This window comes from Taurulus bubalis, assembly GCF_910589615.1.
Source record: "Taurulus bubalis genome assembly, chromosome: 11".
Lineage (NCBI taxonomy): Eukaryota > Metazoa > Chordata > Actinopteri > Perciformes > Cottidae > Taurulus > Taurulus bubalis.
The window spans coordinates 10,986,924-11,047,871 of record NC_136599.1 but is presented as its reverse complement, the minus strand read 5'-3'; the positions used below and the strand labels follow the sequence as shown (position 1 = coordinate 11,047,871).

Genomic DNA, 60,948 nt, shown 5'->3' with positions numbered 1-60,948 from the left:
CAACTAAGCGCTGGGAACTAATGTTGTTTGGAAGTGCAATATTTATATCCACCATTTTTAAAAAAAAGATATTACAGTGCTTTCTTCTGTTTTATTTGTGACTTAACTAGGATTTTTTGTTTCAAAGTATGTAACGAGCACATACGCTAAATCCTTTGTGAGATTCTGGCTTTTCACTTCTACTTTCTTTCTCACTAAACATACTTCAAAGTGTGAAACGTTTTTTCCACTTCTGATGTACTCACCACTTCTACGCTGGACCACTATTCTGATGGTACTGAGGTTTCTTTTAATACCACAGACTGACACAACACCCACAACATATCTGAGCTGAACTTGACACAGTTTCATAATTTATGTGCTCTGCTTTTGCACCTGACCAAACACCGAAATTAGAATAACCATATGTTTTACATGTGTTTGCCTCATCATCACACTCTTTTCATATACCTCCTGTATTGGCTAGTGATTTACAATTTGTCAAATGGTCCACAAAATCCCCATATGGTAGTTGATTTAAAACATCTACCATTGTCTGTTCTTCACTGAAAATGTCGACCCATTATTTATAATGACAGGGGCTCATTTTACTACTTCCTCCACGGTTACATCGGGGAAGACAATGTTTTTTTTCTTCTTTCTTTTCTTTTCTTTTTTTACATATCTCAGCCCATTTTCACTCTCCAGGACTTCCAAGAAGAAGTTGTACATATTTATGTCAAGGAGACTTTTTTTAAATCAAGGCTTAACTGATTTGTTGTGAATTTCTCTCACCCCATATTGGGGAGAACATTTTTGTCGGGGGAAAGGATGGGGGACGGGGTTCTTTGGAGGTCAATTTTTACCTGTTATGGTTTGTACTTTTAATAAAATATTTTCCTTTTTATAAACTCTTGTGCTTTCATTGACACGCATATTTGAGAAAATAATTTATTTAGAAAACAACATTGTATGAAATTAAGTGCATGTCAGTTAGTGGCATTATTGGCCCCCAAAAAAGAATGATCTGATACAATATATTAGTTTTAATGTGAGAAGTGCACAAAAAACTGACCTAAAGTGATAAAACGTTGGCAAAGATCTGTTGTGTGTTTGTTCTTATGGCCCTTTTGTAGATCCACACAAGGGATCCTTTCACAGACGGCAGTATGTTAGGGCAACAGCTTTGGTCCAAGTTTACTTCCTGTCAGCTAACATTTCAACAGAAAATACAAAGGGGCCCATTTATAATGTTCATGTTGTCAAGTTTGAAAAAGTCTATACAAAATGTCAAATAAAGGATTATTTTACACCAAAGACAGGCATACATTGCTAAACTGTACATGCAGTAACACTTTGTGAGGGGATCAGTTTGCACTGTAGCACACGCTCTGCTCTAAGGCTTTTTTGTGTCCCACAAGTCCCTTTGGACACAGAATTGGATTCTCTGGTTCATCGTTAAAGGTTAAAACTGTGCACACAGCACGTTTTTGCTCTTAAATGCTGTGCAGAAAGCTCGTCCGTCAAAGTCCAAGCTACTTGAATTAAAGGGAATTCACGCAACACCTGCAGACATCCATCTTATTGAGGCGAGTGTAGATGTTTACGTCCTAAAGCTTTAGTCCGTCCCCTGTTTCACATTTGCGCTACAGTTTCAGTCTTTGTACATTTGCGGGTTGATTCCCTAACATTCTATTGTTCTTGATAGCTGTGTTAGCTTGCGCTGGTTGTCAATCACATTCAGGTTCTGAATGTAGTGCCGGATGTTGCTGGGACTCCGCAGAGGAAAGGCGATGTCGGAGTCTGGAGGAGAAGGAGAAATCAATTTTGATTCAGCACACATTTAAGTGTTTGTGGCAGCAAATCTTCCTTTTAACTCTTTAGCCAGTAAAGTGTAAAAGGACTAATGTGAGAACAACGGAAATGGTAAAACGATGTGGAACCACACCATTAGCTACAGGCATTATGTTTAAAAAAGCAAGACAAAACCAAACTAAAACTGTGTTAATGATATGGTAGATGTTGCTTACATGTAGATATGCGAGTAGCAGGCCCTTCCAGAAACATCCGATCAGCCAGGCCCCTCTGTGGAGACGATGGCACTGCAGAAGAAACATAGAAGTTTACCTACTTCATGCATCATTCAACCAAATCAACCATTTACTTCAACCTGCTTATGCAAGTGTTTGACCTTTTGACCTAAATCCATTTCAGTGCTTTGCGTCTGCCAGTTGACAATTTGGATCACTTACCATAAGGCTGGCTTCTGCATCCTCGCACAATTTTCACTGTCTTGGCGATCATGCGCTGTCAGAGTGATGAGGAAACATTTCAAGTTGAATGGCATGCCAAGATTTGTGAGAATATAACCTCACTGTGCAATGTTACAACATTTCTGTCTTACCACTTTTTCAAAATTGACCAATTTGTCGACATAGTTTGGATTTCCGTCATTGATGAATGTCATGTCTGGGCATGGGCAGGGACAAAAAAAAATGTCATAGATGAGTAAATTAATTTACATAATATTCTAATGCTGTGTCGGTGACACTCTTATGGATCACCTTTGAGCAGCAGAGGCATGAAGGGGATGTAAGGAGGACTGAGTTTGGCCACAGCCAGTCTGTAGGCCCTGTGGTTGCGTGAGGGATCCTATAAGGAACAGAGTATAAACAAAGCACCTCTTTATTATGTTAGTGCACATAATTAATGTACTAAACAGTACATTGAGAGTTTTGGAGCATTTATCAAATCTACTAAATGATGCAACTTACCATCAACCGCTCATAAGCATAGTAAATTCGTTTTGTCTTGCTGGGTATTCTCTGGAATAGACAATAAAACGTTTTGTCATTTAGTAAATGATGATACTTTGTTGGATCATAATAACGGTTGCATTCAGGGATTTCTCACCTCCCAGGTCTTGTAAAGCTTGTGTACTGCACTGTTGCTCAAACCGAACATCACAGCGAAGAATGAATTGAGATTCTTCTGCTCCTTTAATCTGTGACAAAGAGGACATATGTCTACAAACCAATATTTCTCAAACTTAATGATAAGGCCTATTGTGAATTGGATCGCAGTGGTTTGTCATTTAAAAATAAGTGGGTCCCCAGAAAAAAAAGCGTGAGAAACACTGCCATAATAAGCATGAATGTCTGAACCAAATGTAGGGGCAATCCATGTCAACCTCATGGTGGCGCTAGAGGAAAAGTCAGGGGACCCTCCAAAGTCAGGAGGCCTAACGCTCTGTGGACCATGAATGTTTGATCAAAATAATATATACATTTCCGTGTGGACCAAAGTGGTGGACTGACTGCCGACATTGAAATTAAAACATGACAACGGTTTTCTGCAACTAACCCTAACTTACACTGCGGCAATCTTTATGAACTTCTTGAGCAGAATGGCTCGTTTCACCAGGTCTTCACAGAGGCACAGCTCGGTCACCACCCAGTACTGCACCTCGTTGAAGCGACGCACAAACCGCTCCAGGTTAGCTGTGATGGCACTGGGGAATTTATGACGGCCAAATATGTAGTAGACGAGCTCCACCTGCAAAGATTACAATTACTCACATTACAGCAGATTTTATGGGCGACTCAATGACTATGACTATTCAGAAACATGTGAAGAATGCAGGAAGTGTTGTTCTGGAGTACCAGATGATCTGATGGCAAAGTGCCAGTGGGTGTGACATTCATCAGAGAGATACTCGGTCGTTTGTTGCAATGAGGAAGTAATTCTATTAGACAAAAGGAAGTTGTTTATATGCTGTAGTGAGGTATCGGCTGGAGTTACCTCATGCATGGCAGTGAACAGTTCCCAATCATAGTTGGTGAGTTCATTGGCGATGTCTTTAGAGCCCATCTGTTCGAGGATGTCGGTTGTTCCTCGCTCTGGACCTTGCTGCTCCTTTAGGGGCATCTAGGAGAACGAGACAGAGAGGAAATGAGAGGAGAACAGATGGTGGTGGTGTGCACCTTTGATGTTAAACTGCTTTGAACCAAACCCCCATGTCAAACTTAACTGTACGCACCATAATGGAAAGGACAATGTTTGAAGCAATGCCCTCTTCTCTTTTATGAAAAAAATAGCATAGTATTGAGGTTATCTATTCCTCACCAGTTGTTCCACTTGGCTGCTCGTGCAGATGAACAGTCTCTCGTTGAGTCCCAGAGCCGTGTAGACTGCAGTCGCATCCAGCTTTAACTGAGCTCTTTCTGTGTGCATTTAATGAATCAAAAAGTCATTTTCAGCATAATGAACTGACAAAGAACGGTAAAAAAAATCACATTAATATCCAGGTCTGAGGGCTTTATTACATTTTGCAGGAACAGACAATTTAAATAAAAAATATCTAGGCACATTTGAAAAAAAGAAAGAAAGATGTCATTAATATATCTGGTCCCACCTCCCGTGGAGTTTATTTTGACCAGGATGTGATCTCCACCAGGTTTGACTATAGCTGACAACACATCCTTTACAGATGTGTTCACTGGGAGCATCAGAGTGAGAGGTTTGTTGTCTGGCCTGTAGATCACATACAGCACTGCAGCGAGAGAGAGAGGACAATAGCCAACAAGTCAAAATGTGCTGATTTGATCACTGCTGACATGAGTAATGATGTGTTTTCATGAACAATACCCACAGAGACATTGTGAGGTCAGTTAAGTTCATTGATGTACATCATTGATTTTACTGTTTGATTTGTTCTTGAGTCGTACTCACCTTTATCTTGAGCTCTGATTGGTTGCAACCTCCCTACTGGCTCCTCACAGTTAGAAAACCAATCAAATTGCTGATTCTGCGGAGAACATCAGAGTGACTTAGCAAGTCAGTGACATTAAGCTGACAAATGACAGCAGCATGACATTCTGTTTTCTCATTAAAATGTATCTCTGATGTTAAAATCCTGCAGCCAGCTGTCGTGTGCAAAAAGACAAGGCACTTACCCTGCTCAGTGACTGATATCCATTCTCCAATCTGGAAAAATAAAAGATGAAAAACAGTTTGGGATCTCATGCTGCAATGTTTATGACTTGGGGAATGTCTCAGAAATAGCAGATGTTATGAGAGAATATAGACAATTTACACTTTTGTTCTCCTCCTTTCCCTAAATTGTTCTTTCAGCATGCTGAACAGACGGAAATCTCCTGCCACCTCCTTCTTCAACCTCTGTTTGAGCACAAACATGGAAATACAAAACAAAACAAACAGAGACATAATTATTGAGTTTCCTTCTAAAATTTATATTCTTAAAATGCGATGTAATTATGAAAACAAAAGGATAAAATGGAGAATGCAATCCTAACCTCCAGAGAGTCCAAAGCAATAGGGTCTTCTTTCAGCAGAAGGCTATACAGCGCCACCCACTGGCCAATCATCTTCACTACCTTCTGCTTGGTGGTGAGAACGTAGGAAGCCTTCTCCTGGTCTGAACCCTCAGAGAGCGTCGCCTGATAGGTGCGACGGCGGTTAAGGTGCATATCATAAAAAACCTCCTAGACAAAAAAATCTGAAATAATTACGAGACAGAAAATATGAAATATATATTCAATATTTAATATTAGTATCTAAATACTCTGTTTGTTTAATCTGCGGACATTATAATAATAATCATCATAAGCAGCAGTGGCAGTACACGTGATATCCTTATCATCCCCAGCATCACCATTGAACATCACAGGATATTGGTGCTGTAGTGCGGTACACAGCTGGCTGGTGGGCATGAAGACTTTGTGAGTGAGCAGAAAGTCAGTCACACAGGAATCTGCAGGGAGACAAACGTCACAACAACACAAGTTTAAGGGGAGACACCACGGTTGAATAGGGAAAACAAATTGAACAATAGGTATCATCGTGTAATTTCCCCAGTTGATGATTCCATAAAAGCAATTGTTTTTTGTATTACACATTTTCCAAAATGACATGTTTAAAGACATTGTCCTAACAATTATATATCAATTTTGTTGACATTTTTCTGGTCAAAAGATTTTTCTTTTTAAACACCATGTTTTGGGGAATAAAATGTTCTTAAGACAATTCTTTTTTTGTATTACAAGTTTTCTGGTGCGAACCTTTAGTAAATCCATGAGAGATGTACAGACACAAATAGACAAAGTGGTAAAATGAACAACTAAATGTGTTTTATAGATTTTTTTCTTTCCACTAGTCTGAAAGAAGACAAGTTATGAAAGCAAAATAACCCCAAATCCACTAACTGATTAGTTGTTTTTGCTTTCAACTAGCTGACCACGTAACTCAAGAACACAAGTAAAAGGCCAGAAGGGGCTTGCAGGGTCCCACCTATTGCGTCGTTTCCATTGGAGTCCAACTTTACTGTTTCCAATAAGTGTTCTAGGATTTTCTCAGGTGTTCCTGACATAACGGAATACCTGCACAAAGCACGACAGAAGGGAGAAAGAACAGAAGATTTTTCCAAATGTTAATATTTTCTTTGCATTGCTCTGCATGCATTCTGCTTATTAGTTGTGCTTGTTGTGTAATTAGTGCCTGATAATGTTGTATAATGTTACTTTCATTTCAATTGCTCTTGTATACTATTTCAGTTACTCATAACTAACATTCCTTTTTAAGGGAGATGCCATTGCATCAGTCCAGAGACTACAAATGAGTCTCTTTGAGACTGTACTTCGGCACCGTGGGGCTTTGAGCTAATTGCTAGCACATCTTAGTTTATACTGTGTTATCGTTTTGCATATATGCTGACTGATAACCCCCGGAAAAAGAAGAACCATCAACATTTTTGACGAAGTCGGAGGACTTCTTGCCTAATAGCATCAGGTTCAAAAGATCACACATCTGGTTGTTTGGGGGCGAACAAGAGCATGCGATATTCGTGGGCTATTAGGATCCAGGATATCTAGTTGATTTAGGGATGAGATCTGAGGACGTAGGAGTGTGTCAGTGGAAGGTGCTCAGGTAAGAAAAGGCCAACCTTGAAGTGTAGTAGGCCTCTTTGTCTTTCACCTCATGTCACCTCTACACACAGTGATTTTAAAGTGCCATTTAAATTGGATAGTACATTTATATCTCTGTAGGAAAGCTGATTTAACACAACCCTCCCCACTCAAATATACAGTTATGGTAATTGAAAGTACCAGTCTACCAACATGTTTTATTGACCATATGTTGTTTTAGAATGGTAATCTGCCCAGTTGCAGTGATATATTTGGTTGCAGTGATTATTCTTTGGTGGCACCCTGTGCTCCCGTTCTCACTGTCTGCTCAGGCTCTCCTTAAGTAGTGCCAGCAGATAGTTTTAATAATTCAAATAACAAATGAAACTTCTTGAAACCATGCTTTAACTGGTTATCTTAACTCCTGTCTTCATTCAGAACTAGATGAAGCTGTATTCATTGTTATTCACTTTTTATGTTTGCTAAAACACTTTCAAGACTGATAACAAGTCATTACGCATTGCAGGGTTGAAGTCCATTTTTTCCATGGGCTTGTCAGATAACAGCCCGTTTAATGAGACCGTAACTACGTTTGACAAAAAGATCTGTGTGCTTGTTATGATGACGAATGGCAGCATTTGTGTGATTGGCGTGATACAGTACCGGCCTCGCCCAGGTAGAGTGTCTTAATGATCATAAACCTGCTTGTGAAGTGAGTGTGTGAGAGTTTCTCACTTGCAGATTCCTGCCCCTCCCTGCTCGGCCCAGTCGGTTCTCTTCTCCAACACCAGGACAGTTTTCCCATGCTCTTCAAGTCGCACTGTGTTAGCTTCCACATCCTGAAGCACAAGAATGGACGAAAGCACAGTCAAATACTTATTTAGTATATCTGTGGATCTGAAATTGAGGTGGACACAGAGAAAAACGTTTTGCCGTTATTGAGACATGTATAGTAATTAGTTACTCAGACACACCTTGAGGATGCGTATAAAGTCCTGTTTATCAACACGGAGGAAATGGCAGTTGTCTTCTCTCAAGATGATGGTGGCAGCACGAGGGGCATCATTCAGCAAAGCTAGCTGCCCAAAATCCTCACCCTCGTGTAGCGTCGTTACCAGGCCCTGCATGCACACAGCACTTTCAACATTACATTATATGAACCCAGGCAAAGAGGTATTTCATGGATTCCAATTCAGATATTTCTTATTATGGCAGTAACAGTAAATGGATTTACCTTCCCATGTGTGATCACATTGACAGAGCCCTTCCAGATGATGTACCAAGAAGTGCCTTTGTCCCCCTGACTGAACACTACATCACACAAAGACAGTCAGTACTAACATTGGTTCTTTAAGATGTCTAGAAGGGCATCTTGAGAGCCGAGAAGAGAGAAAAAAGACTCAATATCAATTACTAGATATGAGGAGGTTTGAATATGATACAAATGATATATCTGAAAGGTGTGTTGTACAGAAGTGAATGTTAAGAGACCACATGTGAACAGAAATGTGTTTTAACGACACCGTTAAACTGTGTCTCCGTGTGCATGTAGTGAACAAGGCTGTAGCCGGAGCACTCACAGACTGTTCCGGCCTTGGCATGTGATTCAAAGACCAGCACCGCTGCCAGCTCCTTACGCACCTACAAGCACAACAGGCGAAGAGATTAGACTGAACTGCATTGATTACTTCTAATGGTCAAAGTAGTTTACTTTGTGTCAAAAGACACTGGATGCATGTCAACAAGGTGGAAACATAATGGGGCAAACTGTTGTTTTTGCATTTTCTTACAATGGCAATAGTTTAATGGTTTATTTAGTTTATGCAAGAATTCTAGCCTTAATCAGATGCAAATGGAGCTCTTGTACGCATTTAAATTACCATCAAAGAAAAGCTTCTTATGTGCAGTGTAATTGACCCTTTGCTAAGGTATGGCCCTCAAACACAGAGTGGCCAATCATAGCGCCTCCAACCAGGGTCCGGCAGTTATCCGGCTCTAAGGCAGTCGTTTCAGATTTTGTTCAGTCTGGTTTTGTGGATTTCGAGGTAGTCGTGGTTAAATGTTGTGTAATAGTGATACTCGTTATCCGGAGAGGTTGGAAGGATGTATACGTTTCTAAAAAGCTTTGTTTCTATGGGAAAAACATTTAGTTTTTAGTTTTTCTATGATATGTATAATAATAGTGCAGTTAGTGACAGTGTGGTCAAGTGACGGGGCTCAGCGAAGGGTCAATTGTTTGATTTTTTCACTTTTTTCCCATGCACAAAAGCTGCATATAGTCAAGAGCAGGCAATAGTGACTCACAGAGGTGGAGAGATGAGCTGCAGCCTTGACATGGAGCAGCTCCTCATAGATGACCTCCAGGTCCTCAGCACTCCTCTGACTCGGGCTAAACACAGACGTCACATGTCATCAACCACAGATGCATTTAAAAACTTTGTTAAAAGATGCAAGCTTGAAGATGATCACTGTGAAAGGGATTGTATTAGGTAGTATTACATGTGCAACAGATTTCATGCATATTAGTTATGTAAAGGCTCAACATACTGACCATTTGCGTAGAATCATAGTGAGCAGAGCATCGGGACCCAGCTGAGACAACAGCGACAGACTCTCTTGCAGCTCGTCCTCTGAGTCCTTCTCATTTGTGAGGTGGTTCAGGCCAAATTCAGAGTCTTGGAAGCGGAAGAACTGGGTGTCCTTGTCATGGAAGTTCAACTCATGTTTCACTTGATTGAGGTAGAACACAGAGGAGGGAAAACATCAATAAGACCCAAATGTAACTCGGCATTTAGAAAAATGGTGGTCAAATAAAAACACACAGATTAGCTTAGAAAAGGAAAGAATGAATACATTTTGACCTTCAGTAGTATAGGTTTTTGTGTAGTAACTTTACATAACTCCTGAATGTCAAGATACATGGAAATAAGATTCATTTATTCAGAGTGATCCCCTTTATTTGATGATGAAGCATTTTTACCCTGATTGGAGTGGTCTCTTCCAGGAAGACAGTGCCTCGTCCAAAGAGCAAAAGCGTTTTCGTGAGAACACGTGTTCAAGCTACAAGCTACTCAAGCACTACTCAAGTCAGAATATATTTTTTTAAATACATACTTCTACAGTCCATTAAAGCATGAACTCGCCCAACATATATGGTAATTTCTCCTTAATTGTGGCTGCGGGTCAATGGTAAGTACGGTATTTCTATTGTGAAGCACATCCGAAGCACATATATATAATATATAAATAAGCAATATATAAAAGATTTTTTCTTAAGACACAATTCTACAAAATTCAGCTCTTTAGTTCTTACCATGAACAAGGATTCCTTCATCCACCAAGACTTGCCACATTCCAACTGCTTGACTTCTTGATTGCAGGCATTCATTTTGTTTCATCAGCCAATCAACGAGTTCCTTACCAGAACAACATTGTCTGTGAGAGAAATGTAATATTTAAATCAGCATGTATTTTGCAGAGATTCTTTTCTAATATGGAAGAAAATGTGGGTACCTGTATGTTTTGAGATGATGCTTTCTGTCTCTGATCAGACCTGGGTTCCCCTCGATCATGACACTGTACACCGATCTCGCTGCCTTCACCACACGATCTGAAAGAAACTTAACAGACACGACACAGAAAAAGCCGTTAAACTATTGCGTCATAAATATTGACGTGAGCGCGAAAGAGCGAGGGGGGGCCGTGTACTATAAGAGGAAAGATAATAACACAGGCGGTCTTGTTTACTGAGACAACCGGCCGGAGTGCAGAAGTTTGCAAAAAAAACAAGTGTATAAGTGAAAGAATAAGTGTCTCTGCATTTCCCCTCAGTGTGAAGATCTTGTGATGGGACGTCATCAATGTGGAGATTTATGTGGGCGTTGGAGTGTAATGTGGTGCGTTTGTGGGTTGCAGGGAGGCGAGAATGTGTTAAAAATGTTAAACTCTCCCACTCGCTGCCTCTACAACTCACTCTCTGGGCGGCACACAGCGGCAACAAACTTTCACTTTCTGACCACCCTCAGTATATTTCCTTTGAACTTTTTTCAATTCTTTCCGCTCCCCTTAACTCCCACCCCCTAACACACATACACACAACTCACTTGGGTCAGGTCTAAACCCCCCCACCCACAAACTGCAGACATCGGTGCAAAACCTGTCAGTCACTAATGCAGAAGCAAGGCTTATGTAACCAGAATAGGCTTTGTTTTTGCCCGTAATGCAGCTGTCCCATTTCAGGCCTTTTAACACTTTGCACTATACACTCTGCTTCTATCTAGAAAGCAAATAAATCCCTGAACAATATTTACTGTCTTTATGATTGACTGGATTATACGTCTTTATTGTGCGCCTCCCTGTTACACTCCTTCTCTCACATACCCTGCACAAAGTCTTGTGACTCCACGAGTGACTGAGATGGTGGCCTGTTTGTCTTTTGGATTTTCTTAATTCGCTGCTATTTGCCCAGGGTGGTGGTCTAGAGAAGCACACAGAACCAAACAAGGACAATTTCCTATACTAGCGTACTCTCTTTTCAGTTTAGAAGCGATGTAAGGAAGCAACTGTCACCTGCCTCCTTTGGCTTTTCTGGTGTTCTGCAACTCCTTCAGGATATAAAAAGGCCTGCTGAACTTTGACCCCTGTACTGACCCCTTGCATTGCTGACGCCAACACAATCTCTGCTCTTTGGGGGCTATGACACATGCTTGTTAGATCTACGTTCATGCAGGACTGCTTATTATAATGTACGACTATAACAGACTACTGTGAGTAACACTGTACAACACAAACTGCAACCTATCAACCCCACATTGGGCTGTTCCCAGACCCGACATCAACAGAGTAGCCCAAGTGTGCCCCAAAGCGTCTGCTGTGCCCCTCTGGAGTTGTGCTGTCTGGAGGTCACCACTTTTCCCAGGGGCCTGTTTTCCCCTGGGACTCACATTCTCAGGCATGTCAGCTCCAAAAGTAATTTTCTTGATGAGGTCATTTTCCATTCCCTAACCCGGTCCCTATAAAAACAGTATCAAAAGCCATATTTCACTAAGGGGAGCCTAGCACCCGCTGCTAAACCTGACCTTCATGTCAACATGCAGAAACATTTTCTATTACTGCGATTCATTCCAGTTCTGGCTGTCTGCGAACCGTGTGTTGTTTATTGTCTGAATGTAGGCCACCTAATCATGTTATCTAGGAACTATTACCCGTCGGTAATTGTTCCAAGTGAGTCGAATTACAGAGCAAACACTTTTCCCAGGTACAATACACACGGTGCATGTGTGTGTCTAGCAGTGTGCAGTGACCAACGCTGATGTATGGGCCATCTAAAAGGTTTGGACAGGCAGTTATTACCCATTTTATGACTTGGGTCCATTGTGCTGTTGAGGTAATTTTACAGTCAGGAACCTGTATTTAAAGTCAAAGTAAAACGGAAGTTAGAGTGACTTTAATTGTGTCCAGCGAGTATTTCCCATTAAAACAGAATATTGTAGTTATAATTGAAATCCAATCCTTCACATTTGATCAAACATGTATTAAAAGTTACAGATTGATTGATAGTTGGATCTTATTATTGGTTGAAATTGGTTGGTACAAGATTACGTATGTAATATGTCATATTTTGTTACATAGTTACAAAAATACATGATATAAAAATACGAAGACATTGATTTTTTTGTATTTGTTTTGCATAAAGAAATAGGTGCACAATATGACCGGGGATGTACCCTAAAAGGTTTCAACATGTCCATTTCATCTCAACTGCTAATCAACATCATATTGGTTTACACTTAAACTTAAACTGTCTACACTTAAACTGATCCTAGATAACTACATCTGCTTTTCTTGCAGGGCTAGCGACAGAGTGGCTGCTCTACAGCCTGTGCATGTTTACTCAAACACTCTTCAGCAGGGCATGTGCTCACTGTCACACGGGAGTGAACGCAATCATTTGGATGCAATAAAGTAGTAGTATCAGAGCACACTTACATGATCTATTCTGTGTATTACTTTCTTTGACTTCATTCTGGTCCTGGCTGAAAGTCTGAGTCATAATAAGTCTGTAGTACATGGTTTGGTTTCATGCATGCATCTGTGCGGTGGAATGGTGATGAGTACAGTTTAACCACTGTGTCTCTCCACTGTAGGCGAGACATTTCTCTGTTTCTTACTCTCCGTGACCTTGGTGGGCTGTGTTGTGTGAGAAGCAACTACAGATGAATACTGTGTGAGTTGGAGCTTTCTGCCGATTTGTAGACTATAGATACCTGACTTTTCCTATCTCTCTGAGTGAGAAAAATACAACACCACACATGGTAAAACATTTCTATCCTGCAATACATGACAGATATGGGTTCTTCCTGGCCTTTGATTAGGTCGTTTAGCATCAGATCTTTCAAGTTGTAGCTGTAGCTGATGTGAACTTACACCTCTGAACTACACTAGATGAGTATGGGAAAGTTGTCTGAAGAAGCCAAACACATTATATAAGTGTGCACAACCTATGAATCCAAGCTGCAAAATCCCGTACCTGCACAACAGTACCACCTCAGTCAAAGGCAAGTCAAACGTTTTTGCTGACAAAAATGACGCTAGAACATTTTAAGCTTTTGTTACACATGAAAAATGAATCTGCTATTAAGCGTATGGCCACTTGGTGGATTCTACCTCAGTGTGTTCAAACACAGGTTATTAAAAACAATCTGTCTTGTATGGTGTTATCAGAATGTATGATTCTCATTAGTGACATAGAATATGGAGCCAACACTTGCTAAGCAACCGAACAAAGCTACAAGAGGTTAGCAACACCTGCCTCCTGCAGACACGATGACTCTATTCCCTCTATCTTCTCTCTCTAGCACAAAACAAAATGTACCGGGATTGATTCGTTTGGGGTTGAAAGATGCTCTCTCTTTCTCTTTACTTCATCTGTCTGGTGGAACCCAAACAGGATTCACTTCCGTTTCAAACCCTGTATGAGTGTTTTAAAAGGTCTTTCCTTGACATGTTGTTGAAGAACCCGAGATAAGGCAGGACCTTATAAGAGGACCCTGGGCAAGGTGAGGAAGGGCTCAGTTAGCTGTGGGCGCTGGAGTGCCCTTTAGACTCCTTGTGACTACATGCCCCGCTAGGAATGTGTTTTTTAAGACTCGCTTGAGTAGTAATGCAGGATATTACAACAGCAAAAGAACAGGTTCAGCAGTTTGAGAGGATGCAAGCACTGCAACTCTGGATGATAGCCGAGGGCAGTAGAGCCCCGAGGAGAGAGAGACGTCCAGGCCGGTGATTCAATGGCTGTGCCAACCATTGTCAAATATGGTGGTCGGCTAATTTGCAGAGTGGCAGATAGAGAGCCTGACGTGTGCTTACAAACCTGATTATGAAATTGTTATGGATTGAATAAAAACTTACAATGGATATCACATGACAATAAAATGCGAGATAATAATTAACCCTGATGACCGAAGTTCATGGACAATGCACTTTGCAACAGTCGTACTTATAAAAGATGTCTGTTTTCAGTTATTTTGCAGGAGCCAATACACACTTGTTGAAGTGTTGAAATTGAAATCACACTATGTTCAGCAAGAGCTTAAAAACACCAGTGAGAACATTGGATTACTTCTGTTGGGTGGTGGTGTACCGAAGCTCTCCATCTCTGGCATACACACCTGCTTCATAGTGTCCTTTGAATTCAGGGCCTCTGGCAGCGGAGTCTAAGAGAAACAGGAAGAGAGACGTTATCACCCCTTAGCTATTTCTTCATAGCCAAAGCCTCTGAAATTAAGCAGACAACTTGCTTTGGAACGGCATACCACAGGAAGTAGCTGGACTGATCGTTGATGATAATCTCGCTGCAGTTCCACCAAATAAACAGATTAACCAAGCTGGACTGGCCAGATAGAAAGAATCATTATTTTCTTTTGATCGGAATGAAGGTCAACACAAATACATTATTACAAGCCTGTGCTGTGTTACCATCGTCTCCAAAGAGGTGTGGGTGGGTGTCAAGTGTGTGTGATAAAGTGGGAGGTAAGAGTACATAGACATCAGCAAAGGAAAGTACAAAGCCTGTTGCCACGCGTTTTGTTAAGTGAAAAGGTTGCTTTTAACTATGGACTATCCTCTTCTTTTGAAAAGGCTTTTGAATATCACAACCATTAGAGTAAACACTCTGCAATGGCTGCAACATATAAAGACATGTACTCATTTATTATTTCTGGAGACCTTACTCTCGGCACAAAAGCCCGGTCAGCCCTAATTTTCTGCTTATACGGACAGAAATATATAGTGCAGGCAGTGCCCAAGAGGTGGGTGGTCCTTAGAGGGAACAAGCCCTTGCACAACTTAGAGATAGACCTGCGTGGTGCCATCTGTTATATACTGTATATATATATACTCAAACAGGCAAACCCATCTCAGTAGCAACAAATTATAAGCGCATCCTATATAAACTATATAAAAAAGAAATATACCGCTATGTGTGGATAGCTCAGATAGCCCCTTGCCCGCAATGTCAAGAGCCCCCAGTGTGGGAAAACCACTGCTCATGCCCAAAGTCGTTGGCTACTAAAGGGTATGGCAGAAATGTTGCGTCAGATGTGGCTGATTGACTGTTGGCCCTTCTGCTATTTGATTGGCTGTTTGCCAAACACTGCTGTCGTCATCTGATAGTAGCCTGAGGACGTTTCTCAAGAAAGTGACATGAACAATTTGGATTATCTTCTTGAGCACAAATCAAAAAGTCTGCTCATTAAAGATAAAGAGACCTCGGTGACCACCAGCCGCGGGATATTGTTATAAACCAAACCGCTGTTCAAAATAATCGCATTTGAACATAGAGTGGTTATCGAGGAAAATATGTCAAACTTAACAGCTAACGTGAACTGCAAGACAAGACTCCATTTTTGAATGCTTCCTGTGTATGTTATTCTGCGGGGATTGTTACCTGGTAAAGAAAAAGGCTTTCAAGATCTTAGGCATCTTTCTGAGACGATTACCAAAAATGAAAACAGCAGGACAACATGGAATTGGACTGAGGTTCGCTACCCACACTGAGCAGTATAACGGCAAACCGAGGAGAACAGGTATGTCAAACTCTGTGTGGGAAATGTGAAATCGCCCAATTTTCTGATTTTGCATCTGTGCAAAGTAGTTGTGGCCACTGAATATTGATTAATATGCGTGTGACGTTAGGTCGGCCTAAGTTGTAAAGTTATTTCCTCTTTGTGGTTTGGTTGTTTTTATGATTGTAGTTAATGTCTTACTGCTTTCAATGAATTTAAGTCGGAGAATTTTAAAGAACTTTTTCAAACCAATTATTAAGATTGGAATTAGAATTATTAAATATCTGTCATCTCTCCAGCTGACTGTTAGCTTTTCAACCTCCGATCACATCACTGATATACATCTGTTACGTGTCTCCAGCCCTTCGGCAGACATACTTTATGACATGTTATTTTGTCTGGTGTGCTGTGCTGCCAGCTTTGTCACGTGATTATAGCCTAAATGACACGTGGTTAATTGTTTTAAAGGACTCTGATTGGCTCTGTTATTGTATCGATGAAGAGCTTGAAAGTCATTGTGATCTTGGTTCTAATCAAAGTATATTTGACTGAATGTGACTCCATCAATAATAGATAGTATATTTGTAACAGTTATGCCCCAATGAAAATGACACATGTGCCCCCTGACTAGAAAAGAAAAGTGTGAACAGTGTTCTTCCAGGTCTGTAGACAGACACCGTGAACAGCCTTTATGAATGTGAGGTATTTGTTCTTCTTTTCCTCCATGTCTCAGCTCTGGTATGTGAACAATAAGGACAGGGAGACGATGCCCTGGCATCTCCTATTGATGGCAGCAAATAGAGCTCAGTTATGCCCTTGACGGTATTTGTCTGTCATGAAAGAATTGGCAAATGCCTCAATGCCAGTTAAATTGCGTTCATTATTGATATCATGCCTAAATGAAACTGGACACCATTTTTGGAAAAATATTACTCTCTGCAACTTTGATTAATATCAAGCCAAAAATGTAATATGCAACTACAAAATGGTCTTGTTATTGAGATAGATAACCCTGATTTTGTGCCAGTACAATCCAAACGATGTTCACAGAGAACAGATTATGTGTATAATACCAAGTCTGTGCATTTCATTATTTTATAATTAGGCTGTTTGTCAGTTTACTGGCAACTTAAACTTTACCCAATTTTATAAATCTTGTTATTGGCCCAGCGAGGACATCTCTGTGGAAGTACTTATGTGTAATTTATCATGTATAAGATAACTTGAGTAAACACAAACTCACTCACAGGTTGAACTACGACTAACATGTGAGGTTATGTGCAGCTTTTTACAATAAGTGATTATTAAAATCAGGTTGTCAGGTGTCAAACCGGTCAGCCAGATCCGACACATATGTGTCAGTTATTTATGATATAATTGTATTATCTAATTGTAATTTAACCTTTGGAGTTGCTTTATGAAAAATGTCACATTGATCTTTGACTGGGCAGCAGGAAGTTCAGAATGCAGTCTGTCGAGATTTACAATCGCCTTTGACGTAATTTTGGTTAAATGTCAAGTAAATTTAGAGCCTCACCACTGTTTTGTGTTTTCCTGTGACCTGAAGACAAAACCTCCCCTTTGTGCATTCTTCATACTCTGTAAACTTAGCAGGGATGTTGTGGTAAAGGTGAACAATAACCAATACTATATTTAGAACCTGAGTTTGATTAAAAAAAATACATTGTTGCCATTTTGCATTCACACACAAAATATGTGAAAACATTAGAGAGATCTGCATCAGTTCACTAGAAAGATTCTTGAAATATCGTGCCAGCTTCTACTTTGGGGACCCTGGTGAGAGGAAGTCAGGCTAACTAAACCCCATCTTTACACCTTTCCCCTGCTCTCTGACAAACAATCCCTTCATCCACCTCTCATGCAACTCTATTTTTGAGTTTCAGAATAAAAAAGTGTTGGATGCAATGTCCCTCTATGCTGGAGGGCTTTGGAAGTATATTCAGCCACCATGTGTCTGACATTCTATAAACGCCACAAATGATGACTAGCTTTAAAGAATCAGCTTCTCCAGCAGTGACTAATTCAAGACATTTACACAGACAAAGTGACATCTTGCAGAGCTTGATTCGTGAAGTCTATTATTAACAAAGTTTCTCTATCAACAGACATCATGATAAAAATCAAAATAATGATGGAGTGTCATCACTATACTCTCATCTCCTGGACATCCTGCTGTGGCACTTTTCAGTAAACTAATTGCTCATTTTGCAATGCACTACTCTCTGAAGTAAACATGAAAGCAGCATACCCAGCTGATGCCTCGTATGGTCGGTGTGTCCACTGAGGAGCGGCCCGGGAACATTTGGTAAATGTGACTCCGAAACAGATGCATTTTTGTCTCAGATCCAAACAACCGACGAACAACTTCCCCCGTCAGAAGATCTGCACACGGAATTGGCCCCTCCAGACATAATTAACAGCCAAGCAAGATCGACCCGTCTTCCGCTCGTTACTGTACAGCGACGACGCACCGCAGCGACAGCGTCGGCTCGGGACTCCGCATGTTGTGCTACAAAATCCAGGCATCCAAACCCAGAGCGGCTCCCTCGATACACGTGTCTGCCTCAGAGGGGACGGAGTGCGGAGCCTTCCTCAGCCACCCCACGCAGCACAGGCGCACTACTGAGTTGCGTGTGTGCGCTCTTTGGCTGTCAGAGAGAGACGGCCTCTTCTGTTTTTTTTTTTTTTTAATTTTTTTTACCGCGCGTAATTAATGGCGTTTGATTTAGTTAACTTGACATCGATGCATTCCGTGTGTATGTGGGCTGCTGCGCACTGTACACTTTGTCCGGTATTTTAACAACATGCCAGGCAATGTAATCCCCAGGCTCATACTACAGTATGCAGATGCAGTGTTAAAATGTGACTGTACCTGTAAGGCAAGTTTATTCATGTAACACATTTCAGCAACGAGGCAATACAACGTATATATAACACATTAAAAGCATTGAGGCAAAGACACGCATTATAAAAGGACACTTAAGCACAATTTTTAAAAAAAGTCATTAAAAAACGAAAGCTAAAATATAATAAGGCAGGTATAAAGTACAATAATCAATATGCACTGTAAAAACACGATTTAATAAATGGCAGCAGCAGCAGCAAAAAAAGAGAGAAGAGTCTTCTGCCTTGATTTAACAGAAGTGAGTTGCAGCTGACCTGCAGTTTTCAGGGAATTTGTCCCAGATATGTGATGCATAAAAACTCTGCTCTCTGTGTTTTGACTCGGGGGACAATGAGCAGACCTGCCCCAGACGACATGAGAGGTCTGGATGGTTCATAATGTAGCAGACGAGCAGAAATAAACCATTCAGTGCTTTAAAGCAATTATCTGTACAGGAAGCCAGTGTAGAGACACCAGAACAAACAAAATCCATAAAAGGAAGGAAGAACATATTTTGCTGAAAAAAAGAAGAAGCTGATGCTCCATCTTTTCTTTAAAATGCCTCATCACTGACACAGCACTGTGTGGAAGTGCATCCCTGTGATGTAAATCTCAATGAAACCACCTGTTCAGCAGTTCACCTGCACTGCAAATTTACAAGACATAAGTCAAGGTTATTAAAGGAGTCATAATGTTCCATGCAGGCACTATGTGGTCTAGTTTGTTCAGTGCCGTAGTTCAGAGCAGCGCACTCGATCTGCAGAACTCTGCACACACATTTATCTGGCTATCCAGCTGGCTCGCTCAAGCGGGTCTGGAGGCACATGGACTTGCAGATAAACAGTTTCAAGGGCAGAAAACCATTTAATTTGTGGAACTGCACTTTCTGTCTCTCATTAGTAGTTTTGTTCATTTGTCAGTTTGGTGGCAGGTGTCTGTCCTTCGCACAGGTGTTAAACTGTTACACACCCACTACAGTTTTATGGATTCATAAAACTGTTTATTGTCCCAACAGGTGTATTGTTCAGCTGTGAATGCATCTTGCCATGTTGCTATATCCTCATCTTTCTCTGTCATTCTAGCTCACACTTGACATATGTGCATGGTTCCATTATATTGTATTGACTTTATTTGAGTTGTAGTATGTAAGCAGATTACTTACTTCCCCATTCACTGGTGTACATCGTCTTAGTGGGGAACAGATGAGTTTGACAAAGTCCTCCATAGAGGATGTGGCTTGAACAGTATCTGTGGAAAATCAACAAGAAAACGAGTGATAATTATTTTTTTTTAGAAACAAGAAACATGGGGAATGCATTCGTCATGCCTATTTGTCAATAATTGGTCAAAGGAAAAGAAACGTTTGTAAATTTGCAGACCGTCTAACAAGGACAAGGGGGCCCTCTATTTTTTGATTCCCCGTGCACCTCCAGTTATAACTGTGTGCTGCAGCCTGGCAATGTTACGTAACTTGTTTAAATCCCTGCTATTGTTCCAGTGCAGAGCCGCCCTTCCTGTACTGACCTCAATGAGTCAGTTTGCCATGGCTTTTCCACAAGACACACACAGACAAGAACACTAATTCTGTCCCGCTTCCTGTGCTTTGGTTTCGGTTGTTCCTTAAGCTGGAAAGGAGGGCAGTTTATTGGAATTGTCTTCTCTGTGCAATATTATTTAAAGTCCAGCACCTGTTGCTCCTGTGTGTCGCTTCTGTTGAGGCAATAGTGTTCCAGTCTATTCATTAACATTTGTGTTGCGTGAATGCCATAAGCCGACAGATATTAATTCACTTTAATTCACAAACACCCTTCATATAAATTTCACAACAGAAGCTACATTGATTGCCTGCCCTGCTTTGAAGCTACTGCGAGGACCATTCACTACCCCGAGGAAAAAAAGTTAATTCTTACCAAGTTTAGACCCCTGTGACCTCCTTGGTGGATCATGGGGATGCTCCAGTCACTGCTGTCTCAAAAGCCAGTGTTAAAAATAATAGAGCCATTAAACCAAATGGAAAAAACTTTCTTAAGTGCAGCTGATGTGTTTCCTGTTTCCCGGTGTGACTTGTATGGCTCTCTGTCTCCACCAAATGCCTCACAGGGACTAAACGATGCCAATTTAGGACAGTTCACAATGAAGAAATCCAGTTTTTCTTCTTATGAGCTCCCGAGGGAATGTTAACATGATAGTCTTGCTGATAAGGATGAGCACATTGCTGTTTGATCGCATCTGACAAAGTGACTGTGTTGTGTGCACAGTGCGACATCAATGAGAAACAAGTGACTGGAATTCATTGTAGTTTTGAGCCAAATATAAAACACTTAAGCCTCAAGAGCTCTTTTATAGCGAGCTAATCAACGCTGGATGGGAATATTCTCAGGATTCACTTATGATAAGTAAAGCCAGGATGTGAATGTAAGGATGGCAATTGCTTTGTTGCCCTTGGATTGGGATGAAAGCTCATGAATGCTGCTACATTGTTGGGATGACCTTGTTTTAGGTTCAGAGCATATTGTTCATCAAAAAGCTCCATCTCACTGGAGAGATTAAATGTAAACTACTGACACCTTAAACTCTTCCTCCACTCTGGTCCCAGGTCACTTTGCATTGCACAAAGCTTCATCTAACATGCACTTTAAAAACAAATGCTGCCCTCTATTGAGGACACAGGTACTCTGCAATATACATTATGCTACTAAATCCAATAGAAATTCATGTAAACCTCATGCAAATTTCACACATAAAAACTACATGCATATATGTTTTAATGATGGATGTTTATGCACTTATATTTTATTACACAAGTAAACCAATAATATGTTGTGTGTGCTGTCTGTTATTCTTTCTTTCTCTTTATTTGTATTTATTTTTGTGTTTCTATTTAGATCCTCTGGGAATGGGAGTGGGATTTCCTGCAACACATCTACGCCCAAGGAATGTGCACTTTGCCAACTATCTTTGTTGTGCCTGTCTGGTGGCACACACACACACACACACACACACACACACACACGCACACGCACACACGCACACGCACACACACACCTTTTCCTTCCTCTCCCTTGTCCAGTTGTTAGCAGTGACAGGGAGTAAAATGTTTTATTCGTTTCACCCCAAGGTCAAATAAGGACTGAGGTAGAAAGTGAAGCAGACATGAGTGAAAGCATTGAAACAGATGGTGACAATAATTTGTAATCCTTCCAACAAAACTGTTTGTCAGCATCGTTCTAAAACATTAACCTCATGCTGCGCAGTCACATGTTGATGCTTACCAAATGAATTTAGTCCTAGATGCTAACACATAGCTTTCACATATTATTTAGACCATACATGACATGCTTTGTCTGGATATTAGCAGTGAAGTGATCTGTAAATATCAGAATCTTCTCATAAAAATCCTGTCAGACATCTAGTAATACTTTGTCGGACACTTATGCACATGGTGTACCATGTAAAGTAAATTTTCCATCTGATGAAATGAAATGTCATAAACCAACCAATATGTCGGGCCGTTACATCATTTAGATAAGTGATCAGATGCTTACCACTGGCACACTCTTGTAAGGTTCTTCAATCTGTCAGCTTCACACTTTGGGGTTTTCTGCTTTCTCTTTGCAGCCTTTTCTCTTTTCAAATGTCCAAGGATGATTTTTCAGTCATTGCTGTTTATGTGAGTTGCGGGGAGTTTTGCTGGCTTCCTGTATTTTCTGATTGGCCGTGAAGTGGGTGCCCCAGGGCTTGGGCTGAGTACAGCAAAGTCTGTGTGTGTGAATGTGAAGGCAAGATCAGAATAGAAGCAACTGCACAGCCTTTGGTTTAATTGTTTTGAATGTTGTTGAGATGACTGCAGATTTGAGATGTATTTACTTTTTTTGCCTTTCAAATTGTGCATCTTGCAACAGTGGTGGAACAGGACATTTCCTGAAGTTTTGTTTGACGTACTTGTATGTTACTTGACTATTTTCATTTCATGCTACGCTCTACTTCTACTGCACTATGACTCAAATGTCTTATATTGTACTTTTTACTACATTTATCTGACAGCTTTTGTCACTAGTTATTATGCAGACCAAGGTATGTATATATAAAACATATAATGCACTTGATATAACATGATGATAAGTTCATCATAGGTTTTGTACGTAACATATATTAAACTACCCATCAGTATATCAAATAGTAAAAATCAGCTCCACTTTGACCAACTTCCACAGACACTTTTTTATTCTACATAAGTGCACCAGTAATAATAATACAATAGAAACACACAGGGGTCATCTTCCAGCATTTTGTATATACTTTTACTTTAGATACTTTAAATACATTTTGCCAACCGACTTCATTATACTTAAATAATATTTTTTATGCAGTACTTCAACACAAAGGAGTGTTTTCAGAGTCTGGTGTTGCTACTTTTAGAGATCAGATATATCTTCCACCCTTATTTGCTTATTTGTGAACTATTGTCTTTCTAGCTGATAGTTAGGATCAACATTACACTACATTACATTTCATTGAGCTGACACTTTTATCCAAAGAGACTTACAATACGTGCATTCAACCATGACACACTCAAAACAACAAAAATCAAGAAAGTACAATTTTCTCAAGAAAGAAAGCCAAACTTCAAAGTGATGTAAGTGCCATTTAAGTGCTACTATAGTTATAGCATCAAGCATCTAGCATCAACACAGTGTTTGTATTTATTTGCCTGACTGTGTGCACGCATGCAACATCTTTGTGGATATATTTGTAATGTGTAAATCCCCCAAAAATGCCGTCGCAGTGAGCTGCCAGTTTCCCACTGTACATCTCAAAGACCAAGTCATTAAATGATCATAACAATTTGTATCAGAGGTCTGAAACTGCTGTTCTTCTTTAGTCCACTAGGGGCGGAGTTTGCGAGTTGGAGGTTTCCTCAGTGCAAAGATATTCATATTGTTCATGTGATAGATGACTTTTCGGTAAATTGTTGAAAAGGCACCCAAACAAACTAGTTTTTTTTTTCCAAATAACAACACCAACTATTGTGTATTTCGAGTGTTTAACAGTGAAGTATATGTACAGACTAGTTAAACCGATTAAAGTTATCCCTTATCGATACATTGCGTTTTCGGTTGAAGACTAGGATCCTCGGCGTGCATGATTTCAGTCACAGTTTTTCATCTTTGATATGTACCTCAAATACACACTTGTGTTGCTACTTTTTTTCCTGCCTGTTAGCTTGAAACCCCAAATTGTGTAATCGGACTTTGTGTCTCGTGCTATGCACACGAACCTGACTGCTGTTTATCTTTTCCTGAAGCGAGCTCGCTCACATCGATAGGCGTCGTTCCGCCGCAGGGGAATTTGCTGTTGTCGTTTTTCTGTCGTTCCTATCAATGCTATTACATAATGTGCCGATAAGCTGTTGATGTCGCTTAAGACCCGTCTATTTAGATAAAGTAGGCCTAGAAGTCGCACACCTGGTAGACACATTTAGGTGGCGTTAGTCGGATTTTACAATGGGAGTTAGCAGAATCTACATTAGCATCGGGTATGCTACCTTCGGTACCCTGGTGGGACTTTCGGCTTTCTTGGTCTGGAATATAGCGTACGGACAGCCATGGACGGCGGCCATGGGAGGCCTGTCGGGTATGTTGACACCACGAACTTATTGTGACGTTGAGTCTCCGTGTTCTTCTTATTCAAGTAACATTGTAGCGTTTAACTCTGTCTGCCTAATCCTCTTCGGAAGGCCTGCACAGTCACACATCACACCACCATATTGTAACACAGTGTCGGTTGTGTTGACTCGTCACTGGCATGATAACGCATCCTTTTCTGTCAGTATTTGTTGACATGAATATTCGTTGAGCTCAATACCTTTTTAAAGTATACCACACTTGTGCATATGAGCATATTTGTAGCTTATCCCCAGCCTCTGCATCCCTGTTGATCTTTCACTCTGACATAAACAATACCAGTTTTAGTGAATGTCTCTTTCAGCATGCAGACCTCCAATACCCTGAACTATACTGTTTTGTTTTTTTTAAAGGCTATTAACATTTGGTGTTTAACAATTAGACAATGTTTGAACAAATAAATAACAGGAAGTTGCTACAGATCCCTCAGATAATTTTATTTTGTTCATGTCATGGGGTTTTTCAATATTTTCTAACAATAAACAATAACAGTATATGTTTCAACTTGTCTTTCAACAGGAGTTTTGGCGCTCTGGTCTCTTGTCACACACGTCATGTACCTGCAGGACTTCTGGCGCACTTGGCTCAAAGGCCTCAAGTTCTTCATCACTGTCGGTGTGCTTTTCTCAGTCTTGGCAGTGGCCGCCTTCATCACCTTCCTCACTCTCGCCATCACGCAGAAGCAATGTAATGCTAATGAGTAATCTTCAGTAGAATAGAGAGTTAGAATAAAACATTTAGTATGAAGAGTCATATGCTTAATGATTATATGCTTGATTTCCTAATGCAAGTATTCATCACATGGCTTTTTCTGTCCCACAGCTCCTACTGACCCGAAGAGTCTTTATCTCTCCTGTGTGTGGAGCTTCCTGACTCTCAAATGGGCCTTCCTTTTGGCCTTGTACTCCTACAGATACCGCCAGGAGTTTGCCGACATTAGCATTCTCAGCGACTTCTAGTCGGTACTGATTTTATAGACTGCGATGGACTTTGAGAGGTTTTAGGCAGCCAGCAGGAGCTGGCCAAAGAACTTTTGTAACAAAGGAGGAAGAGCAGACATGGCTAGATTAAGAAGTCACCTGACTTTTACCATAAGGAGTTGCACTTGTTGTACTTGCTTAACAAGCTCTGTATTTGTATTGTCATCTGTTCTCCTACGTTTACTGACCCAAATATTATATTCCTGTAAGTAGTTAAGTCTGACCTTCTGAAGATTGGAGCTGCTTTTTAATTCATTGCTTGAGGCTTTGTATGGAGAGACGTGCTGTGTTTTTAAGATTTTATCTTGCGGTGGTTTTATCTTCAAACCGCTTATACCTATAAGGAAATCCCAACAGCAACAGGCTCATGATAAACGATGAGAATGAAGGTGAAAATACTCTCAAAGCTTAAATCCTCAGAACCAAAACTAAACCTCCTACCTGAAGCCGCTCTGCTAAATGCTAGGTTGACAGTGTTTGAATGTTTGTATCCAAATTAGCTTTTTTTCATAGATCACAGCTTTGAACAACAGAATACTCCCATCATTACAGTCACTGTCTTAGTGTCTGCAAAGTCAGTCTTTTAGCACCCATCAACCTGTCCCAATTTGATAAAAGAAATTACATCTGAATAGTTACTATACTTTTAAATTGTTTTAAAGAGGGTAGTTAATGTACTTTATTTATCCCTTCTTACTCTACACGTACTTTTAGATGAACTGAAGAAAAGCCTTCTCTGTGGAATTTGTTCTTTTGACTTCTATCAAGAGGCCGCTGGAAAATTATTACATTCCTCTGAAGAGAAAACTAATTAGTTTGATAAATAATTGCACTTTAGTCTTTGATATTGATGCCATTGTTTTGCACACAGATCCTAATACAATGGAAATAATTATGTTTTACACAGTCATCTCTGTCTCACCATTTAAATGTTTAAATACACTATTTGTATGCAATTATTTTACAGTTGGCATGTTTTATACAAGTCAAGTTAAACTAGTTCTTTGCAAGTGGTTTATTTCCAGCTGTTGCTCATGTCTACCTTGTACCATAAACACATTACACATATTTTTGTTGATGAGAGAATGAATGTGAGGATGCTACATGTAAATATTTACTGAACCCATTAAAGTTGCATTTATGTTAATTACATGATGTTGTCTCCTTGCTCTATACCACAAAGAAACCGCAGCGCCTAACGATTCAACAATGTTAAAGCTGTATGTGCTGGAACGGTTCATTGTCTAAGCTCCACCCAGAAGGTGTACAGGGTCTTAAGCGTAGCTTGATAAATTAACAAACAAGTGAGTTGAGCGCACACTTGTGAGCCAACTGCTTGCAGACGTTGGGCTTCAACAATAAGGTACAGTACTGTTTTTTTTTTTTCCGACCTTTAACTTGATACAAAACGCTTAGCTCATCACTTGCTGCTGTCATTTTGATTCCTTTATCTGTGACCTCATTATAGGAAGATGATGTGCATCTTCAAACAAAAGAGGACCTCAGAGATAGCAGAACAAAACCTTTTCCCAAATATCATTTTATGATTGAGTCATTAACGATAATGTGCACTGGATTCTCAACAGGTGTCTGTTTTTGGTAAATGGTGAGGAATCTTTTTGTAATTCTTGTTTTTAATAGTCAGTTATTTCTTCTTGCGCTTTAACCCTCATCATTACACTTTTTTACAATGTAACAAACACGTTTGAACAAAGAGCATAATTAATTTAAGGCAAAGTTAGTTGTTAGTTTTTGACCGAATTGGTAAAATGCTTGAATGCAGAAGTGCAGATATCATTTTTTTATTGTAGTTTTTCTCAAGACATGGAATGTGGAATGTTATCAATTGTATTTCTACAGCAGGCAGACTGTAAGGCTCATAGAGGGATATTGTGCCTGTGCTCTTATTTACCTAGTGTTGAGCTAATATTTTAGCAGTCAACCAATACCTGTGCGCTATTCCTTCACCCTTCAAGGTTAGATTAAGGCCTCGGACATGCAATTTGCAACCTAAATGTTAAACAGCCGAAGTGCAATCCTACAGATTCCCTTGTGTCCACGACTAATATATTGTTTTTTGTTTTCGTGTGAAAAATCCACTGTGTGAACTTGTTTCAAGCATGTGCTGTTGAATTAAAATAATATCGATGATGCTGCTACTTTGACTTGATTAACGACTCATTTTAGGAAAATAGAATTCCTCATGTAATTCCTAAAATTGCACCTTGAGGACATCATATAAGAGAGAGTTTTCCATGGTCTTAATACTTTTCGATATGCTATAGCCATGCACCGGGACCGCCCACGTTATGTGATTGACAGGCCGGCATATAACCTCCCAGACTTTGACGGAGAGTTTGACAAGAAGAGTCGACAATTCCCTGTTGGAGAGAAAGTGAGGAAACTCTTCAGGTACAGAACTGCAATGTCCACACAGTCAACATGAACTACATGTCTTACATCATACTTTTTCAAAGTAACAATCAGAAAACTTGAGCTCTTCAAAGAGTTTCCCTTGCTTGTTTCTGTCAGATGCTCTGTGCTCAGACTGAAGGGCTTGTTGTTCAGACATCTGCCTATACTGAGCTGGCTCCCCAAGTACAAAGTGAAAGAAAACCTGCTGTCTGATGTCGTCAGTGGGGTCAGCGCTGGCACCATTCAGGTTCCCCAAGGTCAGTCAATACTCTCCTCTCTCTGATGCCTCTGTACTCTATAATACCCACCGACGGAAGCTAGTTTCAGCAGCGTTTGTTATGTTGTATGATTTATGACAGTTATAAAACAGTTTCTGTTTTTTCCAGGTATGGCATTTGCCCTCCTGGCCAACCTCCCTCCTGTCAACGGTCTCTATTCCTCTTTCTTTCCCCTCATCCCATATTTCTTCATGGGCACTGCTCACCAGATGGTCCCAGGTACACCAGAGTGATTTATCGCCAGTGATCTCCTGTAATGACAGTGATAAGTTGCCAGGTCTGCACTGCACTCAGCCTGACTTCTCAGTTTGCAGTATAGCAAATATAATAGATTTGACGCACTACTTTCCGTAGGTACGTTTGCTGTCCTCAGCATTATGGTGGGGATGGTGTGTCTCAGGCTGGCCCCAGAGTCGGACTTCAGTCATTTCAATGCCACTCTTAATGCTACAGTAGTGGACACAGACCTGATGAATGAGGTTCGCCTGGGAATATCTGGAACCCTGGCCTGTCTCACTGCAATCATACAGGTACTCAGCGCTAAAAACATAGTCTTTCAAAGTGAAGCTTGAAAGACATGTGAAGTACAGTTTAATCTAATTGAATGTGTTACACATTGAAAATGTCTGTGCAGATTGGCCTTGGCTTCATGCAGTTTGGATTTGTAGCCATCTATCTGTCAGAATCCTTCGTCAGAGGCTTCATGACTGCTGCTGGATTGCAGATCCTCATCTCAGTGCTCAAGTACATCTTTGGCATCCAAGTGCCCCCTTACAGTGGTCCGCTGGCTGTTATATATGTAAGTGAGCCCCCATATTTTGGCCTGAGAACATCAGAAGACTTTATTAGTTTGATTGTCGTTAAAATATGTAATTCTATTTCATTCTCATAGACTCTCGTAGATATTATCGGTGGCCTTCCAGATACCAACATCGCATCGCTGGTATTTGCTCTGGTCAGCAGCGTAGTTCTTATTGCGGCGAAAGAGCTGAGTGCACGCTACCGCCACAAGCTGCCCTTCCCCATTCCTATGGAGATCATAATTGTAAGTGGCTTATAGTTATTTTTTTGTTTAATATCATGTGGCTGTTATTTTCTAGATTTGTGACAAATATACTATATAATGACCATAGTGGTGATTGATCCCTATCCCTGTTCTTCACAGGTTGTGGTGGCCACAGCCATCTCCGGCCCTCTACATCTTCCTGAGATCTATCACATGGACATAGTGGGAGAAATTCCTTTAGGGTAAACCGCACATCAGCATACTTAGAATCAAAGGTTTCTTCATTAATTAAAATGACTGTTCAATTTAGATTTATATCTTGTCTATATTTTCCAGTTTCCCAGCACCAATCCTGCCAACAGTGAGTCAGTGGGAAGACATGTTGAGCACAGCTTTCTCCCTGGCAATCGTGGGGTATGTAATCAACCTGGCTATGGGCAGGACATTGGCAGCCAAGCATGGATACGACGTGGATCCCAACCAGGTAAAAAAAACGGCATATTATTTACTCGATTTAAAATGTGCATTTTATTAGATTTCGTTAACACACCATGCATATTCGTGTGCAGGAAATGTTGGCTCTAGGCTGCGGCAATTTCCTGGGGTCCTTCTTTAAGATCCATGTGATCTGCTGTGCCCTGTCTGTTACCCTGGCTGTGGACAGCGCTGGTGGAACATCACAGGTGAGTTCTGCCTCACCATGTCTGTAGCCGCAGGGGGGGAAGAAGTGCTCTGATCTTTTACTGAAGTAAAAGCAGTTATACCACAGTGGAGAAATACTCTTTCCATGAAATACATAAAAAACACTGGCTTCAAGTACACATGCAGAACGGTCCATTTCAGAATATTGTATTCTTCAATTTTGATTATTTCTACATTAATATGTAAATTACTTTACTGTTAAAGCTGGCAAATATGGAGCTTATTTGTACTATGTGTTCAACTGGGTAGCAGCCAAATCTTTATCTATAAACATAAATCAACATATTTGTTAATCATATTTAGTACAATTGGTCTGACGCGCCAATGTAACTAGTATTGTCAATGTAGTATTATTATTATTATTATTTGCTTCCAAAATGTAGTGCAGTACCATACAATGTAAATGAAAGTACAAGTACTTCAAAATTGTACTTAAGTACAGTTCTAGAGTAAATGTAATTGAGGTTAAGTAAAAATAGTATGGACTACAATAATATAATATCTCTGCTAACTTCTGCACCTCTGCTGCTACCCTCTCATAGTTTGCCAGTTTTTTTGTGATGCTGGTTGTAATGGTTACCATGCTTGCATTGGGAGCCTTCCTGAAACCACTTCCAAAAGTAGGTGGACATATGGATTATGATACTATGATACATTTTGACAAAACATTTAAGTCAAAGTAAGAGAACAATCTCGGGTTAATTGTTGACCGATGCAATCTTGGTTTCTCCAGTCAGTGCTTGGAGCCTTGATTGCAGTGAACCTGAAGAACACTCTCCTCCAGCTCTCTGATCCCTACTACTTATGGAAGAAGAGCAGACTGGACTGCGTAAGCCGTGGATGCCATACTGCAGCACAATGTGATGTTTTTATTTTCCTCCATATTTTATCTTAATCTGCTGTTCTTTATTTTCCAGTGTGTGTGGGTTGTGTCATTCTTGGCCACATTCTTTCTCAGCTTGCCTTATGGAGTTGCTATTGGAGTGGGCTTTTCCATTCTGGTAGTGATATTCAAGACACAGTTGTGAGTAAATGCTCTGTTTTTTTTTAACCAAGATAAAAAAAGACAATGCAGCAGAGTGTTTCAGTGTTTATCAACGTATTACTTATTTTAATAATGTGTTCCCCGTAGTCGTAATGGTTCGGTAATGGTTCAGATTATGGATACGGATATCTACAGAAACCCGAAGGTGTACAGTAAGGTATGAAGACTTAATGTTTGCGTGTATTTATTGTTTGCGACACATATTATTAGAGTATTTGTGTCTAATCTATTTTTAATAACTCCACAGGTCATTTCAATAACAGGTGTGAAAATAGTGAACTATTGCTCACCACTCTATTTTGCAAATGCTGAAATATTTCGCCAGAGGGTCATCAAAAAGGTACAGTGAAACACATGACCTCACCAGGCTTGCATGAGTGTGTTAATATTAAGTGTTTACATAGGCATGTTTGTGTCTAGACTGGGCTGGACCCTGGCAAACTTATCCTGGCCAGGCGGAAGTTCTTAGAGAAAGAACAGAAGGAGAAAGCGAAAGAAGAGAAGAAGGACAATGAGACCAGAAGGAGGAAACCCAGCTCTTTGGTAAACATGAAGGCTCAGGTGGGATCAAAATAGCAGCTCATATTTTCATAGATTTATCTGAAAATGCATCCTGTGACCTCTTCTGAACACCTTTCCCTATGTATTTCCTCTAAATCTAGACCATATCTCAGCTTGAACTGCAAAATGACTTTGATATGAACGATGGCACTGCCAAACAACCTGAGCCTCCCACCAGCTATGTCAACTTCTGCTCTGGTGACATTGAGCCGGGCGAGCAGACGCCCGACCAAGAGCCACCCAGTCCCACGCTGGAGTCCCAGCCCATGCCCTTCCACACCCTCATCCTCGACTTGGCAGGGGTCTGCTTCATAGACCTAATGGGCATCAAAGTATTGATAAAGGTTAAATGCTTGTTTGCTGTATCAAATTCACTGAAAACAATTGGTTCTATATTGAACATTTTTGAGTAATATTTGTGTACATTCAGTGTGCAGTATAGCACCGCTAAAAGGTTCAATAAGCATTTTACAGGGTTCATAAAAAAAAAAACCTTTGAGGTTCTGTTTAACCATGTAAAGCTTCTTTTAGATTATAGAGTTAATGGAATAAGTTTCCATTTTAAGAGGTTTCATAGCCGACTGTTGAGCTGTCAGCACTGATGTCGTGGTTTGTGCTGTTGGAACTAACTTAGCAGTGCTCAATAATTGCATATTATACTTATTTAGTTAACTGACACAAGCATAATCAGGATAATTCAACACTCCAATTTCTGATGTTGAAATATTCATGATAAAGACTTTAGTGTGCCTTGTCACAGTGCTGCTGTTCTCCTCTCCAAGTCTCTCTGCAAGTCAAAGAACCCCCAAAACATAAAGTCTTACATTTTCTGTACAAATCTAATATTTAACCTTTTTGTCATAAAACGTTTTTTGATTTGTGAGATTGAACCCTGACCTTCCTTGCTGAACATTTTATCAGATCATTTTTATGTATGGGTGTACAATATATTCCATTATGCCCATTTACAGTCTCCTTTCCTCTATTTCCCACACAGATGAATTCAAGCTACGCGATGCTGGGCATTAAACTATACCTGGCTAATGTTCAAGGTAAAATCTTTAATATCGTCATTGTATCACACCCGTTGGCATGGAAACAGAGACCTAGCCATTCATTGAGCAATAAGTCCATAAGGTCTGTGAAGGACACGGGTAGAAATGAGTGTAGTCAGAGATTTACTGTCTAAACACTTGCCAATGGAAGCAAGGGACTTCAATTTCCTAGTGAGACAAAGATATAGCGGTAATCTCTTGTGATTTAAGCATCAATCAGTGTTTTCATCTTGGCAAATAAAACAGCCATTTAATTTTCTCTTGAATTACAACTTGAGCGTTGAGTCTCTTGTTTCGCTTTACTCTGAGCTTCGTGTGATGTTTGTTGTATTGCCGCCTGCAGCCCAGGTGTATGAAGAACTGGTGGTTGGAGGAGCTTTTGATGACGGCAATATTGACCGCAGTAATCTCTTCCTTTCCGTCCACGATGCTGTTGTGTTTGCTCAGCAGCCCTCTGGAGAGAGGCACGTCTCCCCTAAGGTAGGCCCTCACTGTCTAAAATAACCTTATCATACAAATTATTTTCATAACATCACCTGCTGGTCAAAGGTTCTAAGGTTAGGGATCGAGGGAGGGATGAAGAAGAGTAGAAGAGCAAGATTTAAGTCTTTATTTAGCACCGATTTTGCCACCTTATCTGGCTCAACAAGGGTAAACAGAAATATCACACATGTTTTGGGCTACAGCAAACAAAAGTGTAAGTCACACCAAGGGCATGCTGCATATTGTATGCTGTGTGCCTTATTTTGTCTGCTCTTACTACATGCTGTGCATCGGCAACGTTTTTAGGATCTCATGGACATGCATTGTCTTCAGCAGGATTTTGTGTTGCCAGTCTCAACTGTCAAAAAACACATGACAAAAATGACATGAGTATAGTTGAATACAAACAGTAAGGTAACCTGTATGTATGTAAAAACTTTAATAGTGCTAATTTCATAATTCAAGGTATTTTAATGATTGAGGGATCGCCTCCACACGGCCATCAACATGGCGACTTCTGAGCAACAACGGCAACCGTACTGACAGAGCGAACAGTTTTACCTGGAAGGAACTGCACTCCACCTCCGTGACCTCCGTGTCGGGACGGCGCTATCAGCGGTTTCACCATATGAGCACAGTGCAGAGTGGTGGGCGATTAGCCAGCCAGTTGGGCACACACGCAGGGACTCACATGCACATGTACACATGGCCGGACTTCTACTTAAACAAAGCACAGTGGGAGCGTGACTTCATTGTCTGCTCATGGTGGACATTACTCCTCTATCTTTACAGGGAAAATTGTTGTTTGCTGCTATATTCTGAATTTGGAATTCATAATGTTATCACTGAAAAGGGACTTTAGCCAAAGCTTGTCTTTAACATCTGTATGTATTATATTACCACTGGATTTATTACATATTTTAGTGTAGTGTTTAGTTTGCATTCCTGCCTGTTTGACTTTAAATCTCTACTCTTACTTTGTTTGCTGCAGGCAGAGAGAGCGAGACAGAAACTTGCCATGACCGTTAATGAGGAGAAGGATCTGGAGCAGGTATGCACTAGTTTGCCCATTATAGCTAAAAAAAATGACAGTTTTGCCAACCTACTTTTATTTCCCATCAAGCTGTTACTGTATATCTAAGAGTAGTTTTACTTTTACAGGAACTGTTTTTATGAGCACCGATTGCTGCAGATGAGCAGAAGAAACATACAGAAGATGCTATCAGTCCAATTGTTTTTGCCAAAAATACTCTCTGTTCTTTATCTTTTATCTCTTCACAGACGAGCAATTATCTTAATACAATGTTTTACTTGTGGTTGGGCACAGTCAGTACTTGACTCCACTGACAGGGGGTGGTACATACCAGCACAAGAGATGACAAAGTAAGACCACACACACACACACACACACACACACACACACAGCAACACACACACACACACACACACACACACACACACACACACACACACACACACACACACACACACACACACGCGCGCAATAACGGTGGAGTGAACCTGCTGACTGCGCAGTCATACAGAAGTGGTCCTGTAATTAACTGAAAGTGTGCATGGCCACAGCTGTGTGGTATAGCCAGCTGAGCAGTCTGGCTAAGTCCCCATAGAGACAAGACACTAAGAAAGGCTAAACACAAATGCAAGGAGGAATGCATCAGCAGTTTCATGACTTAGTTGTCTCCCTATTAAGGACCACAGTGTCCATCATTCAACAGCAGGCAGAATAAAGCCCCAACAACCAAAAACAAGTGTAATTGTTGCATCAGTAGAGTGACTGTAACAAAGAGAAATATGTGGGCCAACTACCTTGTGTTTGTGTAGCAGGTGCTTAAAGGCATGTGGTGTCTAGCCTCGCAGCGGGCTGACAGCAGTGTTGGTATGCTTGTGATGCACGAATGGATTTATGAAGCTATTAAGAAATCATCCTAAGGTATTCTGGCACACATCTGCTCCTCTGCTCTCCTTCTTCTTTGCAGCAAATTGGCACCACAAGTGATTACAAGGTTTATATGGCCATCAGCGTTAATTTGGAGCTCTGGGGAAGTCTCTCATCACTTAATGTGTTTGTGTGTGTATGTGTGTGTGTGTGTGTGTGTGTGTGTGTGTGTGTGTGTGCATGTGTTTGATTTCATCAACTGCAGCTTCTCGTTTTCTTTCTTTTCTCCCTCATTGTTTTGACCACGGTTTGTCACATGGTTATGAGCCATTATGCCACTCTGCCTGTCTTGTCTATACATGTTTGACTGTATAAGAAAAGAGAACTTGACTGTCACATACTATGTCCCAGTTATACATGAATACAAGCTACATATGTGAATTGCATAGTTCATACTAATTCTATAAAAATAAAAATGTATTATTCAAAACTGTCCATGCGTGCTAAAAACATCTTGATTGAGTGTATTGTTGATCAATATGTAGTCCCACAATGTAATGCACAGAAGAAATAGAGGAGTTGCCCACAGCTGCAGAAGGTGGTTGCGGAAAGCTACAAAATAATCTTGGGAAAATCTAAAAATAAGTATTACATCTTTGTAATAACTATTTAGCTTTGTCATTCCAAAATTGAAGTATTGCACATATATTCAGCCACACGCATTGTATGCCATTATACATTTCATTGTAAATTAACTGCAAAAAAAAGTATACCAAGACATGTAGTATATACATATCGGATATCGGCTTATAAATTCTGTGGCAAACAATTACATATATTTACGATACTTATTTATTTGTTCAGCGAAATAATCTTCACAACTGAACACCACTTTGTAGTGTGAATGTCACATGAAGTATACAGCTAACGTATAAATAAACTACACCACGGTCGGGTTACTTCAACACCATCACTTTAAGCTAAAGGTGGAGTAGTGACAGCCGTGATTAAGTTTAGTACTCTCGTTTAGCCATTTCTTTGCCACCGCCTATTTTCTAAGACACGTTATTAACATATTTACTGACATATTTCTGGTTGTAAAAAAGAACAATAAAATCTCTGGTTAACCACAGACATTATTTCAATCATCTCACCATGAACCCATTCAAAATAACCATTGACTTCAAGACAAAGTAACTAGAATGCTAACTAATTTTCGGGTTTCAGGACTCATTCATACCGCCCTGAGTAACTGAGTAATGTCACCCTTTGTTACTGCTCTTTCTTTCTCTCACCGCCACTACATTAAAATGTGTGGTGTATTGCTTTTATTTGTTTCTTTTTTCTAAATAGGCAACTATAGGCCTTTTAATTTGACCTTCTTGATATTGTACAATATAATTACCCCTTATCAGAAAAGCTATAGGCAAACAAATAAACACCCTCTCCTTTCTGGAGGTCAAATGATGATTACACTGAATTATGAAATGCTTGGAACTAAAACCCTTTTCAGATGAGAAACTACCATAATGACTATCTTCTCAATTCCTGTAATTGCAAGTTCACATAAAACATATGTTTACGCCTCTTGCACATTCATTGACCATGATGGTTTAATTAACAAGGTCCCTTTTTAGAAATTTGAGTCGTAGAGATTTATGTATTCCATTTGTTTACACACCCAGTGGTTTCATACTATTGGGACTAATTGAATGGTGTCAGAGGGTATCTCCTTGTTGAGTCATGGGACCTTGTCATTTAGAGCTTGCCTGCTTTTATGAAGAGCTGTACCTGAGAAGAATATTTAGCTCTGACCTTGCACAATCAAGATTTCATTTTAATATAGGCCAGGAAGCAATTCTTATCAACAGAGTGTTGCATAAATGGACTGTGGGCTTGTATGGGAGAGAAAATGAGGATGACAGAGCAACCAAAACCATTTCTGCTGATTGAAATAATGTCTGTTTGACATTGATCAAGCGGTAGCAGTCGGTGCTTTGCATATGCATTTTCTAGACTCATGTTTGGGGATCTATTTAGCTTAATTAACAAGCCAGTTTGCAGCCAGGGAATCATACATCTTGATTGTGCAATGTCAGCAAATTGTCTTTTGGACAGGGTTTGTTTACAAAGTTGCAGAGGGCAAATCTGACCACTGATAGCTAGTATTAATTAATATGTGCATTGTCTCATTCCAGTAGTTCAACAGCAATTAAATGCACCAACATTCTCTGGTGATTAATTAAGGCGTACAATGATTGAGTCTGAGTCTATGCATAATTATTTATAGTTAAATAAAGCCACAACCCCATGTCTGATTGAAAATATTGCTCAACTTGCTTTGCCAATTTCAGTGTTCCTCTTTTGCAACCTCTAGATGTAATGAGTTCTTTCATTTCACGGTAATATTCAAATTAAGTCATTGTGTTGATTATTTCTAAAGATATTGACCTTTATGGAACGATAAAAACTTCAAAAGAAATCTGAAATTGCTGCTGCAGCAAAATGCCAAGATGTGCGTCTATATTTTTAGTATGTTTGTTTTGTGGGAAAGGGATGAATGTCATTAACAGTATCATACAAACCAGTATCATACAAACCAAAGCTGGCATAAGTAGATAATGCTTTAGAAAGATAAACAAATTTGACCAACCTTCTGAACATGCCATCACGACAAAGAGAGATTTGCAGCTATCGTGTTGGACTGACAGTCATCAGTGAGGTGTTGTGTCATCCCGTCAACTCATTAAACCGAGCGGCAGGTACTGTTTGCTCTCCTGTCTTCTTATTTGATAAAAACTGCAGTGTGATGACTGCAGATAGGAGCTCCTTAATGAGCTGTTCAGTATCAGCAGGGAAATTAGACAAGACAACGCAAAAACAACGCAGTGTGGTGCAACGCTAAGGGAACTCATTAGAACACTGCAGCATAAGAGGAAGCCGCATGATGCTTTGCAACATGTCATCAGGGGTGTTGTGAGTGTTATTACACAATCAGGATTTGATAGCTTGTTTCACAATTACTTCATTAATTTTAAGAATCTTGCCTGATAAACTTGTGAGCCAAGAAGGACATTAAAGCTTTGATGCAATACAGTGAGCCAGAGCTCGTGTTCTGCTGTCGTACATTCCTGTATGGAACGATCCGCCTTTAAATTATTTAACAAGATCTTCATTGACATTGACAGGATGCCGATATAGCTGTGAATGTATGGTTGTGGCCACGGGAACCCTGTATGTTAACATGTTTCTGTAGGAGACAGGGTTGTTTGAAGAGATGATTGGACACATGCACCGTGAGAGTAAAGGGCTGCTTTGAAAGTCGACGAGGACTATCAGTGTAGCTTGATATATTATAGAAGGTTTGAAGAATTGAACTGTCAGGAGTGTGGCTCAGCTGGTACTTGAAGCAGACTTCAGAGACAAAGAACGACTGCGTCCGAGTGTCAACACATGTCTGTCAGGCAGAGTCCAATGACCACGCAAGCATTAGTGAAATTGTCCTCTGCTTCAAATATATCAGAATCATTAACACAAGCATTTGTAAATTAGTTTTACAGCGAGCTCTACATTACAACTCTCTTTACAGTTCTCCAAACTATACAGAAGACAAAGCTAACACATGTAAAATACAGTGGACACCTCTTACAGTGATTACTTCTGTCCAGGTGAAATTGATCACGAAGGGGATGATCATTAACAGTTTTCTTCATTATCTCCAATGCAGATAACCATTTCATTGACATTATACTTATTGTATTACATGAATACAAAACACTCTTTACTGAATGTTAATAATACAAAACATCTGTTTCAAACGGCTTCAATTTACAGTACAAATCAAAATCCTGTACTTTGTATAATTCACATACTCTACAATACAGTACAGTATATATAATACATGCAGTATATTTATAAATATTCAACAGGCCTGCAAATAAACTGGAGGGCATTGAATATAAAAATAAATATATCCATGTTGTCATGTATGAAAATACCCACAATGAACACTGTAAGCAGACTAATGGATTAGTATAAGCACATTATTCAAAGAGCTTTTTTGGAAGAATGATTCTGTCCAAAGTGTTTTGATCCATATAAGCTGTATATCACTATAAGCCATTTCTACTGTAAGGGAAAAAATGGTTGGGTTTGAGTTGCAGTTTTTCTCACTAAAGTTGTGGTTCAGAGCAGTTTGATTTGCTCTCCCGTGTCCCATGGGTGCCTCTGTCTGCTGAGCACCTGTCTGAAGCTCACAGGAGTAACCTCTGCTTTTATCTCAATAAACAGGCCAGCCAGGCAGCCATCATCCAAAGCCCTTTGCTGCTTTTGTTTACCTCTCTATGACTTCACTTTCAGAGGACAAATTCAGCTGTGATGGTGATTTATTAACTATTAAATTGGAGTTAAATCAAACACATCCATTGTTTGCATAAACATTGACACAAAGCACATTGCCTGGACTTAGAACAGCGTGTGATAATATTATAAAACATGAATACATTTCAGTCTTTACATATTTAAAACTTCAACACAATGTGCTTAATGCCATGCAGCAGAAACCGAAAAAGTTTTTCTTTTGCGTTGGAAGAGGGACATTTGCAATTCAAATGTCTTTTTGTTGCACATCTACATGCACACGAGTACCCGAGACATTCCACTCACAGCTTTGGCCTTTAAACATGTTTAGGCTGATGAAGCATTTCCCCGTTATTGTGACAGCAGCACTGCTGGGTGATTCATTGTGCCTTGCTCTTTTTAAGCAGCTGTCTAACTGCACCACGTTATGACCATCTACTCACCTCTCTCTTCCATTTAACAGCTACACATCTTCATGTGGTAACCACCCACTGCTGCTCTTATAGGGAAAGCAATGAAAACAGTATCTAGTATATGTCAGTTTGGAAAATATGTTTGTGTTTGAGTAAACATGTTTTACTACCTGCATATATTCCTGTCGTTGGGCTTTTAAAGCAGACATTATCTTCTCATATAAAACACTCTAAAGTGTGGCAACATTTTTTGGAGGAAAAAATCAGCATGGTCATATTCACAGGGGGCCCTTAATCTATAACCTCAAGATATGTGAATGAAAATGGGTTATATGAGTCTCTCCTTTATATACATGTCCACTTCATGCAAACACATTGCAGTTTTTTTGCGTGCAGTCTAAATTTGATATTTCTCTTGTGGATCCAGTCAGCCCAATTGTATTCATGAATGTTAATAAAAGTCTCGATAGTAGCCATTTCACATATTTACACCTTTTTTTTAAACTCAATTTCCTTGTATGAAATTACCTGTTTTGACTTTTGGGATGATCATGGCCACATGCAACTTTACAACCACAAATACAAACCTAGGGCATTCAGATGGTAGAAGGCTTTCTATAGGTTTATTGACAATACGGGGGTTCCTGAGCAGTTTCATGAACAGAAGCTCACCATCCAATTGTCGAAAAATGCAATTCTTGTTGAAATCTCCAAATGTCAAAATGTTTTGATACAAAATCACAGTATAACTTTTCCTTTGGTGTTCCCTTACTGCCGTAGTGACTAAATGTTACATTTTGGAGGCAGTTTAGACCATTTTTTATACATTTTCTTGTGGTCAAAAAATTATTGCTCTAAATCTGTGTAACAAATGGTGTCATAAATATATGCAGCAACAACCTATGAGACATAGATTAGTATGGGAATGACCACACTAGACAAGAGGCAACACTAGACATGTTTTATACACAGTGCTGAATTAATCATTAGGTTCCCAAATTATATATACCATTTATGTGTGGCATATATACTGTTGACCAGCTATTGCACACTAAATATACCCTGTCCCCCCTAACAATGACAACAATGTGCCTATGGTAAAAGAGTATGAAGAAGAAGAGGTAAAAACTGCTCATACTTAGAGTTAAAATACAATTCATGACTCGAATTTCCAAAATTCTGTTGATTGTCTGTCGTAATAACCCTTTGTGACCACAGGATGGCACTGTGGCTTTATCTGTAAACCCACAAAGCCGCTCTCCTCTGATCAGCAGAGAAAACTTTGAAGAAGATTCAAATTCCCCACAAGGAAACCATGAAAGATAAAGTTGTGAGAGCTGGAGCTGAGGCGATTAAAAAAAAAAGAAAGTATGACTGTAAAAGAGCTGGTGTTGTGATCTTGTTTCCTGTGATCCATATATATTGAGCAAAAGGGAGAGTGATGGCTGAGCGGGGACTGCAGCACCTCAGTGGCCCTGCAGATGAATGAAGATGCAAATGGAGGGAGGGGGAACTTAAAGCCTTCAGTGACACTAAGCACACCCCAGAGGCCCTGGCGCCGAACGCTCCGCCTCAGCACATCAAGGACACAGCTCTGGCTGAGCGTCCCCTTGGCACGCATCGCATCCGTCCATCTACGTTTTCATCCAGACAAACACTCGACTCCTTATGCTGAGCAGAGCCAACGACAAGAGACAGATGTGCCCTCCTCAGACAATCCAGTGTGATAAGCTGCTGTGCTGCTCCACAAAACCCCAAAAGAAACCATCTGAATAAAAAACCTATTTTACATGAGAATGGATATGCCTGGAAACCGTACCCTCACACGTTGGCTTCGCCTTGGCTGTAAATGTCAATTTCATGTCAGATTCTTTCTCCATTCATCCATGACGCCTGTGATTGCTTCATCCCTTTGCATGAGAATGGCTTGAAATGAACGTTAGCCTATTGGTGCTCATTTTCAGTGCCCTGTGAATGAAGTGCATCGTAAAGGGCCGGGAAGCAGACAATCACATGATCGGGTTCCACTCTATAGGAAATTAAATTGTGCACTGTACTGAATTTTTCGAAAGTTATTCAGTGCGCCTCAACAGGCTCAAGGTGTTTTTTTTTCTACTTTTCTTTATCCGCTAAGAGCAGCTCCCAAGTGGGACCTTGGCTATGCTAAGGAGTGCCACAACCATGATGTAGGCCCCAAGTGGCATGTTGCTTCTGTGAGTCATTCAGGCATACAGTACTCTGGCTTTCCTCTCCACTGGTTACAGAAATACAGGTGAGCCCACAGCAGGTGAACCTGTCATAGTCAGCACCTGCAGGATCCTAACAGCCAGCAGGGGAAAACTGAAGGACGGAGGAAGTTTTGTTGTGAAGAGTTGTGCTGTGCCACCTGGGGAGCTTATAATGAAGGTGGTACACAGTGTTGTTCCAAACAGTTTTGATTGTGGATAATATACAGAAATGTCTGTCATTATAACTGCCCAACAAGACTTAACAGTTTACCGTTTGACATTACAATAGTTTTTTGTGTGCCTATAAAAGTAACTGCTGCGCTTACATTTAATTGAAATCAATGAAATGCTTTTAAACTTGAATGCAGTGCATGGCCTAATCCTTCACTTGTGTTGTTATGAGGGCAATTTACTATAAATGTATTTTTTTAATTTATTATAAATATGTAATGAAGCTATATTCCAGCTTATTTCTAACAATTCATTAATGTCTTAGTTTGGCTACCCCAGACCTAGAGACACACGGCGAGATAAAGAAACAAAATGTCACTAAATGTCATCACTATTACGTTACAGTTTTTTCTTTACATCTCAAATATGTCAACATTACAATACATTGGTTTATGCATTAGATTATGAATTAAAAAGAGCAATACGAATATTGAAGAAGAACATGCATTATTTTATTGGTCATCATTTTGGGAGTCAAAACCCAAATCCATGATGCATGTTTGGCCTTTCAGAATGTTACTCATACAGTTCTGCTTGGCACTACAATTTGTTTAAATGTTGATTTATGAACTAATTGTCTGTAATTGCTGCTTAGTGCCACTGTTAATCCAAGCTGTCTGCCTCCTGAAGCACATTAGGCTAGATTTGTATAATGAAGTAATTAGTTTAATTACGAAGAAGAAAGTAGGGATAGCGTACGAAACTAGGAACAAGAAGCAAGAAAGTACCCCAGTGCCACGAGCGTGTTTTCTGTCGAGCTATTATGAAACATACTCAGCAGAGTATATGAAAATGTGAGCAAATCACTTTCTTAATTAAAGCCCACACATGTTAACAAAGTTGATATGAATCTCTTAATGTGGGCGCTTTTATTTAGTTTGTTGTCCGTGGCCAGTTTCTGGACCTACTTCGCTGCAGCACCTCACATCTCAAGTTTTTTCAGCTTGCTAACAACCCTTGCTTCTTCACACATTCAAAAAATATAGCTCTGTGTTTTCTATTTGGCTTCTGTCGCCCGCCAGAAGCTGCCATCACCACCAAGACTGCTCCATTGTCTGCTAGCATTGTCATTGTTATTAGTCTTTTGGATTGCCTGTGGAGGTATCGGCAGGCTCCGGGGGAAGCAGGCGCCAGGCTGGATAATTAGTTGTTCTTCGATGCCAGACGGGCACATTGCCGTCACTTGGAGGGGAAATGGAAAGTGGCATCACTATCACAGTAGCACCGGAACAACCTTTGGTGTGAGGGCTGGGTTCCAGCGCATCTGTCACACCACTAGTCATCTACCCACTGGCAAGACAATAATGCTTACCAGTGTAGCGATACACAGCATGGATAATTACTTTATCTGAAATGGCATTATTCTTGTCATGTTTGTCATAATTAGTTGTGATGTGGTGGAATCGATATTGAGTGTCTGTGTTGGCTTGATTATTGTAGACAAAGCGATTGGAAGATTTTGGCATTTTCATTCGTCTATAAAAGAGACATCAGAAAAACAAATAGAACGTATATTTTTCCTTTTATTTATGCAGGCCTACCAATTGTACATATTCTAGCGCGTAATTCTGACTACTTTTTAAGGCTTCCTATTCCGTTAAAACCCAGAAGCTGCTTATTTTGCAGCCTCTGATCTCGCAGGTCCTACATTTTCCAATATGAGTTTGCCGTTGGCGACTTTGGGGTGAGGGTTCTTCTGGCTTCTACTAGAGATGTATATGACGACGAGAAGTATCGAGAGGCCTGCAATTAAGGTACCTCCGAAGCCCAGCAGGATGCCATAAAAGAAGGGCAGAGCTACATCCAAAGGCCCCTTCTCGTAAAGAGGGACAGGAGCCCGCTCCACGATCAGGTCCAGGTCACGGTATGTCAGCTCCCTTACTAACACACACAAACACACAGCACAAACAGGACAGATGCATCAACAGGGTTCCCATGCGACCTGGAAAACCGTAAACCAATTTTCCAATCATTGAAAACACAGAGAATGAGAAAACAGTTCAATGTTCTGGACATCTTGTATTGCCCTGGAAGATTATTTCGACATTCTCCTGTTTTCCTTTAGCTGAGTATGAACTATGAGGCTATCTATCAGAGCTCTAAATTACGTTCAAGATCATATTAACACTCGAATGGTAGTTTAGGGTCGAGATAATTTTAGTTACGTTGTGGAAACACTGTAAACAAGTCACATCACATGGCAGCACGTACAGGTTGGGTGACATTACATAACGTTACTTTCTTTCTCACTTTTTAATGGTTCAATAATGTCAAATTGGTTAGTGGGTGTGGTTGCTAAAGTTGAAGTGCTAGCTAGCTTGTTTTACCTGCAAAGGTTTAACGTTTGTGATTGAATGTTGTCAAATGTGTGTTGGGCATTGCTGAGAGAGTTATATAATATTGATTAGGAAGCCGGGGGCAAAACAGTTATTGTGAGCCCAAAACACTGACCAAATACTGGCAAATTGTACTTTTTTACTTTGATAGCATGTAGCAATGGACATGACATTCAATTGATTTGCTTCACGAAATACCCCACTTAATATAACTAGTCAATAAATAAAGTAGGGTGTGATAGACTGATAAGACTCAGCCGCAATTAACTCGACTCAAACTTTGAATCAATTTGTCATAATTTCTAAGCATGTAGGGATTGATTTCATTGATGAGTTCTAGCCATAGACTGCATGTCTTTTAAATCAGACTTCTAAAGGGAGATACTAACTAGTCTACGGCTCAATCCATGCATGATCTTTAGTAAAAAGTGGCAACCCCAACTCACCATCTCAAAGGGCTGTGGAAGCATTTTTGTCAAGTTTTAACTTGAATGAAGAACCCGGGAGAATACAAAAAAATGGACAGGTGATAATTACATTTTGGAATTTTTAAGTATCCTGGGAAATACTCCTCATATAGTGGGAGTGTTGATGTGAAGAAGTAATGAGTTGGAAGCATGCCTACGGCCACCAAATCTAATCTGGCATCTCATCTAAACACTTAATAGAATCATGGTTCACTGGAACATTATACCATTTGTCATTCAGACAGTCTCCAGAGGGATAACCTAAAAATCTCCTCTTGACATCAATAGCCAAAGATATTTGGGCGTTGACATGTTAAGAATCGGTTCACCATCACTAATTCTATTTAATAACGTGCCAAACTAATGTGACTCTTTCAAGCTGTAGGATGAATTACCTTTTCTCTTTCTGACCCTCTGGGCTTGCTCTTGGTCTTTTGAGTCTGATTGTTCCGGTGGGAAGTATAGAGAGTTGACATATTTGTGGTAATCTTCAACGTAGCGTTTAATATTCAAAGCTTTGTCCTGGTTGATGTTCTTCCCCACTTCTGTAAAAACACAAGCAGCACATTGCCCATCTAAAAGTATATATCTGTCACTTCAAATGATAAACTTGCATGTATTTCACAAAAAAACACTGAACATTTGAATCTAAATGTCTTTTTCTCGCCCTTAACATAATCCGTTCTGGCATGAGAGCAACTGCTGTACTTCGGTTCAGAATAAAACAGAACGAGCCTCTCAAGTTTCTACGTATGAGTAGATCTCTTCAGAACTGCAATCAAGTGTATGATAATTGCTGCATTCTGCATCTACACAGTCATTTTACTCAAAGCCACCACTGGCCCCCCCCCCCAAATGTCTTATAACTCATCTCTTCCCATCCTCTCCTTGTCTTTTTTCTTTTTTTCTCTCTCCAAAGTTGCTGATGAAAGGAGCAGATGGTTTGTTCTGTGGCTGATGTCAGCTCCACTGAGTCCTCTGTCAGATCATTTACACCTCCTTCTATCCAACGCCACTCGGCTGTGGTGTTGTGTGCACACTGGACTGAAACGCATGCCAGAAACTGGCAGTGTGCAAAATATGCCACTTTTGAAGTTCCAATTAAAACAAATCTCAAAGTAATGAAGCAATTACACACTGTTGGTAAAGTCTTGAGGAGGCCTTCTTGACCGAAATAAACACATTTTGAAAATACACCGACGTGTACCCAAATAAGCCTTTGTTACAATTTCTTTTTGTCAAGGGACACGCTGAGACAACACTGTGCTGTACATAAAAAGTGAACCATTTTAATTTGAAACCCATTAGCTTACTGGCACCACACGGAATTATTCTCTTTCAAAAGACACAATAGTGAAGGCACATGTGTTCTTTCCGTCTGCATTTGTTTCTCACCAATGGCGATGTCCATTCTGCCGATGTGCTGCAAGGCGCGAGAAAGCCTGTCCAAGTAGGTCTGCTCGCCGTACCTCAGCATCCAGTCTGTCAGGGCCGTCCGGCATTGAGCCTCACTATCTGGTGAACACAAAACATATGGCCCTCAGACATGCAGGTCTCTGACAGTCAGCTCGCTGCCAGGAACTCCCTGAGCTGAGCTGGACGTGTGAGAAACAGACTCTGGGAGGACTTCATTTCTACCTTATGGCAGCCAATAGCTTATGACTCGCAAAGGATAGGTTCACATTTTGCCAAGTCTGTCTTAAAACACTATTCACATATGTGTGTTGGTTCGCTGTAATAATTCACCCTGGCTATATTGGCCCTGAAGGAATGCTTTCCTCAAGCAATTTCAATTTAAGGAATGGGGGACAAATTGCACAGTCTGCTTGATGCGCCAAAAATGTTTGCCAGAGTTCAACTGAAGCAAATATAAGACTTCAGTGTGATACATTCTGGCTCCATGTGTCCACAGGATTTTTTTTTGACTGAAAATGTAGGAGATTCTTTGTTATAAGACTATGTTTTTCTTTTTCGTTTCATGTGTTTGCCTTTGGTTTTTCCCTCGTTTCATTCATTCATGTTTAGGGTTTCCTGTTTTATTTTGTAGGTTCACTTCTCATGTGTCATGATTTATTTTACTTCCTGTCTTTGTGATTGTCTGCCTGTCCTGATTAGTCCCACCTGTGTCTAATCACCCAGCTCTCCCTGTGTGTTTAGTCTGTGTGCTATCCATCGTTCACTGTCAGGTTGTCTGTGTTCCTCGTTCTATTCTGGTTTGTTCTCAGTTAGTTTTAGTCTTAGATTTATTCAGCCTGCGCTCTCAGTTTTCTGGAAGGAACTTTGCAACATTAAAGCATGCTTTTTGTTCAGTTCAACCTGCCTGGTGTCCTGCATTTGGTTCCTCTTTGCTCTCTGCAGTAATGCAGCAATCTTTTCTCACTACATTTTAACCAACCAACCTTTTAATTTTTTTAAGTACACTTTTACGCAAGTATTTTTACTCGACTAAAATGTCTAATTTTTCTTTTCGTTCATGGTTCCATTTTAGGCATCGGTTAAAAAATAAAAAAGTGTGTCTACATCAAACATGCTAAGTGACCCAAATCAAACGCCCCTACAATGTTTGGTAAACAACAGGTTCATGATGGGTCGAGCTAATAAATAATAAATACTAATATGTTCATGATGGCTACGTCAACTGTGACTTCTACATTTGCTTTACAACTTCTCCCCTCACTGAGGCGTGTGAGGCCTTTCTGCTATTTGTGACAGTCACAGCTGTCGCAGAGCCTCATTCATTACAACACTTTGTAAATGTGAGGATCACAGTGCACTGGTTATATTTTGCATCAGGAGTGACGGGCTCAGAGGTTAAACCGAGAGCAATCTGTGAAGGACTTTGCAAGATACAAAAGTCAGAGTGGAGAGTGAGACAACAAGCGCATTGATCTGTTTTTGTGTTAATTTGTGTGTTTGTGGGCTGCTGGTGAGTTATATTGTCTAAATGTCTTTGTGTTTGCTGCATTGGAGATTCTTTATAGAGGAGGGAAAATCAATTGATGTTGCCAAATAATGCTTGTTGCTTCCTTTATATTTTATAGGAATAATCACATTTCCCAATTATTATTATTATTTTCAATTTTAGCTTGATTATATTCTATCATACATAACTTAATCATCATTGTATGCCGTCGCCTTTTAAAATGTAACACAGTAACATTTACTAAGAGTACATTTGAACTGACCTACCTTTTACTACACTTATGCAAGTCATTTTACTTTTACTACTCAAGTAAAATGTAGGGAAACACTGACATCAAACTTTTACTTGAGAAAAGTAAAATGCACACATTGACTAGAGATCAATAATTTCTGTGATCTAAAGTGCCAACGGTGTGTTTCAGAGGACGAGTAGTACACTGACCTGCAACAGCGTCTCTCTTGGCTCGAGGCTTAAGATCTAGTGGATTATTTTCTGGTGAGAGACGCTCAGTGCGCTGGAAGATGTATTCCTCTGGGTGAGAGAGGGCGGATAGAAGGTCCTCGCACTCCTTAGACGTCAACATCTCCACTAAACGCTCCATCTGATGGACACCGATGTCCTCTGCAACTACACAGCCATAACACACACTAATTCCAATAAGTGCTGTATAACTATAGGAAGAATAGTTTCGCCAATAGGACCAAGGCTTGTATTCAACCGTCACATGACAGCATGCCCATACAGTACAATGTAAATTCTAGTTAATGAAGCATAATGCTGACACCTAACAACATTTCTGCAGCATGCTTTTGCTTTCAATTAGCAAGAGCTGCTTGTGTGGCGTGAAGCTGTCATACCGCCTCCTCTGCTTGGAATAGAAACTGAATAATCAACATTTTACAAAAAGAGAACCGAGTCATCAGCGATTTCAGTCTCACTGTCAGTTTCTTCAGCTGAATTCGTCTAACATGCTGGCTGCTGATGTAACTGCACCTGCTGTGGGAACATTGGCTCTCACCTGTGTCCTCTCCGAGGGTTGAACGCAGAAGTAGAAAGAAGAAGAGACATAAATTCCAGACTTTCATGTCAGCTGAAGTAGTATAGACCAAACTACAGTTAAGTAACACTATGTGTAAAGAATAAAATAGGATAGGTGCATCTAACTGTTTATGAAGTTTATTTTCAAAACATATACATGTTCTAGAATTTGTTGAATAGTAAAAGTAGCATTCAGTCTTTTTTTAAACCGGCAGTTTATATATTGAATTTACAATTATATGAAACATTTTACATTACAAGTTTTAGTATTGTGATATTGCCAGTGAATATGTAATATACATGGATTAAAATAAATATGAGATGATATGTATCGCACAAAGTTGTTATACATGTGTGACAGTTGTTTTAAGTGATACAGCTGTTCATGGTGTGACGTTCTCAGCTGTTAACCAGACCACACGACTTATAAAGGGCAACCTCTAGGTATCACAGCTTGCACATTGTCTCTATTGCACTTAGAGGCTTCATCCAGACCAGGTCTTGTTGTAGGCTTTACAATAACTAAACCTCAACATATGGACTCTGTATAACTCGCATTGCAGTGCAATGCACATGGAGTATACAATAGATCACTGAGGTATGGGAAAGTAAAACAGCACTATTATGTTGGTCTTTTTGTATGTGCTCTGCTGGAGAGAGGTGTGCTGGGAGTTGTTGAGATGCAGCTTTCTAGCAGGGAGAATCTGTTAAATGGCATTATTGTGTGGGCTACAGTGAGGGTATGTTTTACATTGTTAATAAGCTTCCTTTGCCAAAGAGTAAAGGTTGTTTGTGTGGGCTGAGTCTCAAATTCTACATCATGGCTAATGAAGAAAAATAATCATGCTCTTGGGCTGACAGCCACAGGAAGTTGGGTGTGGGTGGTAAAACGACTCCGTAATGATTTGAGATTTTGAAAGAAAGACAAACTGAACAAAAAGTCAAGATATTTATTCTTATTAGTGAGTTGCTCAGTATAGTATCTTATGAATGAAAATGCATGCAAAACATATCTTATACGATATAGCAGTGAAAATACATTCGGATATATAGTACCATATATCACAACAGTATGATCTTGTAAAAAACACATTCAAAATGAAACAAATTGAGCTACTTTTTGACTTGGATGCCTTCCAGTATTGTGAGTGTTAGCTTGCGAAGCAGTATCCCCATGTCTCTTACACTTCACACCACTGAAATCTGGTTTAGTACAGACACAGACTCCGGTGGAATGAAGGATAGAACACATGGGATATTCTTGCAGAAAGTGTCTGGAATATAAGACACAAATATACATAACACAGACTTGTTCATTTCCAATCTGAATTTCATTGTGATTCTGACTCATTACAGTTTTCCCTGAGCGATGATTTTTAATCTTAAACTGGAGTCCGGACGGAGGCCGATCCTGGCACCAGGTGCAGAGCTTGGGACTGTATGATTTATGAGGAAGCCTCCGAGGTGGAGGAGGTGGCAATGAGTGCAACAGGAATTGAGTGTTGGCCTCTCCCTTTTCTTGAGTTGAAGTTTGAGCCTGAGCGAGACCAGGCCTGCCCTGCTCCGAGGCTCCAGGGTTTCAGGCTGCTGTTGAAATCCTGAGCTCTGGCGCGTTATCACAGGTCTGAGCTGAATGACTGTTTAGTCATCAGTGATGTAACCCCACCACAGCCCTGCTCAAGCCCACGACTGCCACCAGACACCACGGCCAGCCCCGCTATCTGTCCGCCTCAGAGTCCCTGCTCCTGGGGAAAGATGATACTTTGCTCCCTCCACACCTGAAGCTTTCCGATAGTATACCTCTCCCTCTTTTATGCACACCTCTTCACACGACTGCTACCCTCCCACACCCAATACTCTTTGTTGGTCCTGCTGAATCTCAATACAAAGGCTGTGATTCCTCCAGGTGATCTAATCCTTTTAAATAATTCAACACAGGTACTTTTACAAAAGGGTATAAGTTATAGTTGTAGCTGTAGACAAATCTACTGTCTGAAGTATTTGCAAGATTAGACTTTTAGCTTTTTCTGTGCACAGACAAATGCCTTACCTCGCTTAAAATGCATTACTCACCTTAGTTGCTCCTTTCAGTTCCCCAGTGACTCTGTGAATGCAATGCAAATCAAACAGCGGAATAGCTTGAAGCCGTCTTCACGAGGGACCGAAGCTCCAGCTGACAACACGCTATCTGTCTTCTCTCTGTCTTCTCGCTCTACCTGATTCAGGTATTGGTGTTTTAGAGGCCTGCGCCGACCAATAAGACACAAGCACCTGAGCAGGGCCACCCATTTTTCTTCCATAAAAAGCTGCCACACCCTGCCATGTGGCGTGGTTTTATTGCCAAGGATTAGGAAAAAGAGCTAATAATCACAGAAACTGAGATCAAAATGAAGGTAGTATTCCCAAAAGAGCTGTGACCATGCAACAGTTTTAGTGAAATCATCCTTAAAAAACAAGTTATTAAAACAACAAACACATCTTATCCACTTCAAAGGCTTTGAAAGAAGGCATAAACTTACAAATAAAATCATGTAATATTCATCTATTAAGGGCCTGTGTTCATTGTTTGATGAGACTTTGCTGTAATTTGCTAATTTTTTTTGTCTCTCTCTGTAGAGTAAACCCCATTCTTCATTAGAACAAAGTATCTCTGAAGCATTTCAGAAGCCCTTTGAACCCTTTTTAAGCGAGAAAACAAAGTGGCCTCTGTAGTTAGTTAGTAAGTTTTTCTAGCTCCTGAACATCATTCAGCCCAAAGATGACTATAATCCACATTGATATCAAAATCCAAATAAGTAAATAACAGTGCAGTTAACTGAGCTGCGATGGGTAGTGCACTTTGTTTTCCGGCAGATGCATAAATACATTTTAACAAGACACTTTGCAGCTCTATTCTCCTCTTTTCAGCCTTAATGAAAAATGGGGCGACACCCGACATCCCTCAATGTGAAAGGACCGACTTCTTGAAAAGCATTCCTTCCCCTCACAATGGCAGGGTTGGGGTGGGGGGCTGGGGGGACAGCACCCACACATTCCTGAGGTAGCGCGCTACACCAAGCCTCACCTGACAAGATATTTCTTTGGTGAGCACATTAATTTGAGCCCAATCTCTTTTATATGTGATTTTACTGACAAGGACACCAATATCTTTGAGTTATGAGCTGTTGTTCCCAGGAGACAGACAGTGCTTTACCTCTGTGTTCTGTGTGGGCCAGATAGCTCTGGACAGTGTGACTTGTTCGAGGTAATCTTTTGGACCTCTGGAAGGTGACAGCTGAAAAACGAGCTTCTAAAAACACTCTGTGTTTGTCGGAGGCAGCTCTGTGTCTGGCTGACTAACCACACTGGGAAAAAGCTTATTTAAAACAAAATTCTGGCCATGTTGCTTTTCAATGCGGACTGCCTGAAACAATACTGTTGCTCAATTTAAAACATATACGCAAATAAATGCATGAAATAATTCTCTTTCCACAACCAGACATTACCATACCGTGTGTATCGAATGCATCAACTGATGTCTCCTTGAAGTCTCTGTGTGATGTTACTGGGGAGCTGACTTAGATTAGATTAAAAGCCCTCGTGCTAAACAGCAGCGCCTATTCGCAAACACATTCTTGTTGACAACATTTTGTATTAATATTACAAAAACAATATTGCAAAAATGGGAACATTAAGCAGTGAATGACAACAAGAGGTCAACAGCGTTTGTTTGCTTGTTTAATGAGCTCTGCTGAGTTTATGTTTGAGTACTGACTATGCTTCAGATCTGATCTGGTCTCACATAATTGCAATTTTATACAAGTCATATCCACCAGGGTTTCTGGAAAATAATCTCTTTAGTGTCTCTCTGTTTGCTTAATGTTTTAAAGATAGGTAGCCTATAGAGGGCTCTATCACTCAGAATAAAACAATTTAAAAGTTCTGTTCTTTGAGTTTAAGTCTTTTTCTCCTCAAAGTTGACAGATTGGTCAACAGTGCATTCAGTCCTTAAGTTTTAAAATATTGAAATATATTAACTAAGCCAAATTACTGGTTGAGACACAGTCATTCAGAGGTGTTTTGGTGTGAGCGTTGACCCTCAGATGTGTTGAAAGAAGAGGTGCTGTATTTTGACTCTTCACTCCCTGGAGGCAGCACACGCAGAGCGAAGGCTCCGTTGAAACACGTCACAAATGTGAGGAATGTGTGCTTCAACACACTTTCAAACTCGATTCACATTTTAAGATTAAAATGCATGTTGTCGGTGTTAAAAAGGGTCATTACTGTGATCCTCCACAGATGGCTGAAACCGTGCATTATGATATTGATATTATCATAGATCTGTGATCGGTAGATTATACAGAAATAGAAACATCACATATAGGAAACTGCTGTATTTGACATAATGCAGGTATGTATTAAATATATACAGTACCTGAACAACAACAAATATAAACAGCTTTGTGGTTGAGAAGGTCCCAAGTAAAATGTCTAAATAAAAGAGCTACTAAATAATGTTGGGTTTGGGTGCTAACCCTGGTGTTCTTTACTACTTTGCACTTGTGCCATTTAGTAAATTGATTAAAAAAAGTAACTTTTACAAACAAACCAAATACTTTTTTATTGAAAATGGAATCTCTAATGTATGACAAAATAGCTGTATGATGTAGGATTGTACATCACTGTGCATCTTTATCTACATGAAAATGTATTTTTACAGTATTTTGTTGCATTTTGAATGTTTTTGAGTGAGATTCCTGGGCGTGGGCCTAGTCTGCAGGCTCTATAGCCCGAGGCCGCCTAGAGGTTGTCTTTCTACTTTGATACTCCCCTTTTTCTCTCCCTCTCTTTCTCTCTCTGATGCCTTATTGGCTGATTCTGTTCCGACTTGCCTGAACAGGAATGCACCTCCCTTCTAATGCACTTCTATGTTCACGCAAATTGACGATGAGGAGTGCCATCATTTTGCAGCATAAATATTTCATTCTCCATTTGGATGCAGATTTGAGATGTCACACCCAGAATACAAATGGGCTGCTTCTCCCATGGAAAATAACGGAGACCCTGTGTGAATATGATTTGTGTGAGCTCAAGACAAATATGGTGCAACGAGATAAGGTCTTATTGAGAACCACTGTCCCTGTAAAAAAGTCAAATTCCACAATTTAAACTATTCCCAGCAGCTGGGAGATACAATTAACCAAATTTCCAACATTTCCGCAAGCTGTATTGCAGTGAATGCACCGAATAAAGAGAGCTGGAGAGTTAACAGTTTCATGTAGTTTCAGTGAACACTTAATGTCAGTGATCCTGGGTAAAACTGTAGTTCTTTAATGGAGCAACATGTATTTATGTGCAACATGTAAAAAGTTTCGTCCCTCAATGAATGTGCTGGGGGGAGGGAAGGGGGGGGCTGGATAATTCTCCCATTGATGCGTGAGACAGGGGGTCTGTCAGTACCCTGTGTTTATGCATTTCTCTCACTGACATGGAGTAATGGAACGTGCAGTAATAACAGTGGAGGGATGGCATCGCAGCGGGAATCATTGGAAACGCTTAGTTTTGCTGCAACATTGTGCCCTATTTGAATATTACTGGAGCGTGAATGGCTAGTAAGTGCCATCGCTGCAGACACAGAAGATCAGTTCTTTTCTTTTGTCCCAACCATCAAGAAAACACATCACTCCCTACTGTTGCCACGGGCATCAAACACATTAAGATGTCATTGGAGGCATTGTTTTGTTATGTTTGGCTGCACATTTTGCAGAATTTGCAACCCTTTTTCTGCCAAGATTGTGCTCTTTTAGTGAGACTACAAATACAAAAGCTCCCAAAACACTCCCATGTTTTTTTTCTCTTTCTATAATGGTGCCTGCAGCCTCATCAGTGAATGAGTCTGGGCATGTTTTCTGTTCAGAATACCTGTCTGGTTTTCCACTAAGCCTATACTTCTATAGAAACTGGGGACATTCCAGCTGACTAGAGGTGGTGATTAGACGTGATTTGTTTTGAATGAGAGTGTATAGGGCTCCTGTGTCTGCGTTGTGGGAGGGGACCGGGGGCCGGCGTAGATGAGAGGTCAACACTTATCTATTGACAAAGGCGAGACGGACATGACCAACACCCTTTCATTAGCTAGTCCATTAGTTAACCTGGTCATACAACAAAACAGACATGGAGCACTTGGGTCAAATATCAGTCTGCCAGAATGTTATCTTCCAAAAGGTCTGATGGTTGATTAGGGCGAGGATTCAGGCTTCTATGTGTTTGCGAGTGTGCATTTCTGCGTTTGTGCCAGGCAAACAGCTGCAACTTGAGACCTGAACTTCCAACTTGTTTACTAAAGCAAAGGTTAATTAAGGTACACTTCCTGAATTATTTTCAAAATACACAGATTCACAGATGGATTGATTTTTTTCTTTTCTTTTACTGCTAACCTCAGAGCACATGGTTTGGGTATACTTTGACGTAAAAGTCAATATATTGTCTAAGGGGACAGAAAGAGGTCACTGAGAGCCAAACTAGATTCTTAAGCCTGTACATTCAAAAGTAAATACAGAGACAACAGGAGCAGCAGGAGAAGTGAGCAGGTGTCTCTTTGTGAAGGTTGTTTGGTCAAAATCTGCAGGGAAGGAATGTCGGTAATCTTTTCTTGCTGACTACTGCATCCAAGCTGTATCTCAAAAGGACAGGAAACGGGTCTTTCTACAAAGTACAAGCTCTAAATTTAATTTAGAATGCAGTTGACAGGTAATTAAAGTAAAGCAATTTTAAAGGAATAGTTTGACTTTCTGTGAAAAAAGCTTAAATGCTTTCTTGGAGAGAGTTGAATGAAAAGACTGACACCACTCTCATAACTGTCTGTTAAATATATATCTGCAGCCAGTTAGCTCGCTTTGCAAACAAGACTGGAAACAGGAGAAACAGCTGGTCTGGCATTTTTTATTAAGCAATTAGTTGAGGCCTGGCCATCAACCTGTGTGACGAAGCTACAAAATGACACCCGACACTTGTCGCAGCGTGACATTACAAATCAAAGTTGAGCTGGTCTTATATTTGTTTTAACCTGTTCATTCTAAAACAAGTATGTGTATGCTAGTGATTTGCATTAGCGCTAGCTATGTGTATGAAGCGTGAATGCAATCAGCACGAGTAAAATGCTGAAAATGAACTCTAAACTGCCACGGTCGCATGAGCGTGGGTATACACAACGAGGCTGTACAGGCAGACTAGTCGGCATGATGGCGTCTAGTAGTTTCATTTATCCACTTGTTTGCAAATGCCTCTTTAAAGTGACATAAAAGCTTACAAATTAACAAGAGGCGGATTTACTGACGCAAACATAAACACCGCTTAAGCGTGTGTTAACTACATACCTTATTTACAAAAGACCCATTGACTTCAAGACAAAGGAACCCGAATTGCAAAAACCCAAAGTAATATTTGTGTTCCAGGACTCATTCCTGCAGAACTCTGAGGCCTAGTTTCAACCAGTAGAGGGCCGTTGTTAAACAACAAAATATGTATAATTCAAATACTTTGCACTACATTGTATAGATTTTAACCTGAATCCATCAACAACACTATTAAATACTCATATACATTGGTTTTCAGCTGACCAAGGTGGTTTGAGGTTTTAGTTTTTCTTTAAGGAGAAATAATGATAAGTGATAGATGCAGTGATACATTCCTTAATTGAATCAACACTCACCATTTGTGTGAAATGTGTAGGAGGTGCGATTGTGAAGCCATACTCAACAACAAATCAGCAGATTTTTTCACAACTGGCCAGTAAATAGTGATACACTGTTCTGAAATACACAATACACTATCATCCGGGGACATTTATAGCTTTATCATAAAGCAGCAGGAAAAATATCATGTGAGAAAGCGTTATTATGGGGCGATCACATATAGGCATGGGTGTGAAAACAACACCATTATAAAAACTATTGTAGTACATAGTATCACAGTATGCTTGATTTGTAAGCATCCTCAACAACAACCGCTGTATACATATTGTAATGTAATTAAAGACAATGTTTTCAACTGAGTTTTGAATTTTTCCTCCTGATTCTATTCAAAGCAGAACCTTGTAGAGGGGTATTGACAATGCACATGATGGCATCACAGACATGATGTATTGCTAAAATATTGAGGCTAAAACTACATTTATTTAAAATGGTCATCTAGCCATCTAATGCAAGTTTGACTGGGATTGGTTAAAGGTGTACTAAGCAGGCTTTTTACTAATAACGATGTAAACTCATACAAAAGTAATCCCTTTCATTCAGTGTGTGGTGGCGTCTATTTGCAGAGACCGCCCTCTACATTAATTTTCTTCAGATTTTACTGCGTTTCTGGGCGTCATCCTTTGGGCACTTGGTGTGTGCCCACACATGCACAAGCATGTATCCAAGTGGAAGCTTCAAAAATGGAGGACACAGTGCCAGAAAAACACAAATATAGGGCGTTGAACACCACACGTACAAAGTTTGTTCCAAAATGAGATCGAATCTAGGGTTGGCTTTCACGTTCGCGGCCGTACGTGATGATGTCGGTGATGCAATAATGGGACGTGTTCTGGCAACCGCGGTCAGGAAGCGTGTGCTTTTGGCGTCTTTGATGGGGGGGGGACTCACTTTAAATGTTGCGTTTACAAAAAAAGTAAGCAACAATTCCCGCCTAATGTACCTTTACTGACTACAGGGCATGTAGAGAAATCCAAACTTTGACAGGTGTGTTTGTCTATAGGTTTGGCTGCTAAATTGTGATTGGACAATCACTGTTTGGGGGCAGGGCTTAGAGAATGAGTAATTACAATAGAAGTGACTTGTAATAGTTTAAGGTATTTAAAGGGCTTTCCTAAAAAACTATCTATAAGAAGAATCCCTCTCACATATAATTTGTGACCCACTTAAAATGTGTGGTGGTATCTGTATCTCCAGCCCTCTGCCTGTATTTTCCACAGCAGGATGAAGCTGTTTATTTTATCTGTGCCTTACAACGAAACTGCTGTAAAACAATAATGCAATAACACATTATTCTTCTGATTCACTGGTTTTTACTTCGCAGCTCCCTCCCTTCATTCACTCTATAGATCGCTCAACAAAATGCGAAGAGGAGGAGCCGACTTTGGATGCTGTGTGTTCACAAACAGCAACTGACAATGCTACTGAGTGTACCTTTAAGAAAAAAATACCCAAGGCTGTTGACAACCTAAGGAGGATGTTTTGGCAAAGGTCAGAAGCAGCTTGTAACAAACAAACCACCCACTGTTACTCTGAAGCTCATGTCTTAAAGGCTTGGTGGTGAACTTGGGCTAAAACTAACCCTGATCGAGATGTTTTCCTTAAAGCATTCCCATTTCAGTTCTATCTAGAGTTACAGGATTATCCGAGCTAAGCCAGAAAGAGCACATTAACGGTGACACCAAATGTTTCTTGGCGATGCACTGTGGATGCTCCATAACGACCTCAGAAAAGTGGGAAACGACCGTTCCAACTTCATGTTTTGTTTAGCCTTGTTTGTTTGTTGTGGACATGCAATTTATTATATGAACTTTAGCATGAACACTACTTTAAACATCCATTGCCAAAACGTGTTATATTTGTGGCACAAGATGTTGGTTTCACTCTTCTTTTGATGAGTGGAGCTCTTGCAGAGGCAGAGCGAGGGTGGTGTGTGTGGGAAGGTGCTGTCATCTCCGAGGAAGATCCACTTCATGAGGAGCCTCCCTTAGTGAAGACCTGTTTTATTTCCACCCCACACTGCAAAGGCATTGTGGGCCAACACGGCGGTGATGTCATGGAAAAACACAGGACTGCTACGAATGTATGTGCCAGTAACAACCTGCCACTTTTAAGCTGATCAATATGTTTATATGTGTAATGTGATTAAGGGATCACTTTTGTGGTGACAATGTATATAACATAATTATTATCTTCTTCATAGTGAAATTTGTTTGCGTTTTTCATCCTTCAGCTCAGCTCATTGTTTTGGTCTAATGACCTGTAACTTCACTCTTGTTTCAGATGCCTTTCAGCTGTTTTTAGGGAAATAGCTCTAAATAAAACCTGCGCAATTGAGCAGCTAAAAAGACAGATTTTCCCTTCAGGAGTTGGTCTAAAACAGAGCTAAAACAAAAGTAAGTATGGACTTACATTAATCAGGTGGACAAAAAACGACTCGCAATGAATGCTTATGTCTGCTTGATGTCTAAATGAGCCATTGCCTGCTATCTTGTCCACCATATCATCTTCAGTCTATAAGGGGATTTTATGTCAATGTGTTTACAGTTTGCTGCAATGCCCTCAAGTGGCCAATAAATCAATTGTAGAAAAAAGCATGGGTGTACATAATGAAATGAATGATGGCTTTTTAGCTGATTCAGGTTCAGGGGCCTGGTTCTGTGTCACACTGTCACTGCTTGCTGCAACACCCACAAATAATTCAGCCATGGTTAGTGTGATTAGTTGCACCTGTGCTTTTCCTACTATTACAAGTCAAAATGTCTGCTGTGAAAAGTCCTATGAATGCAGGTTTAAGATCGGGATGCTCTCAGAAATACATAGTCCATAGTATTTCAGATGCTTCCTCCTCCAACTCTTGATATTCTCATTCTCATCAAGGCCGTGATCCAATATGCAATGGGATGCCTCGCTCACTTCCTGTCATTTGCTCATCTTTACCACAGCATGACTTGAAAAGCCTTATTTGTTGACCTAAGCTACGAGAACTAATCAGATGATTAAATTGTGTTTTTTTTCCCAGTGCTAACGGATGTCCTGTTTGATCCCCATGGGGGGCAGTGTGAAGTGTTGTTAATGTGAGGAAGGAAGCTTTTTTTAATTCATAATATTTTGTTGGGAATCTTTAGATGATTTGTGCGTGACTGGGACACATTCTGCGTGCCTGTGTGTGCATCCTGGCAGGGTTGGAAGGTCACATTGACTCAAGTACTGCACTTCAGTATTTACAGGTACTTTACTTGGGTACTTCCATGCTACTTAAAATCAAATTATCAGTTATTATATACTGTGAACGATTAAAGGTGCAATGTGTAAGATCTATTCAGAATTTTAGTTTAAAGTAAAAAATAAATGAACCAACATTAATTGGTGATGCTGACACATTAGTGCATCGCTAGTTGTAATCCAATATTATAATATAGATTTTTTCTGAAATAACCCATCTTGCAATCAGTACTTTTACTTTACTTAGTTAAAGTACATTTTGATCCTCAGAAGATTTTAAAGGCAATACTATTAAGTAGTAGTATTTTTACTCTGCGGTATGTACAAAAGTGCAACTGGCGCCAAAGAACATACAATTTAAACTCTTTCAGACGAGACTCAAGTTAGGAATCAAGAGCAAAAAAACTAAAAGAATACAAGAGAGACAAAAAAAGTATATACAAAAAAAAGAAGACAAACCATTCATCCCACACCTTTACCCTCCCTCAGACCTCTTGCATATTTCAACACCGGGCCCCAGGTCTTAACCAATACTCTGCATCCTTCCTGCATTCTTGAACCTAAGCTTCTCACCCAGCTCCCTCAGCCGCTGGTCAACGTTCACTTTTGAATAGCACAACCCTCCTTTGCTGCTTTAAATAAATTGGAAACTTACAAAGTAACTTTCCTGACTTCTATAAGGATATTAAATCCTCCTAAACTGAAGAAAACAGTCTGTTTGCAATATCAATTTGTCCTGAATGACAAATATAGTCGGCAGGTGGTTGATATTTAGCCCAGAGACTTTTCCCACATCAGTCTATTTCTAGAAGACATTGGCACTAATTTAGATTTGTAATCTGGCGGTGGTTATTTTGTAGCCTCTGCTTATCTGAATAGAGCATAAGAAGCTGAATGAGTTTCTAACTTTTGAAAATAATAGCCGCAGCCGCTGGCTTTACATATTTATTTGGTAGCAAAGGTTGGATAACGCAACTGGGAAACAAAATGATGTATCAGCATCTAATGCTGATTCGTCTT

General features: G+C 40.1%; 4 protein-coding genes across 4 annotated transcripts; 2 read left to right on the top strand and 2 right to left on the bottom strand.

Annotated features, from left to right (window-relative positions):
* Window positions 1-956: 956 nt before the first annotated feature.
* Window positions 957-11,899, bottom strand: rapgef3 (Rap guanine nucleotide exchange factor (GEF) 3; the record flags this gene model as incomplete). The annotated part of the gene is made up of 26 exons (XM_079226538.1): window positions 957-1,782; window positions 2,010-2,081; window positions 2,232-2,286; window positions 2,384-2,448; window positions 2,544-2,631; window positions 2,754-2,804; window positions 2,893-2,983; window positions 3,353-3,534; window positions 3,781-3,906; window positions 4,105-4,202; window positions 4,394-4,531; window positions 4,711-4,786; window positions 4,935-4,965; window positions 5,075-5,157; window positions 5,295-5,438; window positions 5,667-5,752; window positions 6,289-6,377; window positions 7,638-7,741; window positions 7,877-8,023; window positions 8,137-8,213; window positions 8,483-8,543; window positions 9,207-9,291; window positions 9,454-9,631; window positions 10,216-10,337; window positions 10,416-10,522; window positions 11,846-11,899. The coding sequence occupies 26 exons, from the start codon at window positions 11,897-11,899 to the stop codon at window positions 1,664-1,666; spliced, it is 2,529 nt and encodes an 842-aa protein (XP_079082664.1). The 3' UTR covers window positions 957-1,663.
* Window positions 11,900-24,124: 12,225 nt separating this feature from the next.
* Window positions 24,125-26,688, top strand: slc48a1a (solute carrier family 48 member 1a). Its single transcript, XM_079225644.1, has 3 exons — window positions 24,125-24,506; window positions 25,076-25,243; window positions 25,379-26,688. The coding sequence occupies exons 1-3, from the start codon at window positions 24,377-24,379 to the stop codon at window positions 25,513-25,515; spliced, it is 435 nt and encodes a 144-aa protein (XP_079081770.1). The 5' UTR covers window positions 24,125-24,376; the 3' UTR covers window positions 25,516-26,688.
* Window positions 26,689-27,823: 1,135 nt separating this feature from the next.
* On the top strand, window positions 27,824-39,821 carry LOC306743977 (solute carrier family 26 member 9-like; the record flags this gene model as incomplete). Its single annotated transcript, XM_079226537.1, has 21 exons — window positions 27,824-27,948; window positions 28,069-28,208; window positions 28,338-28,448; window positions 28,584-28,759; window positions 28,864-29,028; window positions 29,122-29,274; window positions 29,395-29,477; window positions 29,572-29,719; window positions 29,805-29,918; window positions 30,480-30,557; window positions 30,671-30,766; window positions 30,855-30,961; window positions 31,070-31,139; window positions 31,230-31,322; window positions 31,403-31,543; window positions 31,645-31,887; window positions 32,541-32,595; window positions 32,942-33,078; window positions 34,073-34,132; window positions 35,079-35,168; window positions 39,801-39,821. The coding sequence occupies 21 exons, from the start codon at window positions 27,824-27,826 to the stop codon at window positions 39,819-39,821; spliced, it is 2,406 nt and encodes an 801-aa protein (XP_079082663.1).
* A 4,003-nt stretch (window positions 39,822-43,824) lies between these two features.
* tmdd1 (transmembrane and death domain 1) lies at window positions 43,825-49,020 on the bottom strand (the record flags this gene model as incomplete). Its single annotated transcript, XM_079226536.1, has 5 exons — window positions 43,825-44,090; window positions 45,408-45,557; window positions 46,408-46,527; window positions 48,371-48,562; window positions 48,954-49,020. 5 exons carry the CDS (start codon window positions 49,018-49,020, stop codon window positions 43,825-43,827), a joined length of 795 nt encoding a protein of 264 aa, XP_079082662.1.
* Window positions 49,021-60,948: the final 11,928 nt, after the last annotated feature.

Coding starts and splice junctions, on each gene's coding strand:
- slc48a1a (XM_079225644.1), top strand. CDS start 24,377: ATGGGAGTTAGCAGAATCTACATTAGCATCGGGTATGCTACCTTCGGT. Junction 24,507..25,075: donor GGCCATGGGAGGCCTGTCGG/GTATGTTGACAC, acceptor GTCTTTCAACAG/GAGTTTTGGCGCTCTGGTCT. Junction 25,244..25,378: donor CGCCATCACGCAGAAGCAAT/GTAATGCTAATG, acceptor TCTGTCCCACAG/CTCCTACTGACCCGAAGAGT.